At 32.7% G+C, this 72,089-nt stretch overlaps 4 protein-coding genes across 5 annotated transcripts; 3 read left to right on the top strand and 1 right to left on the bottom strand.

Annotated features, from left to right (window-relative positions):
- The first annotated feature begins 32,608 nt into the window (after positions 1-32,608).
- LOC146536353 (cytochrome P450 6B5-like) lies at positions 32,609-37,486 on the top strand. Its single transcript, XM_085190526.1, has 4 exons — positions 32,609-32,681; positions 35,204-36,351; positions 36,714-36,821; positions 37,277-37,486. Exons 1-4 carry the CDS (start codon positions 32,609-32,611, stop codon positions 37,484-37,486), a joined length of 1,539 nt encoding a protein of 512 aa, XP_085046652.1.
- Positions 37,487-38,514: 1,028 nt separating this feature from the next.
- Positions 38,515-41,014, top strand: LOC146536352 (cytochrome P450 6B5-like). The gene is made up of 2 exons (XM_085190339.1): positions 38,515-39,901; positions 40,377-41,014. Exons 1-2 carry the CDS (start codon positions 38,533-38,535, stop codon positions 40,544-40,546), a joined length of 1,539 nt encoding a protein of 512 aa, XP_085046465.1. The 5' UTR covers positions 38,515-38,532; the 3' UTR covers positions 40,547-41,014.
- Positions 41,015-42,109: 1,095 nt separating this feature from the next.
- Positions 42,110-44,389, top strand: LOC146536351 (cytochrome P450 6B5-like). The gene is made up of 2 exons (XM_085190340.1): positions 42,110-43,487; positions 44,005-44,389. The coding sequence occupies exons 1-2, from the start codon at positions 42,119-42,121 to the stop codon at positions 44,172-44,174; spliced, it is 1,539 nt and encodes a 512-aa protein (XP_085046466.1). The 5' UTR covers positions 42,110-42,118; the 3' UTR covers positions 44,175-44,389.
- A 7,038-nt stretch (positions 44,390-51,427) lies between these two features.
- On the bottom strand, positions 51,428-61,702 carry LOC146536350 (uncharacterized). Of its 2 annotated transcripts, XM_085190001.1 has the most exons (7): positions 61,549-61,618; positions 57,866-57,928; positions 56,082-56,157; positions 55,732-55,818; positions 53,196-53,441; positions 52,255-52,390; positions 51,428-51,855 (listed from the first exon to the last, which is right to left on the bottom strand). In XM_085190001.1, exons 3-7 carry the CDS (start codon positions 56,148-56,150, stop codon positions 51,641-51,643), a joined length of 753 nt encoding a protein of 250 aa, XP_085046127.1. In that variant the 5' UTR covers positions 56,151-56,157; positions 57,866-57,928; positions 61,549-61,618; the 3' UTR covers positions 51,428-51,640. The 2 variants fall into 2 exon arrangements, with proteins under 2 accessions (XP_085046127.1, XP_085046126.1); XM_085190000.1 differs by lacking the exon at positions 57,866-57,928 and having other exon boundaries at positions 61,549-61,702.
- Positions 61,703-72,089: the final 10,387 nt, after the last annotated feature.

Genomic DNA, 72,089 nt, shown 5'->3' with positions numbered 1-72,089 from the left:
GATTGTTCAATTGCCGCCGATGACACCGAAAAAGCGGAATGTCTCGCTGACAGTTTAGAGGCTCAATGTACCCCGAGTAGTCAGCCCTGCGATCCGAGCCACATTGCGCGTGTGGATTCCGCGGTCGCAGAATGGGCGCTGACGCCCCCGCTCCGCCCGACCTCTGAAGACGAGGTCAAAGTCATCATCAAAAACCTCAAAGATAGGAAGGCCCCGGGGCCCGATAAATTGTCTAATAGAATGTTCAAGTCCCTACCGGCTCAGTTCATATCTCTATTGGTCATTATTTTTAATTCCCTTCTTAAGTCGTGCTCATTCCCCGACGAATGGAAGGAGGCTATAGTCATAGGCATTCCCAAGCCTAATAAGCCGCGGAATATCCCGTCCAGTTATCGACCTATCAGCCTTCTCAGCTGTTTAGGTAAAATTTACGAGAGAATCATTCTCGTTAGACTCTCAGAGGTGGTAGAGGCCGACTCTCTGCTCTGCAATGAGCAATTCGGTTTCAGAAAGAAACATTCCGCCATACATCAAGTCCACCGTGTTGTAGAGCATATAGCTCGATACAACCTTAGGGATCCTTCTCACAGCAATACAGCTGCTATTTTTCTCGATATAGCGAAAGCTTTCGATAAAGTCAAGCCGTTAGGCTTGATTTACAAGCTGCGCGCCGTTTACGGCTTGCCAGACTGTCTCGTACACATCCTGCGGGACTTTCTCTCGAATAGGTACTTTCGCTATAAAGTCGAAGGCACTCTCTCTTCCCCCCGCCTCCTCCGCGCAGGCGTGCCACAAGGCTCCACGCTTAGTCCTATCCTGTACTCGTTGTACTCCAGTGATATCCCGCTCACTCCGGGTGTTCACCTGGCTATGTACGCCGACGATACAGCCCTCTTCACAACCTCGCGTTGTACTATCCTATTAAAAGATCGACTCCAGAAAGCGGCCCGCGCACTCGGTGAGTGGTTCCGCCAATGGAGAATCGAAGTCAATCCCGAGAAGAGTAAAGCAATACTCTTCCCTCTCAATAAAAATATAAGAGTCTCTACCATCCATCTCTTAGACAAACCCATTCCCTGGGAAAAACAGGTCAAATATCTAGGTGTCACTCTAGACTCTAGATTAACTTTCAAACCCCACATTACAAAAGTCTGCAATAAAGCAAAGTACATTCTCAATAGATTATATTATCTCATAAACAAGAATAGTAAAATGTCACTTAGAAATAAGCTGACACTATACAAAGCTTGTATTAGACCTGTCCTTACTTACGCTTGCGTTGCGTTCGCGCACACCAAGCTTGCTCCCTTGCAAAAAGTGCAAAATAAATTCCTGCGCATCGCATCAGGTTCCCCCTGGTACGTGCGTAATGTCGACCTACATAGAGATTTTGAACTGGAATCGATTCACGAGCACTGCAAACGCTTAGCGAAGCGCTACTTTGAGCGCGCAGGCTCGCACGCGAACCCCCTCGTCGCTGAGGCGTGTAATTACACGCCTCACGCGATTCGTAGACGCCCGCGTAGCGTCCTCTCAGACCCCGATGACGCCATTACCGTAGCAAACGGCCCGTACGTAGGTAGGAAACACACTACACACGCACGACACACACACCGTCGTTGCCGGAATCGACGACGTAGTCTAGCTTATCTCACGGCCCGGCGGCGCCTCGGCGCCGTCGGGTCCAGCGGTTAGGGACCGTTAGCTCCCTTAGATTAGTCTAATTTTATCCCCCGGTCGCGGCTTCTGTGTCGCGGCCGGCTTTGCTTAGAATAGGGAAACTCCCAGCCCGCTCGACGACCGCAAGCCGAGGTTCGAGCCCCGCAGGGGGCGCCCTTGCGTCGTCGGCACTCCCCACAGGCAGCCACACAGTGCCTGCATATTTTCAGGGACAGAGTACCCTCTTCCCTACCCACCCGGTGTCGCTGTAAAGGCCAGTAAGGCTAACAGCATTAAAGTCAAGTCCGAAAAAAAAAAAAAAAAAAGACTTGTCCTCACTGACTGAGGTAAGATGCACGCACAGCGGTTACGGCTGTGCGTAGAAACTTAAAATTTGGACAGGTATTTACTTTTGTAATCTGAACATCCACTAAGAAGGGATTTTGAAAAATTTTAACTTTAAAGGGATGAAATAGGGGTTGCAAGTTTGTATGGATTTTTTTTTAAATCGGCACCAGTTTTTATAAAATTTGAAATTCAGACTCTTAAAAATATTTAATTGAACAAGTGTTTCATGGTTTTCTAGAATTCTCCCCCTAAGGGTGCAAATAAGGGTTTGAAAGTTTGTATGAAAAAATCTTTAAATCGACATCGATTTTTATAAAATTTTAAATTCAGACTCTTAAAAATATTTAATTGAATACGTGTTTCATAGTTTATTAGAATTCATCCCTTAGGGTGCAAATAAGCACGCGAAGCTGCGCGTGTCAGAAATTATTTATTTCTATAATAAAAATATATCAATAATAATATATAATATTTATAAAAATATATAATATTCAATTATTTAATAAAAGTAATCTATTACTTGTTAGAATTTATTAATTTCTATAATAGAAATATATCAAAATAATATAAAATATATAATATATAATATTTGTAATAATATTTAAGTATTTAATAATTTAAAACGTATAAAAATAATCTATTACTGAAAAGTTATTTAAATTCTTATAACTGCTTTATATGGACGGGATAAGATAAACAAATAATAAATTCAAAATAATATTTATTCAAATAGACTTTTATTATAAGCACTTTGAATTGTCGAATGAACATATGAACAAAAAGCTACTACCGGTTCGGAAAGCAGTTCTGCCGAGAAGAACCGGCAAGAAACTCAACAGTTGCTCTTTTCAAAATCAATGGTACAATTTATTACATTAGCTGACAGCTACGTCTATTACATTTAATAGACATTAATTCCATACATGTTTGTCCTCTTAATATTCTTGAATATATACCAATTTCATAATTCATAAACTAATTTATTATATTTCTTAATTTATTATATTTCCCTTATTTAATAAATTCAGTAAATACATCATTATATATTTGATAATTAAATAAATAATAGAAATATTAAATAAAAGCACAAGATAATTTATATTCAGTTAAATAATAGAAATAATAAGCAAAAGCACAATAATTTATCTGTAAATAGTCATTTTAAAAAAAAGAATCAATAGAAAGCAGCACTTACGTCTGTTCAGTCCGGCAGCTCGTCACAAGATGTCTTTACAAAGCACTGCACTTCGATTTATAAACTACCGACCGATGATGGTGGGGAACCACCATCATAAATTTAGTCAAAATACTTCTAATAAATTTTATTACTTTAAGATACTGTCAAATTCATATTTTTTTTATTTTAGTATTATAATATTCTTAACGATAAAATTTAGAATAATACAATAAATGTATAATTTTAAGATACTATCACGGCCATACTGACAGTACTTCGCTCCTCGAAGTACAAAACTTAATATTAAAACATAACAAAATAAGTAATATAATACAGTAAGTAAAATAACATAGTAAGTAAAATAACATAGTAAGTAAAATAACATAGTAAGTAATATAACATAGTAAGTAATATAACACAGTAAGTAAAATAACACAGTAAGTAATATAACATAGTAAGTAATATAACATAGTAAGTAACATAACATAGTAAGTAACATAACATAGTAAGTAACATAACATAGTAAGTAACATAACATAGTAAGTAACATAACATAGTAAGTAATACATAGTTAATTGCTTTTACAGTTAATTGCTTTTACAGTTAGTTGATTTTACAGTTAATTGGTTTTACAGTTAATTGGTTTTACAGGTAATTGGTTTTACATATTAAATCTATACAATAATTCTTAAACATAACTTACTACTATTAACAATTCTTAAACATTAATCGCTGCCGCCAGACCTCTCACATTAGGTTGACAAGACAACGAACAACTCGCAACTGTTCTATCTCTCACATTAGATGAACATGTTAGCGATCCTCTTATTGTCATACCTCTCACATTAGGTTGACATAACTCGCAACTGTTCTATCTCTCACATTAGATGAACATGTTAGCGATACTCTTTTCTTACTATCTCACCTCTCACATTAGGTAGATAAGTTAAGAAATCACTCTTGCTGTCGCCCCATCTCTCACATTAGATGGACAATCTAGCAATATCCTCGTGTCCATCTTTCACATTAGATGAACAAATACCATAACATTAATAAGCAATTTAGGAAGCAATTAACACATATTATAAATAAAAACATTAATGAAAAGAAATCAACACTTAAAACATTATATTCATTATAAATTAAAGTATTATATATATACTACCAAACGAGATTAAATTTATCATGTGTCATCTACCCATTCTCCATGCCACAATCTTAATTTATCTTTAGCAACAACAATATTTCGTAAATGCCCTTGACCCTGAAGAGAGTACCTATCGTTTGGTAAGAGAGCCATAATTTTATATGGTCCCTTAAATTTGCAACTCAGTTTATCACGACGTCTGTGATCTTGGTTTACATAAACTATATTGCCTACCTCAAAAGACACATTATCCCGCCTTACACTGTCAAATCGATTTCTAAACCTTTCGGCTTCTAATTGTAAACGCCTGGTAGCTAACTCGCGATCGGCTCTTAAATCAATGCTGGACCCTGGGACACTAACATCATTTAAACGAGCTTGTATACAAGGTATGTTAGCATTTACACCTATAAGTAAGCGAATCGGAGCAAATGCAGTTGATTTTTGGACAGTGGTATTAATAGACTGTTGGACCTTCCATAAACCGCTTGGCCAGTCTGACGAACCGTTACAGGTAGTATTCAACATATTGATAAGTGTCGCAATGTATCGCTCTACCTGACCATTTCCCCTTGGGGTACCGGTTGATATCATATGATGTTCGATTTGTAATTCCGTAAACATTGACCTAATTTGAAGAGAACTAAAGTTAGTGCCTCTATCGGTTATTACCAATGAGGGAGTACCGAACAATGTAATGGTATCTCGAATAAGTGGTACCAATTCTACAGCACCGAGCGTTTTAAGTGGTTTTAACACACAAAACTTGGTGAAAGCATCTAAGAGTAACAAAATATATTTGTAACCGTCATTTGTTTGTACGAATGGACCCGTACAGTCTAAATGAATCGTGTGAAAGGGAATAGGGACTTTTTCAATTGGATGTAAGAAACCTTGCTTTGGGCCAGAGTGGCTCTTTCGTTCTACACAAATTAAACAGTGTTTTAAGTATTTCTTAATAAATGGAATCATTCTCGGAAACCAGAAATTTTCACGAAGCTTATGTAAAACTTTCTCGAATCCTACATGACAATTGTTGTCATGATAAAGTTGTAAAAGACTAAATCTAGCTCCTTTTGGTACATATAATTTTGGCTCCCCAGATTTAATTTTATAAAACAATAAATGGTTCTCTAAAAGATAACGGTTTTCATCAAGGTCACCAGCTGTAACTCGACTAATTAAATTTTGAATTTCTGGATCATTTTGTTGGGCAATTTCTAACCAAGATGGCGTCTCATTAATAAAATTGACATTTAAGAATTCAGTAGGCGAGCATAGACTAGTAGAAACATTACTTGGAGCATTTTGATAGGTAATTTTAGCAAGATTAACAGAAACAGGACTCCCAACAGGATTGCGACTAAGGAAATCAACGTGTCCAATATATTTACCCTTTTTATATACGATATCAAATTCAAAATCTTGCATAAAGATCCACCAACGGGCTACACGTGGAGATAAATCTTTTTTATTAAATGTAGCTTTAATAGCATTACAATCGGTAATGATTATAAATTTGATACCTAAAAGGTATACCCTAAATTGTTTTAAGGCGTTATAAATAGCTAAAGTTTCTAGGTCATACGAACAATATCTAGATTCTGTAGGAGACGTTCTTTTACTAAAGTAAGCTACAACTGATTTTACATTATTTACTTTTTGCACCAAAACTGCTCCATAGCCTATTGAACTAGCGTCAGTGTAAAGTTCTGTAAGTAATTTTGGGTCAAATACAGTTAATAAAGGTTTAGATGACAAATGCTTAATGACATAATCCCTAGCCTCGTCTTGTTCGGGTCCCCACTGAAATTTGAAATTATTTTTAGTTAAATTCGTGATACAGGCCGTACGCGTTGCGAAATTTGGAATAAATTTTCTAAAATAACTAGCCAACCCCATAAACTGGCGCACCTGTTTAATATTATTAGGTACTGGAGAATTTACCAGTGCAGATACTTTTGTTTCACTAGGTCTTACACCTTCTTGTGATATGTGTCTTCCGAGATATTCAATACTGTCAACAAAAAATTTACATTTCGACAAATTAATAATAAATCCTGCAGAACTAAGAGCATTAACTGTTTTTTCTAAATAATCTAATCCTTCGTCGATTGTGGAAAATGGGATAAGGATGTCATCAATGTATACTAAGAGAAATTTTAAGTGTTGCACAGCCTTTGTGATGGATCTTTGAAACACAGCTGGACCATTACAAATTCCAAATGGCATTTTAATAAATTCGTAATGACCAGTTGGCGTCACAAATGCTGTATATTTTCTAGACCCTAACGCCACGGGTATTTGATAAAACCCGTTTCTCATATCCAGTGATATAAAATACCTTGCTGAACCAAGCTTATCGATTTGATCTTCGATGAGAGGAAGTGGATATCGATCCTTTTCTATAATTTTATTCAATGCCCTAAAATCTACACATAACCTATCATTACCATCTTTTTTTTTTACCAAGATTACGGGACTAGCAAATGGAGATTCACTTTCGCAAATTATTTTTTTTTTCAAAAGCTCTTGAATAATTTTATCCACTTTCTCTCTTTCGACAGGGGCCAACCGATAAGGGCGGTAATAGACAATTTCATTACTTTTCAAACGAATAGTTAGTTCACCGGTTTTTACCGTGCCTATCTCATCCATGACAGAGGGGTATTTCTGAAAAATACTACAAATTTTATTTTGTATAATTAAATCTAAGTGACAAATCTTTGATGCTAAATCAGATAATTCTGTTACAGAAGAAATGAAATTCGCCTCTGCTATGTTTTCGATAGGTTTTCTAATCAAACGAGAACGAGTTGAATCAGTAACAATTTCTATATCCGGGTACTGTACTGCATTTCTACCTATAAGGAGGTCATACTGAAAATCAATATCTCTAACTACATGTATATCGAGTTCTAAATTGACATCTTCAAACTGAACACAAACAGTAATTAGTGCAAAAACATGTATATTATTGCTGCCTATTCCTTTTAAATATAAGGATAAAGGAATTAAGCGACACCCCAGTCTTCTAGCTACGGATTCTCTAATTAAACTACAATTTGCCCCTGTATCAATCAGGGAATTTAGTAATAAACCATTAATAGAAACTGGTGTGAGGCTTAATTCGGTTTTCCTAAAAAATTAACGTCTTTAGTAGGGATTGAAGTTACAGATCTTTTTGAATCTGCCCTTAGTTTATAAAAACAAAGATTTTCGGTATGACCTACTCTTTTGCAATAAGTACATGACTTTACATGAATATCATTTTGCTTCGAAACCTGTGGTGCCTGGTCCGTTTGATTTTTCACATTTTTCCAACATTGAGACTGTACATGTCCAGTTTGGTTACAAAGAAAACATTTTTTATCCATATCAAATTTAGACCGTTTAGCTCCACTGAATCCTGTGCCAGTATTCTTATTACTACTGTCTGAAGCTCTTTTCCTGTTTTTTATGTAGGTTGACAACAAGGAGATAAGGGCTGCAGTAGTGGTGACACCGCTATTTAAAGATGCCATTTTGACATCAACATCAGTTATGCCTCCACAGATCAGCTCAATCAGTTGCTCATCTGTAAAGGTTACTTTAGTGTTGCGTAGTAACCTTATTTTTTCTCTGGCATAATCTCCATAGGATTCTACGGCATCAGATGAATAAAGGACTGCTCTTGAAAGTCTCTCGGACAGATTTTTTTTCTCAGGGTAAGCGTCAATAATGTCTTGACGCAGATTTTCCCAAGATCTGCCGTCCGAAGGCTCCCATGACTCAAACCAAAGTAAAGCAGAGCCCTTAAGGGCCTTACCGGATTTAGCCGCTGTTCGAATGCTGCTCCAGTTCAACTCCTTAGCGAGGGACTCCACACTGTTGCACCAGCTGGCGGCTCCACAGTCGTTGTGATCGGGGTCAAACACTGGTAGTGCAATGTCATCATCCTTTTGATGAGTAGCAGTAACGGCATCGCGAATTGCTCGGAGAAGACCACTTATTGCTTCAGAATCCATTCTGAAACTTGTAAAAATAGGTGTTAACAATTATGGCTATACGATCCCACTTCTGATGTCAGAAATTATTTATTTCTATAATAAAAATATATCAATAATAATATATAATATTTATAAAAATATATAATATTCAATTATTTAATAAAAGTAATCTATTACTTGTTAGAATTTATTAATTTCTATAATAGAAATATATCAAAATAATATAAAATATATAATATATAATATTTGTAATAATATTTAAGTATTTAATAATTTAAAACGTATAAAAATAATCTATTACTGAAAAGTTATTTAAATTCTTATAACTGCTTTATATGGACGGGATAAGATAAACAAATAATAAATTCAAAATAATATTTATTCAAATAGACTTTTATTATAAGCACTTTGAATTGTCGAATGAACATATGAACAAAAAGCTACTACCGGTTCGGAAAGCAGTTCTGCCGAGAAGAACCGGCAAGAAACTCAACAGTTGCTCTTTTCAAAATCAATGGTACAATTTATTACATTAGCTGACAGCTACGTCTATTACATTTAATAGACATTAATTCCATACATGTTTGTCCTCTAAATATTCTTGAATATATACCAATTTCATAATTCATAAACTAATTTATTATATTTCTTAATTTATTATATTTCCCTTATTTAATAAATTCAGTAAATACATCATTATATATTTGATAATTAAATAAATAATAGAAATATTAAATAAAAGCACAAGATAATTTATATTCAGTTAAATAATAGAAATAATAAGCAAAAGCACAATAATTTATCTGTAAATAGTCATTTTAAAAAAAGAATCAATAGAAAGCAGCACTTACGTCTGTTCAGTCCGGCAGCTCGTCACAAGATGTCTTTACAAAGCACTGCACTTCGATTTATAAACTACCGACCGATGATGGTGGGGAACCACCATCATAAATTTAGTCAAAATACTTCTAATAAATTTTATTACTTTAAGATACTGTCAAATTCATATTTTTTTTATTTTAGTATTATAATATTCTTAACGATAAAATTTAGAATAATACAATAAATGTATAATTTTAAGATACTATCACGCGCGTCCGCTAGTTAATTATAAACTATATAAAACAGTCAGTATATAACTAAATCTAATTTAAATCTTAGATGCTTTTAGTGCACACAAATATACGCGTCTGAGCGATCTGTGAAATTCATGTGACATTTTAAAGAAACTCCAGAAACACAGTAATTTAACAAATGTATTTTACTTTACTTTAAAATGTACATAAAATAGTTATTTTTAAGCATTGACTAATATAATAGAGAGACCGTCGCGTCGTGGTGGAAGTTTATGATTGTAAACACGACTGGTTGTGAGTTCGATACCCACTTGAGGAAATGAAATATTTCTTATACTTTTATATTTTAATTTTTTCGCTCTGGTTACAAAACAAAGCACGGCGTTTAGTTCCGCCATTCAACAAGCAATGTCTCTAAAATTCGTCGGGAAAAAGGGAACAGAGTGTCTTAACACTAGGTTCCCTCTGCCTACCTTATTGTATGCGGGATACAGCGTGAAGTTGACTATTATTTATTTCGAAAATATTTGCTACAAATTAACATCAAGAGGCCAAAAATGTTAAGAGGGTAAAAATGCTAAGAGATAAGGATTAAATAATTTTTGTCTCCTTATTTTAGTAAAAAATTTATCTTCTTACTAAAACAAGGAAATAAAAATAACTTTAGCCCCCAAAAGGGAATCGAAACCACTACTTCCCATTTACAGACAGACGCTCTTTAAAACAATTCCAACATTTATATTAATTATGAACATTATTTAGAAGTTATATTGCCTTCTTTGTGGCAAACGCCGTTAACAATTATGCTACCGGAAGTTCAACAACTCTATCTCACTTTTAATATCTTAACATAATTTAACTTAATGGGGCCGTTTTGTCGCGAGTAAAAGGGTAAGGCTGTAACGCGACAATTATGGGTTCGATCCTTACTCGAGAGAATGAATTATTATTTTTTATTCTTTTTCATTATTTCTCTCTGGCACCAAAGGAAAACTTCGGCGTTGATTTCCACCGCTCAACACCCAGTGCCTCGAAAAACTTGGCGGAAAGTGGGGAATGGAGTGTCTTAACACTAGGTTTCCTCTGCCTATCCTTCTATATGCGGGATACGACGTAAATCATTTTTGATATTTTTTTCTTACAGGTTCTTTTATAATCCTTAGCAAGAAAAGCATACACGAAAAAAATGTTTCTGTTGTAGTAATAATATAATCTATACTAATATAATAAAGCGGAAGAGTTTGTTTGTTTGTTTGTTTGTTTGTTTGTTTGTTTGAACGCTAAGATCTCTGGATCTACTGGTCCAAAATTGCATTCTTCAGAAGTGCTATAGGCTATATAACATTACATTACACATACCTATATGCTAATAAATTAAAATACTTTCTAATTCGACATGCAATTTATTCTGCCATGTTAATAACAACCGTCGTTGCTAAGCACCGGTTTGCAAAGTTTCTTTGTTGTTTTAAGAAAACGTCACCCAAAATGAACTTATATTTTGATATTCATCCTTATAAAAATAAATATATTATATAATATTTAATAAATATTCTTATAGTTCAAGCAGGCGTAGCCGCGTCCGGGTCCACTAGTTAAATAATATAATCGAGGCACAATGGCTCAGTGTTTAATTGTAAGCAAGACGGTTGTTGGTTCGATTCCCAATCAGAGGATGAAATTATTTTTTATTTCCTCGCTCATGTAAAAGAGTCACGAAGCTGGTCGAAGTTGGCAACCCGTTCAGATGAATTCCCCCCTAAAATATATCTTTTAATACTAATTATTGCATTTACAATTTTTTTTGTGGAAATTGCCCTAAAAAAAGGACATTATGAAAGACGAAAATTATATTAAAAAAAAACATTTTATATCTCTCTATCTCATATTTATGTAAACACTGTAATGCACATTAAGTGCATACTAACAACAAACATTTATGAATGCAATTTCTGCAGTTCAACCAAAGTTTCTCTAAAGATCTTTATTCGTAATGTCTTGGAAATTTCAAATTCGTGGTTGGTGGCTTAAGTTTCGAAAAGTAAACAAACTTCTTAACTTTTTATATCTTCTGGAATTAGTTGCTTAGTAAATAGTGGAAGTCTTTTGATACTCTACGCTTTTAGTAAAACATTAGAATTTCATGAGATGAAAGAATTAATTAATGTTCTTTACATCTCATTTGAATTTACGAAAATCAAAACTTATTATATACGTAGAGGTCGTCGCGGTGTAGTGGCATAAGCGTGCGGCTGTAAACGGTTGTGGATTCGATTTCCAATTGATTGAATGAAATATTTCATATTTTCATTCCTTCGCTCCCAATTCCCGCCATTCAATACTCAATTCTTTCAGCATTCGGCGAAAAGCAAGGGAACGTAGGGAGAAAGAGTGTCTCATAAGGAACGGAGTGTCTTAACACTAGGTTCCCAGGCCCCCTCTATCTACCCCACTATCTTTGGTACATAGCTGAAAGCTACAACATGTACAACTGGTAAAAAGATCCTTAAAATATCTCCAAAAAAAGTAACAACATTATTTCAAGATTCTGTTATTCAGGTCAGGATGTTAAATGAAGAAGAATGTTCCATTTTTCGTATACGAATATTATATAAGTAAATATATTCTCCAAGAAGTAAATTCTCCAAGAAAACTCTATTGAGATATAAAACGTATACGCGTTGCACTCACATCGTTTATACTTATCGTCCATTTAGTGCTATTACTGGCCCATTGACGAAACAACAGAGCCTTGCTTTGCTAATGGAAAGAGGAAATAATTTCTATGAAGCACTTTCTTTTTCTCATGATGAGGTATCCAGGTTATATTCTTTTAGCTTTTAGCATCCGAATACGAGAGACGAGGCTTACCAAAGAGGCTGGCTGAATGCTGTCTTCGAGTTGGTATTTGCCTAATTTCCCAACAAGAAATATGGATATTATACTAGCAAATAAAAACTTTAAGAGATATATCCAAAGTTGTTTTTAAGATTATTTTTAAAGGATTACAATTATGGTATTAAATGTCTTATATTATTGTAAATTGGCTTTTATTAACAAATACTCAAAGAGCATAATTGCATATCTGGAGCATAGGTTACGTGACTTTAAACAAGACAAATAATCGAACCCATAACCGTCGCGTTAAAGCCACACGGCTTCAATATATCACTTCAGCTTTTATTTAACACTAAAAATACCTTATTTAAATTTAAACATTGAAAATTGATATTTATAATGAGCCGTAAGTATTTTAATGAAGTTTTTCTTCTGCCCAATTATTACAGAGCATTCACCCGCTTCATTAGCCCCGACCGCGGTATAACGTTCATTAAACGTATCGAAATGCAAGCCTGTAGCATTAAATGCAATACAATTTACAAGGGTTTTAATGGAGAATGGATTTTTCGTTAAAAAATGGGAAATCGAAATATATATAAATGTTATTGTTTTTTTTTTTTGTATTTTTTGTATCCTGCATACAGCTGGGTAGGCGGAGGGAATCTAGTGTTAGGACACTCCCCATTTTCCGCTGAATTCTGGAGGCAATGCGTGTTGAGTGGTGGAGGAGTGAAGAAGTTAAAATTATAAAATATTTAATTTCCTCGATTCGTCTATTTTTAAATATCTAAATTCTCCTTAACACTATTTGTGTAAAAAACCTAATATTTTCTTTATATTTTAGAAGACTGATTATTTGTTTGTAATAAATCTATACATATAAAATCGAAAGGTCACTCACTCATCACGAAATCTCAGAAACTACATGTGCTAGGAATCACAAACTTTGCATAGGAGTTATTTATAGTACGTAGGTGCTCGCTAAGACGGGAATTTGCAATATTCGATTTCCAAGGGATTGTTTTTGGGGTCGAAAGTTTGTATGAAACTTCGTTACTACAAATGCTAGGAGGTTCAAATTTTGCATGGACGTCACTTATAGGACGTAGGTACTCATGGAGACAGAAATAAATAATAACGTAGTTCACGCAGGCGAAGCCGCAGGCGGGCCGCTAGTAAAAATTTATTTTTTAATATGACATGATATTCATTCAAAACAAAATATAATTGTTTGTCTTTTTATTATGCCTCTCTAATATCATACTCACTGAAACATTGTACGCATAATTTGCACGATTGTATGAAACTGAAAAAAAATATACAAAATATTGTTTCAATAGTAAATCTATTTTCAATTTAAAGCACTTTTTGGAGCTAGGAATATTTTTTGAGAGGTGACAGTTCGTGGGTTCGATTTCCACTCGAGGAGGTTGAGGCAAAACGCGGCGTTAAGTTCCGTGTGAAACACAGCATGACGCTAAAAAAAAAAAAGTTGTAGCTTCTCGATAAATTTTTAAGTAAGCTTTAGGAATATAATAAAAATATCGACGTTACATTATTTTTAAAACAGTTTCACGAGTTTTCCACAATAAGATTATCAGGAAACGAGGGCCCTATAAAAGTTTAGTACTTCTCTGGTTATTGAGAAATACCGCCAGCACCCCATTATTAGCGCATTTAGATGTCATAGTTCGTATAGTGGGTAACTTTTCAGTACAGTCCAAACGCTATAAGATGAAAGCAAATAGTATTATTTTATGGACTACACACGGGTAAAAAAAATTGATATTAGATTTAAATTATTGGACTGTACGTGATGGACTGTAACACTCGAGGAAATGAAATATTTTTATTTATTCGCTCTGTTTCTCCAGTTGGCGGCCAGAACTTGGTGGAAAATGGGACACAGTGTTTTAACACTAGGTTCCCTCTGCCTAGCCTACTTAGAGCGAGATACAGGGTGAAGCTGATTTATTTATTTCTATATCACGATTAATCTTAGATAATATTAATACGATGTCAAACGTATTTACAGCAATTTGTGGAGTATTAAATAATTAATTAACTAATGCGGTAAGCGTAATTATGGGATGTAATTCTGTAGATATATACATGTAAAGAGAATAATATATCTGTCTATATACATATATAACGACCAGTCGTGGTGCAGGGTCACAGTAGGTTCGATTCCCATTCGAGGAAATATATATATTGTTAGAAATAGACGCAATGTCTGTAAAACTGGGTGATAGGTGGTGAATGGAGGTTCCTTCTGTCGAGCTATATGCTTGATAAGGCTTGCGCGACTCAACACACAATGCCTCAGAAAGTGGGGTACGGAATATCTTAATGAAAACAGAGTGTTTTAACACTAGGTTCCCAGGTTCCCTTTGCCTACCCCGCTATATACGAAAAACATCTATTTTATTGCATGTTTACGTGCAATGCTTAGGTCCGTGTGTATATAGATTAATAAATTTAGTTCCTCACAACATGGTTTATACAACTGTAGCGGGTGGGGAAACTTTTCTATTCTCTCTTAAATTATCATTAAAGTTACGTTACGAGTACATTCTAGCCCCAAATAGCTGTTATACATTTCAAATTGAAATGGACGCTGAGTTTATTTGTATTAAGTAATTATTTGTTTTTTTTATGAGATTTGATATATAAAAGTAATATCAGTTTCACGCTGTATCCCGCACCCAGCTGGATAGGCAGAGGGAACCTAATTTTAAACACTCCGTTCCCTTACGAATGACGAGAGTCATCGCCGTGTTTTGTCTCGATACCAGAGTGAAGATATGAAAATATAAATTCAAATAAATATTTAATTTCCTCAAGTGGATATCGAACCCATAACCTGTCGCGTTTACAGGCACACTTGTGCCTATGGTAGCACAGTGGGCCAACATCTGACTGTTTATCCAACGTTTGTGAGTTCGATCTCCATTCGGGGGAATTACATTAAGGACAAAGCATGGCTTTGAGTAATGCCACGTAACTGGATGGAGAGAGAAAAACTGAGTGCCTTAACATTAGGGCCTATATTTATAAAGACCCCGCTCTCAAGACTGAGATCGTATCTTGAGATACCGTTTTATTATATGTATATCAATGAATGAAAACAGGATTTAAAGACCGATCTCATTCTTAAGAGAGATTTATTAATACGGGCGTAGAATTAATTTGGTTCTCTTGTCCTATCCTGATATGCGAGAAAAATAAAAATAATTAATTTCCCCGAATGGAAACCGTACCTACAACTATCGCGTTATATCGCTTCGACATCGCCCCACTTAGCCATGATGGCAAAAAAAATATATTCAAATAAAGTTTCCCGTTAACTGATAAGTGCTTATTATGAAAATAATTGAGGATCCTAAAACAATTTCAAACAAGCCTTCGAAGGGGAAACGTCGCTAAGTCTTAGGTATTTGTGTTTCCCCTTATTTAATTTGACTTTTTAATTAGGCAAAGCTTTCTGTGTCCTCTAAATCTTCTTATAAGATTGTCTAAATTAAAATTTTGTAAAGTCCTACTTAGTTTTATTGTCGACTGTTTATAAATACTTTCTGTTTTATACGAAAAATAAATTGTTCAGTTAATTTTGTTATTTAAGTGCCTTAAAATAATTAAGTGTTAGAATAAAATTTAGAAAGTGTTGAAATTATGCAGATTCTTTGGAAGATTCTTTTGAGAAATCTTAAGGCTAATAATCTCGTTATTATCTTTGTATAATTATATCTGTTTATCTTATAAGGTGATTTTCCAGACGGACCGCCGCGCTTGGTGTCGTTACCAAAGCCAGAAAATGATGATAGTTCATATCGCCGAGTGGGAATCAAACCCCCAACCTATCGTGGTTACAGTCACACCCTTGCCACGACTGGCCTCATTATCTATATATATAAAAGGATATAAAAGGATTGTCCTCACTGACTGAGGTAAGACGCACGCACAGCCGTAACCGCTCCTGGTAGAAACGTGAAATTTAGACAGATATTTTCTTTTGTTATCTGGATGTGTGTGGAGTGGATGTCCACTAAGAAGGGATTTTGAAAAATTTTTACCCTAAAGGGGTGAAATAGGGGTTCAAAGTTTGTATTAAAAAAAAATTAAATCGCCACCAATTTTTATAAAAATCGAAACTTAGACTCTTAAAAATATTTCATTGAACACATGTTTCATGGTTTATTAGAATTCAGTCCTAAGGGTGGAAATAAGCAGGCGAAGCTGTGCGCGTCCGCTAGTTCTTTATTTATTACATTAAAATGGTAAATTTTATAAACAAAGACCCTATTCTATAGATATTTATATATTCTAGACATGACAATTTAAACAAGTATTAGCTACCGGAACAAACCGAGTCAATACTAGATGTAGCACTAAAGGGTTGGACAGAGAGGCTTCCGGCGGAAGCGGTTGTCATTTCCGCCCGAGAATGCATGCGGTCTGTGATCCAATCTTGAGATAGATTCGTAATGGCGATTGATTTCTGATCTTTGTTATTTGTATATATATTTCGTTATCTCTGTCTGGTAAGGCAAAATACGGAGTTAAGTTACGCACGGTACAGTACATATAATATAACCAAATTTAGCAGATGGGAAACGCGAAATTACAAAAGAAAGAATTCTCCACTCACCCCGTAAAAAGTAGAAATATGCTTATTCATACAATAATTTGGATATTCCGGTTAGAAAAATACTAATATTAATATACATATTTTATATATATGTATGAAAAATGTGTGTAAATTCAAAGTAAACATTCATTTCTCGTACATGTAATTTCCGCTCGCCATTTTGAGGTATTTCAAATAACATTTCACAATGTGAAAACGTTAGAAACGCTGTATGAATATAAATCAGTGTATAGTAAAAATAAAAAATCGTATGTTTTATGGAGTTAATTTAAATTCTATATAGAATAACACATGTTTTGAGCCCAGTTGTGGAGCAGGTGCGCAAGTGTGTAAACGCCACTGGTTATGGGTTCACCACCCGAGGAAATTTAATATTTAATTTTTCCATTTCTTCGCTTTGGTGTCTAGGCAAATTCCGCTACTAAACACAAAAAAAAATATATTAATTTTTATTTATTATATATATATTTTAGATCTTATATCATAAACAAACTATGAAACTACTAGCATAAATGGTTTTTAGATTCATGCTGTATTCCGTACAGAGGAGAGCTAGTGTTAAGACACTCTGTTTCCCATTAAGACACTTTCACTGCCTGGCTGCCAGAGAGAGGAGACGAAAATATTAAATATTCAATCATTGCGTGCGCCACGACGACGTTCTAAAGAGAGAAAGAGATTAAAAAATATAACAAATAACTATATTTTAAATATATACTATAATACCATAAAACGTTTAAAAGTTACCTTATTGGTATTTACGCTGTTTAAATAAGCTTTATAAGCTTTTCAGAATTGTCGATTGCATATTATTGAATATGGCAGTATGAACTGCATGTAAGCCGCTACATATAGATAGAGCACTCCAGGACAAAATTTGAAAACTATTCTTTTGAAATTTAACATAAGAAAAAGCCTTTCCAGAAATATTTTACAAGAATTCTAATAATTCTCGTAGCAAGGAAAGTTAAGTGGAATGTGGGGATCGGAGTGTTTTAACACTTAATTCTCTCTGCCTACCCTTCTACATGCAGGGATCAATTTACAGTTTTCTATGTAATCATGTGATGGTATTAACTTAATACTGCACCTTGACCAACTATACATACTAATATAACTACTCGCCCATATATTCTATATTTGACATTAATTTTCTTACTATAAATATATTAAGCGTAATAGCTTTTTTTTATTTTAGCGGGAAAATTTTGATCTTAGCGGGATTTGAACCACGGACTCTTCACTCTTGAAAACCGTCTGATCGATGAGACGCGGGTTGAAATCCTGCTACGTTCAAAATTTTTATACATTTGTTCGAAAAACATCTTTTTTTTCCTAAGTGTGGAATTACACTTTAAAAAGATCGAAAATTTAATTAACATATTCGTGAAATGAAGTGAATGAAGAATAAGTGAAATTATTATATATGTATAAATATTATATGTAAATAGAAGATTGCTTGTCGGGCTACTACAGTGAAGGCTTATTCGCAAACCCCTTTTGATATCCGATAAAATCGTGGCAGGGTACTGTATTCCCGTTAATGTCATTGCAGTTTCTATGCAATTTTGCGATCTACTAACAAAAAAATACATCACTAGATTTTAGTAATAATATTTAAAATCCCTTGATATATTTCATATTGATGGAAATTTTACTAATTTCTAAGAATTTTTACCAATCCCAAAGTGAAATTACTCTAAAGGTTCTTTTAATTCTTGATACACCTTTAGTCGTTAACTATAATTTTTTGCATTTTTTTATATTTATTTGCATAAGAAGATATTATTGAAGTATTACAAAATAAATAATAGCTTAATGACAAGTAATTAACAAAATAAAAGAAATATTTGAAATGCAAAATTGTTAATCACAATGACCGCATAATGCCTACCTTCTAAGACAACATTATTTTTTCGTTTCACGGTGTATCTCACACAAAGCATCGTAGGCAGAAGGAACCGGGAAACTTTGAAAATGTTAAGACACTCCGTTCCCATTAATACACTTCCATCTATATTTCACTTCCAAGTGGAAATCGAACCCACAACCTGTCATGGCCTCAAAAAAAAAAACAAACAGCTTGCATAAAAATAAAAACTAAAATAATTAATTCCTCTTACTTGGAATCGAACCCACAAGCGCCATGACGGCCTCTTAATTTAATATATCATATTGCTTAATATGTATTAAAAAAATAATTATAACATTTTTTGACCCAACCAAAGGTTCCACCAAGCATCGAACACCCATAGCCGTAACGCGACATCCATAATCCAGAACGGCGACAGTTTCTGGATTAGCAAACAACTGTTCTACTAAAGCCAACCGTCCGGTCCGCGTACACGTTCAGTCTTTCCTTAACAATTAATATTGATTATTCACTCATTATATAAAGTAATTACTATTTAATGAAGATTTATATTTGGCTATTGGAGATTTGTGCTTCGATTTGTCTGTTTGTTGTGAAATATGGTATAGAATTGTAATACAATTAGGGGTCTTGAATTGGGTTTTATAGTAACCCAATTCAAAAGTTTAAGTTAAGCTGGTGTTATTAAATAGATATAAATAAAAAAACTGGACAAGTGCGAGTCGGAGTAGTGCGTGAAGGGTTTCGTACGTAAATCCTTTAAAAAGATAATGTTTGTTTTATTTGAACGCCATTTATTGATTTGAAGAGCTGAAGATCGAGTTTAGTGGCGTGCCATTTGGGAGGCCTATGTCCAGCAGTGGACGAGGACAGGCTGATGATGATGATGAAATATTAATTTTATTTGAATTTCATAATTTATTTTTAAATTTAATGTTTTACTAAATATTCTTAGAATAAGATAATATTATGTAAATAAACATGTAATTTAAAATTCTGGAGATCAAAACCCGAGTAAGCTGCAAGCGGGTTGCTAGTGAATTTAAAAATTAAAAACACTAAATAAATATTTTAATCCGAACTAAACGTAAATTATATGAATCTTACTTATATAAAAATTACTTATATATAGTGTACTTTTATACCATATTTCTAATAGTACTAGGAACAAATTATCCTTTACAATTCTGCATATCCAATACAGGCATCAGAGATGCATCTCGGGGAAAAGCATAACAATCCCTTTGTGATGCTGCAACGCGAAAGGCTTCTGATTGGATCAAAAATGTAAAGAAGCATGTTCGTTAACGTAAGGGTGATGTGAGCCGACACTACCTTTCAGCCTTAACGCTACGCAAATGTTACATTTGAAATGTAAATATAGATATACATATATATGGAAATATACATATACATATGTTGAGGCCAGTCGTGTGACTTTAAATGTGACAGTTTGTGGGTTGGATTCCCATGAGGAAATTAAGTATTTAATGTTTCTATTTTCGCTCTGGTGTCGAGGCAAAGCGCGGCGTTGAATTTCGCTTCTCAACCCGCGATACCTCCAGAATTCAGTGAAAAATGGGGGGTGGAGTCCCACGAGGCTCTCTCTGCCTTCTCTGCTAAGTGAGGAATACAGCGTGAAGCTGAAAAAAAATGTATGTTTTGTATGTGTATTTATTTTACTTATATTTATTTATATTCGTTAGGTAGTGTAATATGTCTACAATATTTACTTTGTTCAAAGGAATTTTATATATCTTATACATAACTTCATCAACATCCCTGGCCTGTTGAGATAACGTACGGCGTAGAGTTTCACGATTCACAATGTCTCGTATTTGGGAGGAAAGCGGCGAACGGACTATAGAATGTCTTGACACTGATCTCTCTTGGCTACCCTAAAAAAAACTTTTTCATATATATGATATATATATGGACCACGTTTTAGATAGTAATTTTTTCCAAATATAATATTTCTAACGTGCCACCCCTATTATATGAGACATTTGTATGTATTTATATTATAACATATATACAAAACATTCTTACGCTTAGAATAACAAATTGTATAAAGAATAATTACGTCACTCCGCAGACGTCACGCCCAGCCGCTGCGGTTGTCACGGTAGCGAGGCGTTCCTGAAGCGATAGAAACTGTACGTTGCTCATTTTAATATTTATTCTTAAATCCGATATGAAATATGTATAAGGTTGAAATAAAACTATGAAAATAGCAAGAAGTTAAGAGTGTATTAAAAGTTTTAACAGGTTTTCTTGTATTTGTTTTTCTATAAAACAGGAAATTGTATAGGATATCAATTAGGCTTAGCAAACAGATCGAATAATATAATGGAAAAACTGTGGCCATAATTACGTTTTGACAACCATTTCAAATATGTGCGCTTTGTCTTGTTACTAGAGCGAGAAAATGAAAATATGAAATATTGTGTGAATAATAGGAATCGAACCTACGGCCTGTGTTTACAATTAGCCTGCGCTTACTTCGCTTGTGCCCCTGCGCCACGACTGGTTTCATGTTATCGATATGTAATAAGTATTGTACTGAAATATTTAAAAAAAAAAACATATATTTTTGAAAGGATTTTTTTTCTCCTTTTCCAGAAAATATAAAAATAAAGCATTTTTTAAGGAGCATCGGAACATTACACAATATTCCCTAGATTTGAAACTGCTCACATATAAAATCAAAGCGGATATGAATCTCTTCCGCAGGATACCCCTTCGTACGTTTGACTCAAAGCGGTACTATCATATTTTTAGTATCAACACTACGAGTAAGTCTATTCAAAGTTTACTTGTTTTTTATAAATAAATAATTAAATAAAATGTATGAAATTATGTCTATATTTAAATAAATATTAATGTGGACTTTACAAAACCTGATATATGTAAAGTAGTACATGACAGCCTAAAAATATATACCTATATTACCGTTACTACAAAAATTATAATTATTATAATCGATGATTATAATACTCTAGCTACCTCGCAAGGTATAAATTACAAAGTTAAAAAATAATTAATATATTAATTAGCCAAATGCTGACTTTATTTCCATAGCTCGAGACAAGAACAAATCCACAAGTAATTAAAATTAGTCTACTCCGTTCCCATTAAGACACTTCCGTTCCCCTTTTTCCGCTAAATACTGAAGGCATTGAATGGCGTAATTCAATGCAAATTCCTCAAGTGAGAATCAAATCCACAAACTGTCACCTTCACAGTCACACCCTTATGCCTCTGTGGCACGGCCTTTTCGGCTCTACTAACTAGTCTTTTCGGTCAATTAATATAATATCAAAGAAATTATTTCCGTATACAAAGAAAGGAGGTCGACAGAAGTCCTAGATTTTCTTCTATACTCTATTTAAATTGCCACGTAAACCATTTCATTTAATCATGGGCCCCGGTGTGCCATACAAAAGCTTTGCTTTAGCCGACTCTTTAAGCTATTTTAATATAATATTACGTTTTCTTTGCGGTTCTACGAGCTTTGAACCCATTCATAGCGGTCAGTGTTTAACTTTGATTAAAGCTAAACTGAAAGGTTTTGACTTATTAAACGTGAAAGGTTAAAGATTATACTGAAGATAGTTATAATAACTAAATATTAAAGGTGTTAAGTGAGCTCAGTCTTCTTTGGACATCCCCAAATCAAGTAGGCAAGATAGCATCCCTCCTTTAGTGCGTCTGGTAAACATGTCCAAGTTGGCCTCAAAGAAACTGGGAGTCATCGGCAGAGCGAAACAGTACTGTACGTCAAGATACCAATTGGCCGTGTATAGGGCCCAGGTTCGGCTTCATAATTATGGAGTACAGTTCTGATTTCTAGGCCGGTGCACCCCAGTATCAACTTGACACATTTGATATAACTAGAGCCGTTTTTGGGGGCCCCATGATCTGTATAAGGCCTGACTTTAGCTTTGCATAGAAACGTCTCCTTTCTAAAAGTTGAACATCATGTACTGAACAGAACAGTAAAGCACAAAGAGAGAGAGTGTTCTGTCTCTCTTTGCGCTTTACTGTTCTGGAAGGTATCACCGCTGAATAAGGTGAGGCGTTTAATTCTAATCCATCACAGTATATGTAGATGACCATAATAAAATAGTCAACCAATTTTCCCTAAACACACTTAAATAACATCAAATAAATATTCTTATAGTTCAAAGGGGCAAAGTCTGGCAAGGACCACTAGTATATAAACATACAAAATCGTAAAGCACGAAATTGAAATATAATAGACATATAATATCGTATTTACTAGTTCCATTGGAAATCAATTAGGCTACATCTTTAATGTCCCAGAATGAACAGTACAATAGAAATGGTATATTTCTATATTAAATTTCTTTTTCCTAAAATAGAGACTAATGAAAGATGTTATATTCATGGGTTGAGTTCCGCTACTCAACACGCAATGCCCACAAAGTGCAACGGGAATGTCTTAATGGGAACGGAGTGTCTTACCATTGAGTTTTCTCCGTCTACCTTGGTGTATGTGAGGGTAACAGCCAATTACAGTTTATTGCTTAAATTCTCAGGCACTTCCATATATTCCTTCTGTTCATGTTTTGTCACACATAGGTAGATGGTCTCTTCAATAATTCATTGTTAGAAGCCGCCTGGCAAATGGACAGCATAATAAGTTGACAATGTCCGCTCACATAGTGTACTGTCTCTAAATTAATAATTTGATATTCCATATTTAATGGAGGATATTTATATTTGATTTCTTTCTGTATTTATATTATAATAATTGCTTATATTAATTATAGTTATGTATATGAGGTTTGGTTCTTTAAATGATTTTTTTTATTTTCTTTTGAAATATAGAGCTTGGATTCTAGTTTTATTAAAATACTAGCGGACGCGCGCAGCTTCCCTTGCCTAGTTAAGGGTGAATTCTAGAAAACCCTGAAACATATGTTTAATTATATTCGTTTAAGAGTCTGAATTTCAAATTTTATGAAAATTGGTGACGATTTAAAAAAAACCTATACAAATTTTCAACCCCTTATTTGCACCCTTAGGGGGAGAATTCTAGAAAACGATGAAACACGTGTTCAATTAAATATTTTTAAAAATCTAAATTTCAAATTTTATAAAAATCGGTGCCGATTTAAAAAAATTTCCATACAAACTTTCAACCCCTATTTCAACCCTTTAGGGTTAAAAATTTTCAAAATCCCTTCTTAGTGGATGTCCAGATTACAAAAGTAAACATCTGTCCAAATTTCACGTTTCTACGCACAGCGGTTACGGCTGTGCGTGCGTCTTACCTCAGTCAGTGAGGACAAGTCCTTTTATATATATAGATTTTGAAAGATTTGATGAAATGTGTGAGACAATACAGAATAAACATAAGTAATTATGAAAACTTTATGGCGTATATATGTGTCCAGGGAAACCACCAAACTAACAGACAATATATTTTATATACAAAAAAACATTTTTTTTCTTTTTTTTAATCGACTTTAAAAAAAAGGAGGTTCTCAATTCGTCGGAATCTTTGTTTCGGTACAACTTTTTTAGTATAACCAATCAAAAGTGGATTTCTCTATTTCTATTATGACTAAGTTTATTTTATTTTAAATGATATTTAATGGATTTCAAAACAAACAAAAACATGTAATATTAATGTGTATAAAATGCTTAAAAGCTTCCAAGCATTAATTAAAAGTTCGTTAAAGTTCATTATAGTATCATCTTGAACTAATATTAGGATAACTATGTGTATATATACTGAAAATACCAGTCGTAGCGCAACGACACAAGGTGAGTAAACGTGAAAGGTTGTAGGTTCGATTTCCATTGGAGGAAATAAAATAATTAATATTTTAATTTTTTCGGTCTGGTGTCGAGGTCCACTACTCAAAACGCATTGCCTCCAGAATTCGACGTAAAATAGGAAACGGATTGTCCTAACTCTAGGTTCCCTCTGCCTACTCTGCTGTGCGCGGGATACAGCGTGAACCTGAAAAACAAAGGAATATGTATATGTAAAATATTGTAAGTATGACTTCTTGTAAAATAACCGTATAAACAATTTCCCTGGTTCTCGCTTACACTACTTGGCACTTCCTTTGCTCTTTGCATAACACTCGCTACCGTGAGTGCTGTTATGTACGACCTTAGACTAAATATTTGAAGAAATATCATCAGTAGTATATAAAATGTATATTTAGCTTAATGTATTCTTTATATTTAATTATATGTAAAGAGGTTCTTGCAAACTTGTTAACAAGAAAGAAACAAGAACCTATATATTATTTTCCGTAAATAATTTTTTTAACAGGAAATAAAAGGCTCTTTTATTTTATTTATTCATACGTAAGAGAGGTAGGGGAAGACTTCGGTGGATCGTCGAAAACACAGTATTAAAGATACTGGTGGAAGTTCCCGTAAAAAGCATGAGGTTCCTCAGAGGGCAAGTGTGAAGAAGAAATTAATTATATAAATCGATGACATTTCTAATAGTTTTTCATTTAAAATATAAAACTATATGATGCACTAAGACTACTTTTAAAGCATTATTGTACCTTATAAGAACACCTTCATGAGATTTCTAATACATTCGCAACTAAACTAATTTAGTATTTATATTACTCCTTGTGGAAAATATCAAGATTTCATTTGAGATACTGAAAATATATGAGGGTGTAGTGGCACACCGTCTGACTGGCAAACACGGCAGATGTGGGTTCGAATCCTATTCGGGCGAATGAATTATCCTCGCTCTTGCGCTATCTAGGTAGATAGTTGAAAATTTGGCGGAAAGTGGAGAAAGTAAGAGCACTAGGCTACTTCTCTCTGTTAAATAAATAATAATTTAAATGGATGAATATATGCAAGAACGATGATGATGATGAAATAGAGTCATTTTGTTAAGAAGAGTTTGAGGTATTAAATATAAATGTTAAATATATAAATATTTATAAGATATATTTTATAGTCATACATGTCGTATCAAATATATCCAATAAATTACTAACAACACACAATCGGCAATGCGTGAATAAAATTTTCATATCATCACACACAGGAAAATTCGATTTGAGAGAGCAGGAATCAACAGAGAAATGACGATAGTCTATTTAGGTATAGGTAACACGATTTATGTTGTTTTCACAAGATAGGCAGAGAGAGAGAACCTAGTGTTTAAACATTCCGTTTTCAACTTTCTGTAGAAATAAAGATATGCTGCTCTTTTTCTTCAAACAGTGAGATTGTTTCCTGAGACACCCCACTACGACACGACGATCGACGTTTAGCGATTTTCAATGGTTCAGCAGATAATTGGGAATTTGTGGTTTTTTTGGAAAAACTTGCATTCTTGAAGGAAATTGCGGTGGTTTTTTCTTCAATATAGTCCAATAATACTCCTTTCGTATCATATAATAGTTTATAGCTATCGGTTTATACATCTTAGAAAGAACATCAAAATAAAAATAGTTTTTTTAAATACTAAATTATAACAAAAACTTTCTTCAGGGGCTGTGCAAAAAAAATTACTAGTGATTTTTTAGTAAGTGTTTAGTAGATTAAAAACAAATATCTTTCCCCTAAAAAGATGTTACAATATCCAATTTAAATCATAATTAGTCATTAAATAAAAGAAAAACTAAAACACTAATCTTATCGAGAACGCTATCGAATTCTGAGAACTTACAAAAAACAACCTCCAATTGTATACAATCGAATGGATCTCATACAAATAACAACATAAAAATGTTAGAACAATTATGTAAGTAATTACCAAAGCACCTAATGGAACCCTGCCTGGAACCTGCATGGTACCTAGCCGTGACTAATTCCGTAAGAGCGTGTGTCGCATATAAAGGGAATTAGGCTCAGAGTACAGAATGACGTATAATTTTCTTTGTCGCCTCAGTTATTCTATTTACTGTTAGAGGAACTAATTGTAGTGCTGTGAAATGTTATTTTAGACAGATTAGTACATATTTGTTAGACAGTATTTGTTTTCAGTGAGAAAACTAAAATTATCTATAATATCTATACAGTAAAGTGCATTAAAATATGATTTTAAGTTGAAATCTTACTGAGAACAAAATATTCCGTTAATAGGCCGTAGTGGCGCAGCGGCACAAGGGTGTGACTGTAACGCGACGGTTGTGAGTTCGATGCCCACTCGAGGAAGTGAGATATTTATTTACGTTTATATTTCCATTTCTTCGTGGTGTCGAGGCAAAGCGCGGTCTTGAGTTCTGCCACTCAACATGCAATGCTTCCAGAATTTAGCAGATAACGGAGAACTGAGTGTCTTAACACTTGGTTCCCTCTGCCTACCCTGCTGTGTGCGAGATACAGCGTGAAGCTGATTTATTTTATTTATTTATAACAAAATATTTAATGCGTGATTATTTAAATGAGTCGTCGTGATGGAAGGCAAGATGTTTATTTATGATTTAGTTAATTAAATAATAACTAAACCTTTTCCAGATAGTAATAGTAATACATCTACACTTGTAACGTAAAAAGATACCAGGAAAATAAAAAATAAACAAACTTGACACAGTCCCTCATACAAAATTTATATATATGAAATTAGCATATAAATCAGTTATCGAAGTTGACGTCAGGCGTTTAGCATATCATATCGGTACGAATTTTAATTCAAATGAGCTTAAATTATGCACGTGCGATAAGTTACAATCGGAATTATACATTAGGGATTATAAATATTATATATTTAGCCGTCGTGGTGCAGAGGCACAAGCGTGCGACTGTAAACGCGTGTTATAGGTTCGATTCCCACTGGGACGAATAAATGATTTACAGGTTCCCTCTGCATACCATGTTATCTGCAGAATATAGCGTGAAGTTAGGGTGATGGTTATAGATACGATTCCTACTTAGGAAACTTAAGTATTTTTAATTTAGATTTTTTTTTAATTTTAATGAAAATACTTTCCCCGCTCTATAAATACAAAATACGGCATTGGGTTCTATCACTTATTACATAATCACAAATTCGGGTGGAGAACGGAGAACAGAATGCTTGGGTGTAGACTATGGTCCATGTCAGAATCCCTTAACACTACATTCTCCCTATTTCTTTCCTCTTAAAAGCATTGTATGTAGGGTCAAAGTGAAGAAAAATTTGTATTGTGTGCGTCTTCGAATTTAAAATATTGTAAAATGATATTTGGCATAAGAAAGAAATAAAGAAAGAATTTGAACAGAATATCTAGGCAAAAATTAATATATATTATGTAGTTCAAATAGACTTTCATGATATTTGAACTCGTTACCTTATCCCTGTTGTGGAAATCATATTAAGAATAAAATATTACTTAATAAGACCTACGTGTTGGTCGATGGCCTCAAACGTCACGTCGTAATTAGTAATTGATGCATTGAATTTTTCATTAGAAATCGAAGAATAGGCCAGGTGCACTTTTCTACTTGCATATTAAATCACTCGGATACGGCCCTAATGTTAATTTTATATTGTATAGCATGATGGGTTAAAAATAATAGTCGGGTAAATATAACTTCTATTATAGGACATTTTATTAATATTTAGGTACTTTTATAATACAATTAGCGGACCCGAACGCGGCTACGCCCGCTTGAACTATACGAATATTTATAAAATATATTTAATAAATTATCAAGGTCGTTTTGGGTGACGTTTTCTAACAAACTTTGCAAATTGTTGCTTAGCAATGGTCGCATAGCGACGGTTGTTATTAACATGGCGGAATAAATTGCATGTCAAATTAATAAATATTTTAATATATTCGTATATATCGATAATATTACAAATATGAGAAAAAAAGTATCCTATGTTCATCTCGAGACCCTCAAGTATCTCTATATGAGTATTTTATCACAATTAAATTAGCGGTTTGGCCCTGATTGCGTAAAAGACAGACAGACAGACAGACAGAGTTACTTTCGAATTTATAATATGGGTATGGATGGATTTATAAGTAAAAAAAAATGTTATCAATATTTTTTTTTACTTATAAGCCGAATGTAATAAAACACTAATTGTTAAGGATAGCTCTCCAGGATCCGATAGGGAAAACTGCATTCAATCGTTAAAGGCGTTTCTAAAAATATCGTCAGGTAATAATGATCGATCGATTGAATGCAGTTTTCAAATGCAGAAACAAACAGACATTTTTCTTAAATTATTGTATTCAATTCCATTACATCGACAAATGCCCCCAACAATATTCTAAAATATCTTCCACTGACAGACGATCAGTTTCAATATTAGTTCTTTTTATTTGTATTTTTTAAAATGTTTAATATTTTTTATTTGTTTTATTATTTTACATTTCTTTATTCATATATATTTTTTTTATATTTTTCTTTTTTGTACATTTGCATTTTGAGGTTTTATGTAACTATTCTTCAGGTTTTTATTTTTTTATTTTCCAAATTTATCGTATAGCTTCACTGTACATTATGTTAACAGTTGTTTTTGTAGGTGATCAAAAATATATATAGATTTTTCGGAGATCCTTCCAAGTGAGATATATTTTGTTCAGATTAGCATTTTTCAATTCGTAAAATCTTATCAATGGAATGTTCGATTTTGATAATTCAAAGAGCAAACTGCAGGTATTGAAACAGTATGTGTTGAAAGAACTCAAAGATTAAAACTTCAATATAATAACTATCAATTGTTTTTATTTTTAAAATGAATGGTCATAATAAACAACAAACTTAATGTAACTTAAGGTTAATAACTCTTCCGTAATACTCGTATAATATTTATAAGGTAGCAATATGCCAATTTATAATGCAACGACGATAGCACACCTGGCTGTTATATCGATTTACTTTTAACGTTTCTATCAAACTCTAGGTCTACATAAGTAGTTTTAGACCCCGAAATTAAATGGTAACTTTAAATACGTATATGTCATATTTTTAGGGTTCCGTACCTCAAAAGAAAAATCTCTAATAAGATTACTTATAATTTTTGTGCCAAGAAATGCTAAATTATAATTACACTGTAGGGATTTTGAAGCAACATTTGCAAGTTAATAAGTAAAAATTGAGCTCAAAGAATTCACCCGAACACACATACATACATTGCAAGTTAAATGAAAGCTTTTAATAAAAAAGTAAAAAAAAAATTTTAAGTTAAACGGTTTTATATTGCAGATAAATGTACTAAAAGCTAAAAAATAATTTCATAGAAATTATGATTACTAAAATTTAATTGTGGGGCACGTCCAATATCTACAATGGAAAGACATAGCGTGAGACTTCACCCACCTAGTGGTAAGTAGCAAGTGTCCCCACGATTTTATTTTAGTAATCATAATTTCTATGAAATTATTTTTTAGCTTTTAGTACATTTATCTGCAATATAAAACCGTTTAACTTAATTTTTTTTTTATACTTTTTTATTTTTAAGTTTTTAGTTTTTATTTCTCATGCTATTCAATTCGTTGAAATGAGGCTCGATGTCTCATTATTGCAAGGTTAATGGAGAATGTTACGAACGACCCCCCCAGAGGTCCAATAGAGGGACAAGGCTATGTACAACAAGATGTGCCTGAATCTTGAGGGGAAAACGCTAACGACATATCATTTTTATCCACCTAGTTCCATACAGTTCTCGGCGCGCTTTTACCTTTTACCTTGGGTGGTACCCCTAGCGACGTATCGTTTTTAGGCACCCTATAGCCACACAGTCCTCGACAGGATACCAGATCTTGACTTAGGTGGGAGATTCATATTGTAATTGTGTATAGTATACTGTATTATACTTACCAAGCCCTTTATTTTGATACCCATATTGATGGGATTGAAAACTACATTATCCGCCATTTTGTAGCAGTGGCCATCTTTGATTTTGATTTTGTATAGTGCACTGAATTCTACTTGACAAGCCCTTTCATTTGATACCCATATTGATGGGATCGAAAAAACTAACTTGTCCGCCATCTTGTAGCGGCGGCCATCTTGGATTTTGATTTTGTATAGTCCACTGAATTCTGCTTGACAAGCCCTTTCATTTGATACCCGTATTGATAGGATTGAAAAAAACAAACTTGTCCGCCATCTTATAGTGGCGGCCATCTTGGATTTTGATTTTGTATAGTCCACTGAATTCTACTTGACAAGCCCTTTCATTTGATATCCATATTGATGGGATTGAAAAAAACTAAGTTGTCCGCCATCTTGTAGCGGCGGCCATCTTGGATTCACAATAATATTGAATATGGATAATTGTATTGTCACCAGAATCAAAGGCGTATACCAAATTTCAGATCAATCGGTTAACGGGAAGAGGGTTAAATTTCAATTACTAAATTTGACCCAAACAAACAAACGGGGTGAGCTAAATAAAACCGTTTAAAAACAGCACACTCATAAAAAGATACGATGTATATACATATATAGATTTTATATAACCCTTTTTATGTGTAATGCTTATTATTTTGAAAAAGCCAACCGACCTTAAAAAATATTAATTTGCTTACAACTGTGACCAAATCTTTTTATTTTTTAGGACTATTTAATTTTCATATGTTATCAAAAAATATAAGACTATTAGGTACTACGTCATATCAATAATCATCTGCTTTTCAAAGTAGTCGTTAGTGTCAATCATTTATATATTTTGTATTTCCATACGTAATTTCACTAACCTCATTGACATACACTGTACTAAAATTTATTTATAAAGGTTGTTATTTAATTGTTATATAATGCATTTATTTTGTTAGCTAGTAAATATTGTATTATATGGTTTATAAATAAAAAGCTCCATTGCTAAAAACTCAACTTGCTTCTCGTGCTGTATTAAAAAAATTTGAAGTCTTCTTAGGCATCCTGGCTAGGGCTAAGCCAGTGGTAATCGAAGAAAAACACCATAAGGATTTCGTGAGTAGTATCGACGGTCTACATCTGCCAATCCATCAATTCTAAGTCTCAAATAACCCGCTCGGATGCGTCACAAATCAAACGTTTAGGCCAATCGTGCCTCTCTATCGCTTGTTCCACACTCTCGCTCTTCCTTAGACGGGATAATTAAAAAATCCGTGATAATTAAAAATAAAGAAAGAAAAAAATCAAAGTAAAGAAAGAAAAAATGGAAAAAAATAAAGTTACTAACTACTACTATAATTAAGTCACCCTCACATACCTTTTTAATGCAATTTAAAGACTCGGCAACTTAATTACATGTATCACAAAATCAAATTGCACTTTTTGTTATAAATTGGTCAAGGTGATTAGCAAAGATAACAAAAATAATTTAATTTTATATAAAAGTTAAGATTATACGGAGTTTAACAAAAAATGAAGTAAAGGTGAAGTATGAAGCAAATTTCAATCAAATACATTTTTATATAAAATGTCTAAACTGTCTGTCCCTTCAATTAACCCTTATCTTCACAAAATTTTTTCTTTTAAGAAAAGCAAAAAATATGCATACTGGTAGCTTCTTTGGGCTACAAAAAACATAAAAAAAATAAATAAAAAAATCATAATATGAAAATTTCGGAAAAACACGATGTATACTATACTATACATTGCTACACGTACAGTGATTCTACCATTTTTAAGAATGTATATTATAATATACATTGCGATGCTTAGGGAGGGTGGAAATGTTACTGGTAGCTTTTAAAATATACTGAAAGATTATTGTAAATAATATGATTTTAAATAAAAACAACTATATTAATGGAAGTAAAAATGTTTAATTAAAAAAATCATTCTCAAATAATTTTTTGTTACAAAATAATAACTCAGAGATCCTATTGCTTGCGGTGGTACTCCAAAAACACCTTCGATTCTTCACAAAACAAAGATAAACCTTACATTTTATGCACATGGTACGTGCCTGGCCAGCTTTGCAGTACACATGTACTTGCACATTTGATATCCGGTTATTTGCGGCCAATGGTAATATTTGTCATAGCCAATATCATCGCAAGATCGTTAAGATACCGGTTTTGTATTTTTGCTTGGCGGGAAATCGTGTAAATTTTTCACTGAAATGTTTCGACTTAATAGTCGTATATAAAGCTAAAACTATTTTTACTTCCAACACCCATAGTCTCTTCTTCTTCTTCAGCGATAATGCCCGTAAAAGTGTCATCTCTTATGTAGAGCAAGAACTCATACATGATGTCACACACCGACTCTGATTTAGTTCTTGAAACTCCATTTACAAGGCTTATTTGGTTTATATTGACGTCGATTTTCTTCTTCATTCATTCTTTACAAGAAAGAATTAAGAAATGAGGTGTAAGAGACACTTCGGTGGTATCGGCATGAATATCAGCTGCATGCGTTCCTATCTCATAATCAGAAATTTGTAAGAGGTTTAACCTTTCGAGATTTGAATTTATCGATGGCTCTGAAGAACTTTCTGTTGATCCAATCATCCAGCATCCAATCCAGCTTCATTACTATTACTAGCTCTGTCACTTGTGTCAGAATCTGCATTCTCTTCAGGCACCAAGGAGAAAATGCGCCTAGCTCTATCACCCATAGAGTTTAAAACCAAAGCAAAAGACACATGCAAAAAACCAACACCAAAGATAAGCCAAACCATATTGTGTTATAAATAGGTAAATAATGAATGTAATATTATTTGTCCCTTTATATAGTTAGGTAGTCCTGCAGTAATAATAATAATAGTATTTTTTATGGGAATCGAACCCATAACTTTGTGTGTAAGCTTTCTAGAACCACTATATCAAGGCGGCAGTACAACTGTCTTTTACATTATAATAAAATTGGTTTAGTATATAAGAAAAACATACTTGAAATTTACATTTTATAGTAAAGTTCCAAAAAATATTGATCCTGTGAAGTTGGCAATGTATATTATACTATACACCACCGACGAAAGGTAAACGACTGCAACTGCGGCAATGTATAGTATAATATACGCTATTAAAAAACACGAAAAAAACATACTAATTCATATAGCAACATCAGCATATATATAAAAATGTGTAAGAACAGACATTTAGGCATGTGTATTTTATAATAAACATACATATTTAGGAGTACAAACACAAAAATAAAATTAAACTTACCTTAGAGAAATCTGAGCAGCGCGTCTTGACTGTTATTTTTGACAATTTTTTTAAAACTATCATAGATAAACTACTATTTTTATTTTTGAAGTATAAATAAATGTCTAGAAATGTCATATGTTTAATAAAACTAAGTTAAAAAATATTTTATAGCGATCGTATATTTTTATAAAGTTGTATGTATAGTATACTATACAAAATGAAGATAAGGGTTTAAAAGATCTATGGAAAATTACAATGCGATGATTGCTCTGATTCATAATATGCACCCTAAATTAAAGAGTACATACAATTGAAAGAGGTTTAGTCCATGGCAAATTGTCAACATCAATCAGAACCTATTGTATACCCATAGGAGCTCCATGGACGTCGTCTATGCCCTTCAAGAGATATACTTTGGTATATACTCTTCTAAAAAAGTAATACACTCGCCCCTGACAATGTCTGAGGGACTCCCCAGGTCGATTAAACGCTCAACGTGTTCCAAGCTCCACACAGCGATCAGAAGTAGCAAGCACTACAAGCCTACGTCAGTACTCTCAGCCCCTGGAAAGAAGAATAGGGCCTTTGTCAACTATTCTTGTGCATATATATCCATATCAATCTTGAGGAGTTTTACGGAGTTTCTTGCTGTGTAAAAAGACTGAGCCTCCACACTTATGCGGGATATAGAGTCTCTTTACTCTGTAATTAGCGTGCAGATGGTGCATTCGGTATGTGGTCAGCAATTCACGCATTTGGCGATCCACCTCTGTAGATCATTAGACTCTCTAATTCAGTCTGTGTCCATCCTATAATGACAAAATTATAAGCTAGAAGCGGCATATCCCAACTGTTAAAACCGCCTTGTTACCAGCACGTAAAAGGCTGCCAAACACTTTTTTCAGGAGACCGAAGAAACGCGATTGCTTTATGATCTGCTCATCAATAATTGGGTAATGAACATACAAACATTCTGAGTTCATTTTTATTAATAGATTGAAATTATTGGGTGAAATTTTTAAAAAAATATATTTTTAAAGCTTTAAAATAATGCTTACCCTAATAATCAAATATAACATACAATAATCTGCATACAATAATCATACTACGTTCATATTCTGAACAGTGTTGACGTTGAAAATGTTTTTAATCTTACTATTCCTAACAGTTTTGGTATATTTTATATTTCGAACTGTAACTAAAAATCACGATTATTGGAAAAACAGAAATGTTCCGTACTTAAAACCTAGTTTATTTTTTGGAAATTACGGTGACTATATTTTATTAAAGAAATATTTGCCCCAAGTCGCTAGTGAAATATGTCAGAAATATCCAAAGGATCTGTGCCATAAAAACTTCCAATGTAAGGCTACATTGGAAGTTTTTATGGCACAGAACCTGCCCTTATAGTCCAAGATCCAAATATACTGAGGCTTGTGCTGTCTAAGGACTTCGAGTACTTCAGCGGACGAGAGGCCACTGATTATGCTCATAGCGAAACAATTACAAAAAACATAGTTTTCAATGGTGGTGGCGAATGGAAAGCCTTGCGACAATCACTCACTCCGCTTTTTACTGTTACAAAGGTTAGAGACATGTTTTCATTGCTATATGAGTGCACTAAAGAGTTTGATGAATATCTTGAAAATCTAGTACAATCGAAAGTGAAAATTGACATGAAATCATTGATGGCACGATACACTATGAGATGTATTGTGACATGCACTTACGATGTTAATACTCACACTTTGGAAAACAACGTAAAAGACAATCCTTTTGTTACAATCGGTGAAAAGATCTTTGATGTATCCATCAAAAGGAGTTTGAAGCTAATATTCCGCACTATATGGCCATCTTTGTTTTACAGCTTAGGGTTGGCAATGTTTGATAAACAAATACCTATATTTTTTAACAAAATGTTTAAAGACGCTTATGACAATCGACTGGCAAATGGATCTACTAGAAGTGATGTTATTGATCACTTTTTAAAATTAAAGGAGAAAAAATATCTAATTTGTGATACCTTTAACAATTTGAAGCTTGAGAAGAAAATTACAAAGATAGAAGTTAACAACAATTTTTTTGGCTATCAATCCTTTTCATTATTTGCTGCAGGCTACGAAACAACCTCAGCTACTATGTCTTTCTTATTATATGAACTAGCGAAAAACAAGCACGCCCAGGATAGATTGATAGAAGAAACAAATGCTTATTTCCTTAAACAAAATGGTGTTATCGAATATGATTGTGTGAATGAACTACCATATCTCGATGCCTGTATCCATGAAACGCTTCGTTTATATCCTGTACAAGGTCTCCTAACTCGGGAAGTTATGGGCAAGTACACACTACCTACAGGGCTAACATTGCAGAAAGGTGATCGTATACACATACCCGTGTATCATTTACATAGAAATCCTGAAGTCTTTTCCGAACCAGAAGTATTCCGTCCAGAACGATTTTACGGAGAAGAAAGAAAAAAGATCAATCCATATTCTTACTTGCCCTATGGAAGAGGTCCTAGAATGTGTCTCGGTAAGAATGTGTTCTTGTATTTTCTAATGTGTATTCCTACATAAAGTTAAGCAAATCGAAGTTACATAAAACTTAAAAATAAACATATAATAAGATAAACATTTTTAAAACGTAATTACGTCATATAAATGTAATAAAACAACTTTGATAACTTTTTTTACACACAACTTGTGTAAACGATTTCTGTAGAATTAATTAGACTTTAAGTTATACCCGCGTGCAGTAGCAAGGTAGGGAGAGAGAACATATATCTTCTTCTTTCTCTATTTTCGGGACTTTTTTACATATTGAGAGGCAGAAGCTTGGAACTTTCATAATAAAAAGAACTACATGTTTTTGAAACTCAATTTCTTTTATTACAGGCATTAAGTTTGCAAAAATAGCGATAAATGCTGGAATTTTAACAATACTGAAAAGATATAAACTTGAGTTATCTGAAAAGACGCCTTTAAAACTGGACTTCAAAGCCGCCGGATTCGTCACACATTGCACTAATAAAATATATATAAAATTCATAGATAGGAATTTTTAAATATTTAATAAATTTAAAGCTGCTTAAATTGCTTATACGAGTATACTATACCTACAACTATTCTATATATACGACTAAGGGTCTACAATGATATAAAAAATATATACACGTATAAAAATATACTGTTATATTATAAGAAGAATTGTCTCAAAAATAAATTCTTACAAACTAGATAGTAATAAATATTTCTATACTTGTAAATATTTTTTTTTAAAAAACGCCTAAAATAAAATGTCCGCAAATAAACAGAAAACAGCAATAATTTCTAAACACAATTGAATAAACACCCATCTTCATATATTGATTAAGACCAAGCTTTATGAGAAGAAAATAAAGCAGTAGCTTCTTTAGGGTTAGGGGACTTATTTATTAGGATTATGACTCTCCTGCAGTGACAAAAGAGTTATAGCGATCATCCTGCAAGACATCGAGATTGGACGACGACGGTGGCCCGCTTTAGGTACACCTTCCACGAAGGCGTCGTAGTGGCATGCGCATGCGATCCTGCAGCGCTTCACATGGGTGGAGAGTTGCCATTTGAAACTAATGGAAGAGAGCCCAAAAATGATCAGGCTGTGTTTGATGAGTCCCACAGTATCATCCATCCGTAGGACACATTTGTCTTGCCCACGGATAATCGACGTAAAAGACGTAAAAGCATTTCCCAGTAATAAAGAAGGAGTACTGATCCGCAGTCTAAATTTCGGTACAATTTTTAGTAACAAGGCATGTCATATTACAATGCGAGGAATATGAAATCAAATCAAATGAAGTTACGAATTTGTTAGTTAATTACAAGATTGCAATAGGAATATTATTAAATACGAACATTAACATTAACGATCATTAACATTAACGAAAATGTACAGTGAGTTCTTTTAATTAACTTTAAAAAAGTAGGAGTTAAATATAAATGCCAAATATATTTAAAACTGGTCACTTTTCTTGTCTGTATTTTATTGGGCAAAATATATATAATAATAACAATAATAAATATTTTTTTCGCCTGTGACAACGCCTGTGACGAGCGTTATACAAGAAGTTCACACACAAGAACTTTTTTATAATATAGATTTTATATAAACATGTGCAAATTGCACATGTTTTTTATTAATTTCAACGAACCAACCGACCTTGACGAATTAATATTTAATTTGCAACTCTTACGACCAAATCTTTTGCTTGTTACGAATTTGTGTATATATAAATATATATTATAATTTATCATAAAGTGTAAATCCTTATCCTAAAAAAAATAATATAAATTGCCATTTTTTTTTTCAAAGTAGGTAGTCGTTATAGTTCACCACTTACATTTTGATAAAATATACTTTTTTCATACTTAAATAAGCAAAACCTGTGATCATAAACCTTCTCCTTTTATATATAATATATAAAAAAGGAGAAGTTCCGAATGACTGAGGAAAGACGCACGCAATTACATTTCTATGCAATATGCAATTTGTTATTGACAAAGGATTTAGACGGAAAACCTGTTTTGACGATTATTTTCAAAAAGTGAGATTAAAAAAAATAAAAATTATTATTATTACGCTCTAAAATTATGGCCACCCTAATAATCAAACATTATACGAAATGATAATATGCTTCCTTTAATTATACTTCGCAAATATTTTGAACTGTGTTGACGTTAAAAATGTATCTAGTTTTGTTTCTCTTGATAATTTTGATATATTTTGTGTTCAGAATCATAACTAAAAACCACGATTATTGGAAAAAGAGAAATGTGCCGTTCGTGAAACCTAGTTTATTTTTTGGTAATTACAGTGAATATATTTTACTGAAGAAATACTTGGCTCAGGTCACTAGGGAAATATGTCAGAAATTTCCGAAGGAGCCTTACATTGGAAGTTTTTATGGCACAGAACCCGCCCTTATAGTCCAAGATCCAAATATATTGAAGCTTGTGCTATCTACGGACTTCGCATACTTCAGTGGGCGAGAAATCACCGATTATTCTCATAGTGAAGCTCTTACAAGAAATATATTTTTTAATGGTGGTGGAGAATGGAAAGTTTCTCGACAAGTACTAAGTCCACTTTTTACTGTTACAAAGGTTAGAGACATGTTTCCATTGATAAAGGAGTGTACTAAAGAGTTTGAGGAATATCTTGAAGGTCTAGTACAATCGAAAAAGAAAATTGAAGTAGAATCATTGATGGCACGATACACTATGAGATGTATTATGACATGCACTTACGATGTTAACGCTCACACGTTAGAACACAATGTAAAAGACAATCCTTTTGTTACAATTGGTGAAAAGATCTTCGATGTATCGATCAAAAGAAGTTTGAAACTAATATTTCGTGCTATGTGGCCATCTTTATTTTACGGCTTAGGGTTTGCAATGTTTGATGAACAAGTATCTGTCTTTTTTAACAAAATGTTTAAAGAAGCTTATGACAAACGACTGGCAAGTGGTTCTACTAGAAGTGATGTTATTGATCACTTTTTAAAATTGAAGGAGAAAAAATACTTAATTTGCGATACTTTTAGCAATTTGAAGCTTGAGAAAAAAATTACTAAGGTAGAAGCAAATAATGAATTATTTGGCTGTCAATCGCTTTCATTATTTGCTGCAGGCTACGAAACAACCTCAGCTACTATGACTTTCTTATTATATGAACTAGCGAAAAACAAGCATGCCCAGGATAGATTGATAGAAGAAATAGACGCTTATTTGCTTAAAGAAAATGGTGTTATCGAATATGATTGTGTGAATGAACTGCCATATCTGGAAGCCTGTATTCAAGAAACTCTTCGTTTATATCCAGTACTAGGTCTGCTAACTCGGGAAGCTATGGGGAAGTACACATTACCTACAGGGTTAACATTACAGAAAGGTGATCGTATACACATACCCGTCTATCATTTACACAGAAATCCTGAAATCTTTCCAGAACCAGAGTTATTCCGTCCAGAACGATTTTACGGAGAAGAGAGGAAGAAGATAAATCCATTTTCTTACTTGCCCTATGGAAACGGACCTAGAATGTGTCTTGGTAAGAATGTGTACTTAATATTTTTTATACATAAATTTAAAAACATGTATAACTGACGTAAATATTAACGATTTTTAAGATTCAAGTTATATTAACATTTTTAATAAAATAATTGAGTTATACATGTCTAACAAAACTATGTTTTGTATAACTTTTTATAAGATAAAAACTTCAAGGTTGCACGTTGCAAGTGGAACATTTTAAACAAATGATTATTAGCTGCTTATTTGATAAAAATTTTATGAGATTCAGTTGGCTAAGCGTGTATAAGAAACTGGATTTTTGTGGATTCGAATGAACTTGACTTTGTATTCCATCAAATGTTGACACTCGAATTCATTAGGATATGCAGAGCGAACTTATAGATACAAGATAGTCCGTTCTCCGCTTTCGGGGCAGTTGACCAGTTGAATGATAGAAATTTGATTTTTATAAGAAAAAAAGAATTTTTTTTGAAACTTTTTTTTTATTACAGGTATTAAGTTTGCAAAAATGCCAATTTATGCTGGAATTTTATCAGTATTCCGAAAATATAAGCTTGAATTGTCTGAAGAGACGCCGTTAAAACTGAACTTTGAAGCGGCTGGACTCGTCACGCACTGCATGGATAAAATATATATAAAATTTTTGTATCGGAACTCGTAAAACATATTATATTAAATATTTAATAATTTTTAAATTGCTTACAAAAGGATTTACCTACAACGATTATATTGTACGTATAACTAACGATTTATAACGATATACAAAATCTATAAAAATATATAGTTATATATACAAATATACAGCGTTAGTTAATGTTTTTAACAGAAAACGATCTAATAGGTACTGCAAAAAAGAAATCTGTTAGTTTTGACGAACTCTCTGGTGGTTGGGTGCGAGACGCATCGTGAGTCAAAGAAGGGCACTTAGAGCAGTATTTGGCAATTGTGACCAGAGTATAGGTTCTAAGGGGTCCTTTTAAATACGCATTAACGCTCTCCTCCGGTGTCTGAGCTCTCTATCTAATTTTACAATGTATGTATATATTTTTTTATGTTTATCATATAAATATAAATTTAAATATAAATTCTAGTAAAATTACGAAATATTTTTTCTGTATATATCTTAAAATAAGTATAGTAAAAATATATATTTCCATATAAATTATTATTATTATGATCATATTTTTATGTAAATATTTCTTCAAGAACAGCTTTTTAGTAGTCCCTAATACCTACACTCCTTTTTTTTAGAGTGTCGTCGCGAAGAAACTGACTTGAATTAATATTTTTTTGTTCGCATAAAATTTTGAACTGAGAACAATTTTAATCTGTATTAAATAGTAAAGCTGACGAACGTATTTTTTAAGATAAGGACTAATATAAAACAAAAAAAAGAGTTTCGAAAACAAACCTAATATTTTCATTGATATTTCGAACATAAAAGTAACTACAGCGAGTGAACTGTCTGAGATAGGGATATGCTATCACGGACTTTTTTCTAGTATTATTATAGATCTACAATAATCTGGTACATTATGATAATTACATCTGCTGGTTTAGGCGGCGCACGCGACTATAGCTTCCAGAAGGTTAGGTTATTTACGCCCTTAGCAACAATAATTGTTGTGTTTCAGTCAATTTACAAAAAAACTTTATAAATTATATACTAAAACCTTCCTTGGGAATCATTCTATCTATTGTTGAAAAAGGCATGAAAATCCGTATAGTAGTTTTATATGTTTATCACGAACAGACTGACATACAGATGCGGTGGAGGACTTTGTATTATAATACGTATAACGAACCAGCCGACCTTGAGGAGTTATTCACATTTGTACAATTCTTACGACCAAATCTTTTGTGTTTTATTATATTTCCTTACTTAAATAAACTAACCCTGTGGTCATAAACAATAAACATATTCATAATAATTGTAAACTTCATTTCCAAAAAACTTTCTTATATAATACAAAGATACACCACCTCAATTGCATCTATCGGAAAATTAAATGGCATTGGTGATGAATGTCTTGATGGAATATGCAATTAGATTTTCACGTAGGACAGAAAAACTGTTGGAACGATCATCATCATTGAAAAGTGAGATAACAAACATAATAATTCTTACACTCTAAACTTATGGCCACCCTAATAAGCAAATATTATAATATGATAATTCACATTGTTTAAAAATTATTCTTCTTTTAAATTGTGAACTGTGTTGACGTTGAAAATGTATTTAGTTTTACTGCTACTAATAGTTTTGTTATATTTTGTGTATCGAACTGTATCTAAAAATGACGATTATTGGAAAAAGAGAAATGTTCCCTACTTAAAACCTACCTTAATATTTGGTAATTACAAGGAATATATTTTACTAAAGAAATATTTGGCTCAAGTCACAAGTGAAATATGTCAGAAATTTCCAAAGGAGCCTTACATTGGAAGTTTTTATGGCACAGAACCTGCCCTCATAGTCCAAGATCCAAATATATTGAGGCTTGTGCTATCTAAGGACTTCGCGTACTTCAGCGGGCGAGAGGCCACTGATTATGCCCATAGCGAAACTCTAACAAAAAATATTTTTTTCAATGGTGGTGGAGAATGGAAAGCTTTGCGACAAACATTAACACCGCTTTTTACTCTTACAAAAGTTAGAGACATGTTTCCATTGATTAACGAGTGTACGAAAGAGTTTGATGAATATCTTGATGGTCTAGTACAATTGAAAGAGAAAATTGAAGTAGAATCATTGATGGCACGATACACTATGAGATGTGTTATGACATGCACTTACGATGTTAACGCTCACACTTTAGAACACAACGTAAAAGACAATCTTTTTGTTACAATTGGTGAAAAGATCTTTGACGTATCGATCAAAAGGAGTTTGAAACTCATATTTCGCGCTATGTGGCCATCTTTATTTTACGGCTTAGGGCTTGCAATGTTTGATGAACAAATACCTATGTTTTTTAATAAAATATTCAAAGAAGCTTATGACAATCGATTGGCAAGTGGCTCTACTAGAAGTGATGTTGTTGATCACTTTTTAAAATTAAAGGAGAAAAAATATCTAATTTGCGACACCTTTAGCAATTTGAAGCTTGAGGACAAAATTACAAAGATAGAAGTTACCAACGATTTATTTGGCTATCAATCGCTTTCATTATTTGCTGCGGGCTATGAAACAACATCAGCGACTATGTCTTTCTTATTATATGAACTAGCGAAAAACAAGCACGCCCAGGATAGATTGATACAAGAAATAGATGATTATTTTCTTAAACAAAACGGTGTTATCGAATATGATTGTGTCAATGAACTGCCATACCTCGAGGCCTGTATTCATGAAACTCTTCGTTTATATCCAGTACTAGGTCTGCTAACTCGGGAAGTTATGGGGAAGTACACATTACCAACAGGGCTCACATTAGAAAAAGGTGATCGTATACACATACCCGTGTATCATTTACACAAAAATCCTGAAGTCTTCCCAGAACCAGAATTATTCCGTCCAGAACGATTTTATGGAGAAGAGAGGAAAAAGATCCATCCATTTTCTTACTTGCCCTATGGAAACGGGCCTAGAATATGTCTTGGTAAGAATGTAAACTTATTTTTTTTAATATTGCCCTATGCATAGAGTTAAGCAAATCACTTCTATAACTTAAATAAATGTTAAAGATTTTAAAATTTAAATTATATAAACATTTTTAATTAGATAATATATGACTAATAAGTCTAATAAAACTACGTGTTGTATATTGTTTTTATGTATTACTATGATATAAAACTCCAAGGTTGCATGTTCACATGTGGAAAATTTAAGCAAATGATTATTTGATCTATTAGGTGCTTTTTATGAGATTTAGTAAGCTGTGTGTGTATGAACGTTATTTCTGTGGATTCTAATGAACCTGAATTCCGAGAAAAATCTGAGAAAGGTTGAGCCTTAGTGTCCCTAATGTAGTTTACATTAGGGAAGGTAGAGAGAACATATAGATATAAGACATTCCGATCTCTGCTTTCGGGGCAGTTGATAAGTTGATTGGCAGAAATTTGGCTTTCACAATAAAAGAACCAAACTTTTTTGAAACCTTATATTTTTTATTACAGGTATTAAATTTGCAAAAATGCCGATGAATGCTGGAATTTTAACAATATTCCGAAAATATAAACTTGAATTGTGTGAAGAGACGCCGTTAAAACTGAACTTTGAAGCTGCCGGACTCGTCACGCACTGCACAGATAAAATATATATAAAATTTGTAGATCGGAACTCTTAAAATATATAAACTATTTTAAAAAAAATTAACTGCTTAAATTGCTTACAAAAGGGCCTTACTAAAAATAAACTATTATTATAAGAAAATAAACTATTGTTTTATAAACTATTAAAACTAAACTATTATTTTGTAGGTATGACTAAGGATTTATAATGCTATAAAAATTCTATATTAAATATATAGTTAAGCATTACTCAATGTTTTTATCACTCAATGATAGAAAAGGTACTGTAAAGAAGAGATCACTGAGTATTCCATGAATTCACTAGTGGTTGGGTGGTTAGGTGGGTGCTACGTGTGAGTCAAAGAGAGAAACTCCGAGCAACTTTGTGACCAAAATGTAGGTCTAAAGATCTTCTTTTAAATACACATTAAAACAATCTTTTACCTAATTTCACAATGTATGTTTAATATATAAATATAAAATTAAACATAAATTTTAGTAATGTTACCAAAATACTTTTCCCATATATATTCTAAAATAAGTACAATAATAAAATAATATTTCCATATAAATTGTTATTGTCATATTTTTCCTTGACTACAGACTACATTTGTTCGAGAAATTATTTTTAATGGTCCCTAACACCTACGCACCTGTTTTTTTTATATGAGAAAACCGTTCTACTGGTACGCCGGATGAATCAGAACTCAAACCGGTTATGTGGGACTCAAGGACCAGCAGATGCAGGTCATCCACACTGCTTACTTAAACCTCATGGTACTCCTCCTCAACCCAGCCAGCCAGCCCAGCCCAGGGCTACAGGAGCCAAGGGAGGGAGCCTTAGGCATGAGTACGTATTTACGATATCAGCTTTTGAAACCAAAGATCAGCTTCAAAATACCGCGCCCTGGTGCGCGCAGGCCGATATAAATTGGACTGCTGCCGCCTTCTTCTTTTGCTTGCGCACCACTACATTCCTTCCTTCGTTCACATTGGTCAGAGCATCCTCATCCGGCCGGTTCCACTGGCGCGGGCCTTTGTCTTAACGGTCTTCCTCAAAGGCCTTTTAAAAAATAAAAATAAACTCTATATAATGTGAAATAATGTATTTAAATAATAATAGCTTTTTCTTAAGACTAAATGAATAATAATTATAAAAGATGTTTAATTTCTTTGAAAATGTTCATGTTTCTACGTACAACGAGATTTTAAAACCATTTATAACCAGTGCCTGACGTCGAATAAAATATTATGAACTATAAAGTAAATCTTATAATCCGTGATATAAATTAATTTTTCTCGGGCTTTATCATTAGTTTCTTCAATTTAATAAAAAAAAAATGTTATTAGTCACTCTTTTAACCGACTTAAAAAATGAGCATCAATTTATTTATTCGCTTAGGAGCTATGATACTACATTGATATTACTTAGGGTCATTTTCCAATGAATTGCAGAGGCATTGTATGTTCAGTGACGGAACTAAACGCCGCGCGTGCCTTTAATAAGAATATAGTCATTAATCAATATATTCCATCAGGATAGGCCTAATATCGTTAATACATATATAACAAACATTATGTAAATGGTCTCTACATAACAGGAATATACTTTTTAGGGGGTCATTTACTGCTGAATTCTGGAGTCATTGCATGTTCAGTGACGGAACTAAACGCCGCGCGTGCCTTTAATAAAAATATAGTAATTAATTCCAAAACATTCAATGAGGATAGGCCTAATATCGTTGATACATATATAATAAACATTATGTAAATGCTGTCTACATAAATAAACATTACGAATCCATCTCCATTCAGAAAAGGTCGACCGTTGGAATTTTAGATTATGTTCTAATAATCACACACGTTTTGTATATATTAATATATTCACTGATTTATAATTGCTTCATTATAGTGATAACGTATATTATTACAGGAATGGAATTTAATGAAATAAATGTGCAGAAAGTAGCTTTACGCTTTTACATCGTTGAACACACATTGAGTTTTTAAGATGTTGCGTGATAAGTGGCATAACTCAACGCTACGCCTCGTCTTGTTGAGTAGCATTTATTTATATATGTATAATGTAGGAAAAGAAGAGGGTATGAGAGAGAGAATGCTACTCGGAAGAATGAATTATTATTTATTAATATTTTCATTTTCATTTCTTTGCTCTGGTAACAAGGCAAAAGCGTTAAACTACGCCACTCAAAACACAACGCTTCGAAAAAATCGGTGGAATACTAGGGAACGGAGTTTTATTCTGTTTTGTTTTTTCCCACTGCCTACCCTACTATATGCGGGATACACCGTGAAGCAAAAAATATATAATGTAAAAATATATTTTTTCCATTCTATAACTTAATAACTGGCAGACAACGCACTGCCGAAACCACGTTGCGTACATATCTATATTTTGGCATGTAGGCTCTCACGGGAATTTAGGGGATTACTAAAAGAGGACTTCTAGAAGTTCATACGAGATCCAATCTAAGTTGTCGGCTAAAACTCGAATAGTATAAAACGAATTATTGGTTTTATATTTAAGTTTTACTTGCGACGACTAACAATATTACTCATAAGGATATTTATTTATTTATTTATTTTTTTATATTTATTTATATTATTAGAATTTATTTTATTAAACAAAGCAGTAGTGGCGCAGAGGAAAAACGTGTAACTGTACACTCGAGAGTTTGTGAGTTCGATCCCCATTCGATGAAATGAAACATTTAATATTATATTTTTCCCTCTAGTAACGAGGGAAAACGCGGCGTTGTATTCCGCTCCTATAAAAGAATCTCTAGAATTCGGCGAAAAAAGGAAGTGTTTTTTAGACCGAAACTAAAAAAAACTATATGAGTAGATTGATTTTCCTTTACACACCGACTGTAATGAACTAATCCTTTAATCACCTTCATGTTGTATACTTCACAGCAGGGCACACAGAGGGAACCTAGTGTTAAGATACTCTTTTCCTCATTTTCCGCCGAATTCTATACATATATGCCGTGTTTTTGCCTCGATACAAGAGTTAAGAAATGAAAATATAAATTTAAATAAATATTGAATTTGCTCGAATGGGAATTGAACCACAACCTGTAGCTTTTACAGTCATATTTATTTTGTCATTATTCATGAATTAAATTATCAAAAGTATATTTGGTGAAGTTATAAATGTAACATTATATCTTTTATTCCTAATAAAACCTATGATTTACGTTTACATACATAAAAAACTTCACTAAGCTTTCAGCTAGTAAAACTATGATTTATATGAAAGCCAGTAAAATGAAAAAGGTCTGGCTTCGAATGAAAGGAAATTAATCTACATTTTTGGACATATAAATTATTTACATCGTATTTTACTAGTTTAGAAACTGTTTTTAATGAAATAAAAATAAGAAAAAAGAGCATAACAAAAAGAAAAAAGAGCAGTACAGGCCCACGCGGCTTCGCCCGCTTGAACTGTAAACTGTACCAAATTTCATAATTCTAGGTTAACTGGAAGTACCCTGATGAATTTTGATTCCCTTGATAGTGTCGAAATACGATTACACGGTCATATCTTTTTTCAAAGTAAATATAGAAAAAAAATTATCCCATAATATTTAATATATAATTTCAACCCGATACCAAGCGTTCCTGAGATAAAGGGTCTTGACAGACAGACAGACGGACAACAAAATGATCTTATTAGGGTTCCTTTTTTTCCTTAAAAAGGTACGGAACCCTAAAAACAAACTATACAATAAAAATAATTTAATATTTAAACCTCGTATACAAGACGAAAATTCAATTCATATTAATTGCAGATACCTCACAAAAAAAGGTTAAATATTTTTATTTTTTACAAACAAACAAAAAGATTTTTGACATTTTAAATGCTATCTAAACTAACATGAAACCCCAACGTGTATGCAATTAGCCTGACATTCTATGAAATACAAACAGAAATACATTCATATATATATATATATATAGAGAAATTAATAAAGGCACATTATCACAGGTATAGCCTGTACGTGCTTACCACAGTGGATTGGATGTGGAGCATTTGGATGTGTTCCAGGTGATACAGGATATCTAGTACTTCAAATCTAAGGCTTATATGTTGCAAGGGATAATAAAACTTATTTTTTAACAGAAAAGGATGAATATTGTGTATTTTTTTATATATTTTACTAAAATTATTAGCTTGACTGTACCGCGAATACCATTATTATAGAGTTAAGTGGGTAATATGCCAACGTCGGCAACTATGTACTTGGGTGTTTTCTTTGGGTAAAGTTGCATTTTCAGCGACAAAGACGGTTAGTCCTGAATTAAGGAAATAACCCAGAATTTTCGGTTAGCACCAAATTTTATGGAAAGGTCAGGTTTTGTTGGAAAATTGAATGAGGAATTTGGAACGAGTATTTTGTAGAGATGATTAAATTGTTACTCTACGTTTTTTACCAACTAAATTAGAACTATATGTAACGTGAGCGTCATCATAAACAATTTTGTAAATTGTATTTACTTACGCAAACGATCTTACGATTACGATCTTGTCTATTTACCAAAAAAAGAAATACCACTTAATTCCATCGGAAATTGAACCCACCCTTGAAATAAAAAGCATATAGAGACACAGAAAGCCTATTTTTGTTCCACGCTCGTAGACAAAGTTAGATTGAAACTTAATCTAACTCCCAAATACAATAAAAATTAATGAATAGCATCGGATTTCTTAAGTTATTCAATTAAAGTTGCACTATTCGTATATAGTAGTTCGCTGCATGCAATTTGTGAAGTCGACTTAGCTGCTAACTAAATTAAATGCGCACGTCTTCTGTAGGGGTGAAGTATAAGCGAAACGAAATTTAAACAAACAAAATTGCTTGTGAAAAGATGTGTGGAGAAATATTCTTCATGGAAAGAAGGTATAGGTAAGAGAATATATTAGAAATTAGTAATATATGCTTTTTTTATTTAAAAGCGATTTTTTTTTCATTTTTTTTTTCAAATTTCATAATAGTGTGGGTATTTCGAAAAGGATAAAGCTAATTATTTTCACGTTTTCAATATGGTCATAGTACAATGCTAGGTCCAACAACTTCATACGTAACGTTTCGCATTTGAAAGCTGTCTGGATATTAGGTTCTGGGTGTATGTATATCCTGCAATATGAAGAGAAGGCTAGCTATTTTTTTTTTCAGGTTCATATGAATGGAGGTCATATAGCAGAGTAGACAGAGGGAGCCTAGTGTCACTTTCTTTCTGCCTAATTCTGGAGGCGTGTTGAGTGGATATTCCATATCTTCGAGTGGGAATCGAACATACATCCTGTCGCCTTTACAGATGTAGACGTATTCACACGGTTGTATCTGGCTATTTCTTTTCCTAAATTTAAATCGTTATTTATTATTTCGCATTTCAATCGAAAAGCTAATACGTTTTTTTAATAATAGGTATACATTCACAAAAATTTTGCTGAAATTTTCCCAAACAATCCTTAAATATTTTTTATAAGAAACAACATTTATCATATTTATCTCTTTGAAGCTTGTATTCAATGAAGTGTGCGGAGATAAGCCGACTAGGAAACTTACAGGTGAGTGAAAGAAAACATTTCTGAGTATATTTCTTAGAACATTCAAAGATATAAATAGAATAGTTTCTCAACAAAAATAAACAATTGATATATTTTCTTATATGACGTTAACGACGGTTGTGAGTTCGATTCCCACTCAAGAGAATTAATTATTTAAATTTCCCCGTTCTGGTAACTAGTATTTATAATAACTGGTAACAAGACTTGCGCGGCGTTATGTTCCGCCGCATTTTGTCTTTAATAGTGCAGTAATATTATTTCATTTTATAGAAATTTTACCTACGGGTACTTTTATTATAGTCACGGCGCAGTGGCCCAAAATATGACTCTAAGCGCGAGTTTGTGGATTTTGGGAATTTAACCCAATCGCCATTTAATATTTTTATTTCTTTACTCTAGTGTCGATGAAAAGTGCGATCACCAATCAACACGCAATGCCTTTAAAACTCGGCGAAAAATAGGGATCGGAGTTCTTAACACTGGGTTCCCTGTGCCTACCCTGGTATGTGCAGGATCCAGAGAGAAGCTGAAAGAAAAAAATAAAGAAGAAAATAAATAAAAATAATACATTTTAATGAGTTCAAAGATATATCGAAAAATATTATAATAACGATATGTGCAATAGGTTTTTTTTAGAATTATTATTTTCACCTTAATGAAAAGAATTAATTGGCCTAGGTAAAATAATTCGGTCAAGTGAAGCTCGAATCATTAACGCGAACTCCAGTTTCATAACATGCGTGGAAAATTATATTAATTCTTTTAGTTTTTTTGTAACATATTTTCTTTTTAGGTTTCCGTTCTCTTTAAGGAAAAAAGGGGCCCTTATAAGATCAATTTATTGTCCGTCCGTCTGCCTGTCTGTTTATTAAGAGCCATTATCTCAGGAACGGTTAGTTATATCGAGTTGATATTCAAACAATATACTCTGCTGAAAAAAATGTATTTCTACATTAACTTACAAACAAAGATATGGCCGTTGATACCGCAAAAAACAGTATAGATATTTGTATTATAGTAATTTAGAATTTTCAGCAAAGGCTTACCCATATTTTCCATTACATCGGCTTATTTGGGTTTTAGGGTATTTTCGGTAAATACGGCATACCTACATAGATTTTTCTTCTTGAAATTTTTATTGTAAAATACCAGTTCATTTCAATTTTTATTTAATGTTGATACAAGAAAATGAAATTCTTAATATTTTCATCTTCTTGCACTGGTTACGAGGCAAAGTGCGACGTTGAGTTACGCCACTCAACACACGATGTCTTCAGAATTCGGCTAAAAGTGGTGAACGGAAGTGTCCTAGTAAGAACGGAGTGTCTTAAAGAGTGTATTTAAAAAGAAAAGTAAAAAGTACTCAATAAACATATGAGTTATTGTTTAAAGCTTTAATATTAATAATACAGTTATTTTTTTATAAATTTATTTATTATTACTTACATAAATAATATAAATAAAGGAATTCGATGAAGTAAGCTTATATAATTATAGTCTACCTAAAACTTTTTCTTTTTTATCTTATAATTCGTGTCCATAATACTATAATATAAATATTTTAATTTGTAACATTACAATAAATGAAGAAGAAAAGTATGAGTCAAGAGCTCTAGCGTTGTCCTAATTGAAGAAAATAAGAAATAGGTCTAGAATTTCTTACTAAACTGTTGATTCACATACATAAACATCTTTTGTGTTGAAAAAATATCAAAATCAGTCAAAATTATTTAATTTTAAAGTGAAGAATTACAAGCACTGGATAGTCTTTAAAAGTTAAATAAACGTTATATGTCTACATAAATATCATTGATACTATCATTTTCAACCAAATTAGATTCTACTCTTCTTCTTCTCTTCTTCTTCTTTTCAATCTACAATAATATACCTAAAAATATATCTATTAATTTTCTAAAATATATCAGTTCAAAACCCCTCCTTGGCTACCATTTCAACGGGCAGTTCAGCTTTTTTGTCATCAATGACTACCACAGCTTCTTTCTTCTCGTCCACCTTCGTTACGGGTGTATTAATCAAGCATTCGATATATGAGGGTGGCTGGTCGATTTTCTTTTGTAACAAAGAATGACGCACTTCCAGTATATACGCGTTGATTATCATTAGGAAGATAGCTGCGATTGCTGTGAAATAATAAATAAAATTTTAATTTATATTGTAATAACTTTTTTTTATTATAAGTATCGTTGTAATGTATTTTTTTTTGTTTGTTCACATTTATTCAAATATACTTATTTTTAAGTTATAAAAAAATTATTTGATTTTTAAGCTAAAAATCCATTCTATAATTTATGCGTGAAAGTGGAATAAGCATCCAGCCTTCAAAAAAATTTCAAATTTATAATATTATAGGATATCTGATAAATGAGATTCTAACTTTTTAAAGAGATCGTTTTTCTTATTTGAGTTTCACCTTATATTTCGCATAGAATTAATGATTCGGGTAATAAAAAAACAATTTTAATATTTATTTATATATAAGAATATTTTTTTATTTCTATATGGAATTAGAACATACATACCAGTATCAATCATAACGAGGAAGGAGTAGCTCGGACTCACAAATCCAATATTAAATTGGTACAAGAAATATATCATTTGGACAACCAACTTAAGGAACGATAGGCCGAAGAACATGCGCATTGGCTCTGGATCTTTCTGTAAAATTAAAATTAAGATAAAATAATAGGATTTTTTAAAAATAACTAGTGTTCTTCACATGGCTTCACATGTGTGGACCACACGATTATCATTATTTCGTTACTTCCTCTTTTTACAATTCCTTTTTTTATTGAGAATCCGAGGACCAAAACAGGTTTACAAGAGTTGAAGATGAATATAGACCCAAGGTCATCAATATATTATGTTTTTTACGACATTACATTATAAATCTTCCTTCCTCTTGAATCATGTGTGAATTTTACATTGACTGCACAAGCAGTTTAAAGCTAGTACTTTGTTTTATACTATGTTATTAAAAAGGTAATAAAAATATAATAGTCCCATAACTTTACTTTAGTCTATAAAAATATAAGTATATAATAATAAAAAGCGTAATATCAACACTGACTTCAGTTTGTCGCTTTTTTAATTCAAATTCAAATTCAAAATATTCTTTATTTATAAAAAAATAATATTATAAACACTTTTGAATCGTCGAAGGTACGTGTCAACAAAAAGCTACCACCGGTTCGGAAGGCAGTTCTGCTGAGAAGAGCCGGCAAGAAACTCAACATTCAATAGACATTAATTCCATACATGTTTATCCTCGAAATATTCTTGAACAGTGTAATAAGCTTTACTTGTTAGAATTTTTTCACAGATATTTTAAATTTTGGTAATGACAAACCTAGAATACACTGCAGAATTTTATTATATACAATATTTTATTATATACGTATGCTCAGACCCATATTTTATATTTATTTAAAATAATCTAATAAAGTTTAAAATAATATAGTACCTTATGAACAGCAGTCACGAACGCAATGACGAATTTAAGCCAAATCACGTTGATTAAGAAGTTTATGATATCAATAAGGCTTAAATGCAGCATCCCTGGATAACATTTCGGCTGTGAAGATCCCACTACGACATTTATATGATCGTAATAGGAGCGCATGTCCAAGGGGAATGGGTAGAAGCCATGGGTCCCGAAATTGATGACCAAAAGGACTAGCTGGAGCCAGGGTAAGTCGATCATCGAGAGCTGGAATCATAAAAATAACATATAATTAATCATTATATTTAGGAGCAGAGAAAAAATAAGATTCTTAGTAAATGTAATAAATGCATTGTTTTTGGTGCATTCTTATATACTTCACCGCAATAGGCTAGTACTATACTTCCCGTGAACCTACAATTAAAAAAATTGGCAAGAATATAAGCAAAATCTAAAATTCCACAAATGAATATTTATAGATAAAAGATCATTACAGATATATATGTAGTACATTTCGTACAAAATGAGCGGACACGCAGTACAATCTTCATTTTGTTAGTATAAGTTTCGTTTAATTTTGTATGAAATACTCGTATATAGATCATTAGAAACTACTAAGCTTGTATTGATCCTTTACCTATAAGTTTCTATTTATCGGATTAGTTGACCTACTATCATTAAATTGGTACGGAATCCTAGTGGGCGAAACCAACTCGCATTTGACCGGTTTCTTTTATATACTATACCTACAAAAGATTCTCCGTATTCTCCATACAACTTGACATGCGAAGTGATATATTCTCAACTGGTACGTTCGGAACGCCATAATCAAAGAACCATACCACCACCATATATTTATGTTTCATTTATATACATTTTTGACTAACAAAAATAAATAATTTAATATAATATGAATAATATTTATTTTTCAAAATGACAGTGTTAAGTATCGTTAATAAGTATAACTAATTGATTTATCAACTGACGTTCGTATTAGCATAATAAGTAATACCACTTCATATAATTGTTTTCATATAATAAGTATGGACACGCGGCAGTGAGTCGAGCCAAGTTCAAACAAAATAACTAGCTAGACATTACCCTTTACAATTTCTAAACTCCGTTTAACTTATAAATTTTTACGTAGATCTGTGTATCTATACTTATAATAAAATCGTAACAGAGTCGGTGTCTGTACTTGGAAGATATTTAAAAAAAATGTTATTGGGAACTTTTATTAACCTAATAGAACCCAAAACAATGGTTTTTAAATTTTTTTTTTGTTTGTCTGTGCCTTTGTTATCGCTAATCTCAGAATTAACCGATTAAGATGATGTTTTCACTATTGGATTCTGGCAAGTTTCCGAAAACATATAGGGTTTATTTTATTAAAATCGATTCATAAATAAAAAAGTTATGTCAATTTAAAGTATATAGTCCGACAAATTGTCGTAACAGTTATTTTATACAACTGTTCTACTGAATTGACTGAATCTTTTCAATTTCTTTATTAATATTTCTATTTCAGGCCGGCGTAGCCCCGCACAGGTCCACTAGTATTATCTATATAAAGGACTTGTCCTCACTGACTGAGGTAAGACGCACGCACAGCCGTAACCGCTGTGCGTAGAAACGTGAAATGTGGGCAGATGTTTACTTTCGTAATCTGGACATCCACTAAGAAGGAATTTTGAAAAATTTTAACCCTTATTTGAAAGTTTGTATGGAAAAAAATTTTAATCGACACCGATTTTTATAAAATTTGAAATTCAGACTCTTAAAAATATATCATTCAACACATGTTTCTTGGTTTATTTTAATTCATAACCTAGGGGTGTTAATAAGGGGTTGAAAGTTTATATGGAAAAAACTTTAAATCGCCACTGATTTTTATAAAATTTGAAATTGAAACTCTTAAAAATATTTCATTAAACACGTGTTTCATGGTTTATTAGAATTCACCCCTAAGCAATAAGCAGGCGAAGCTGCGAGTGTCCGCTAGTATATATATATATATATATATATATATATATATATATATATATATATATATATATATCTATATATATAAAAGGACTTGTCCTCACTGACTGAGGTAAGACGCACGCACAGCCGTAACCGCTAATGGTAGAAAGGTGAAATTTGGACAGATGTTTACTTTCGTAATCTGGACATCCACTAAGAAGAGATTTTGGAAAATTTTAACCCTAAAGGGGCGAAATAGGGGTTGAAAGATAGTATGGAAAAAAATTTAAATCGGCACCGATTCTTATAAAATTTGAAATTCAGACTCTTAAAAGTATTTAATTGAGCACGTGTTTCATGGTTTTCTAGAATTCTTTCCATAAGGGTGCAAATAAGGGGTTGAAAATTTGTATGGAAAAAATCTTAAATCGCCACCGATTTTTATTAAATTTGAAATTTAGACTTAAAAATATTTCATTGAACACATGTTTCATGGTTTATTAGAATTTACCCCATAAATACGTAAGCGAAGCTGCGCGCGTCCGCTAGTATATATATATATATATATATATATATGTTTATAAATACTTACACTCTCTTCTCTTATGTCGCATTGGAATCCATTAGACAGAATAGCAACAATAAGGACGTGACAAGCGATGTCCACGACACTGGCTAACTGAAAGTTATTATTAAAATATATTAGAATTCTTAACGATAGTACCATGTTTCAATTAGGTACTTAAGGTTAGGTAGTTGTGGGTTCGAAACCGATTCTATATTTATAGGGTATTTATTTCCTTTGTTGTTAAATTTATGGGTAAAATTAAAATGTTAATACATTCAACATTAAAACTATAACAAAAATAATTATTTATTTTATAATCAGCAACATTTTTTTTCTGAGTTCGTCAGATTCGAATAAACTAGATGACAACTTACCAGGTGCAAATAGCCAATTGTTAGACATTTTAATCGGAGATTAAGTCCGCATATCAAATTTGGTACCATTATTACCCTGAAAAAATGAAAGAAAAAAAGATTTATTTTTAGAAAATTAATTTGAATTTATTGACCAGGTTGGAATTGTGGCAAAAATGCAAATTTCGCAAAAGTTTCCGGGTTTTTTTAACAAATATTTTCATTTTAAATACATATAGTTTCAGCAAATATAAAAAATAAGATTTTTAGTATATTATATTTTTATTAAAATACAATGTTGGTATTCAAAACAAAGTTATAAAAGAGAAATCGTTATTAAAAGATAAAATTGTAAAAACTAATTATAATTAAAACATAATTATATAAATGTATTTCTATGAAACAAGCCTATAGCCAATAGATACTTGTACTATTAATAAACGTTACTAAAATAACGTTATACAAATAATATAATTATAATCTATTATTAATTAATAATAACGCATTTAACTAAAAATATAACATAATTTACAGTAATTACTTATTAACTACTATGAACTACTACTGTATCTAGACAAAGTCAATGCGAGCCAGATACAACGGGTAGGACGAGTTTTGCATACGTTCATTTCGATGTCACATGCAGATATTTCTATCATATATTGTTATAACAATTTCTATTAATGAATAGAATTATGGATTAGCGAAGCGAAGGAATATGTTTAATTGCTTTTGATGGTAGCTGGTTCAAATACTGACGTTGTTAATACAATTTGGTTAGATAAGTTGGCACATTAGTTCAAAAATCGTTCCCACTTGAAATAAAAATGAAATATTTCCAATTCTTTGTTTTGATCTAGACATGAAGCGCGGCGTTGAGTTCCGCTACTCAACACGCAATGCCGGAGTGTCTTAACATTAGGTTCCCTATGCCTACCCTGCTGTGTGCGAGATAAGACATAAAGCTAAAAAAATCATTTGTAACAACTTCAATTTCAATGCCTATAGCCTCATAAAAAGAGGAAAAGCGTGTGAAAAATCTTTCAATTTTTTTCATGCATTGTATCTAAAGCAGATCTTATGTAAAACACAATAGCTACTATATATCACCTCAACGAGTTTGCGAAAATATCTTATTAGTTGCGAGTTTTAAAATTAAAATCTATTTAATACAATATTAACATAAGTTGCCGCGGAGGGGACCATGTGACTGACAACGTGATGAAAGTGGGTTCGATTCTATTTCGTGGGAATGAATTGGTTTGTGGGGATGAACCATTGTTTCGTGTTCGAGCCCAAAGTAACTAATGGAATGTTTGGTCTCTAGGTTACCTCTGCCTACCCTGCTATATACGAAATACGTGAAATTTAAGAAATATATAATTTTAATGAAAATGTAAGCAATTTATATCTATTATATAAGGTGAGTCACGAAAATACTTTAGCACGCAACCAGACTGGTTGTTCACAGTACAAAGACTTAATTCAAATAAAAAAACCAATTAAAACGATGTTTATATGGAAATGTTAAAATTTTTCAAGATACCTATTTAATTTAGTTAGTAGAATTTATACGTTTTAGTTATCAACTTATATATTTAAGGTCAGTAGGAGGAACCAATCAATTTCATGACTCCGTAAGCACGTTATTTATTTATTTATTTATTGATTTACTAGCGTGACATGCATGAAATTAACTGAAAAAAAACAAAATCATTATTTGATATGACAACTTAAAAAAGCATATACTTATACAAAAAAAAAGCAAAATACATTAAAATTGAGTATAACAAAGTATACTTAACTATATACGCTATATATCAAATTCTCTGGACAGAGTGTTTGTTCTCTCTGTTTACTCTGGTACGCTAGAAAAGTCATGAAATTATTATTTTTTTATAATAAAAATATATCAGAAAATAATGATAATGTATATGTATCCTCTTCTCTTATTAGATACTCAATTAGTGTTGATATTTGACAAGTTGTACAAAGGCTTGTTAAAGTCTTCCAAGGAGCGCCTAAACTTATAATTGTATTAAAATTTCGTTGCATATTAGGAAATAAGGATTATAAAAAATCCCATGAAAAAATCCATTTTTTGTTTTGCAAAGAAAGTAGTGTTACATAGTACTATTTATTACTAGCAATAGTATTTAGTACTAACAATATTTAAAATTACCTAAAGAGATGTAATCATTTTTTTGCCATAATATCAGTTGTAACTCTTATAATTATAATTTTGTCAAATTTCGATATTTTTTCATATCTACATTTATCTACGAGTATATATATAAAATCGAAAGGTCACTCACTCATCACGAAATCTCAGAAACTACAAGTGCTAGGAATCTCAAATTTTGCATAGGAGTTACTTATAGGACGTAGGTGCTCGCTAAGACGGGAATTTGCAATATTCAACTTCTAAGGGGTTGTTTTTGGGGTTGAAAGTTTGTATGAAACTTCGTTACTACAAATGCTAGGAGTCTCAAATTTTGCATGGACGACGCTTATAGGACGTAGGTACTCATGGAAAGAAATTAATAATAACGTAGTTCACGCAGGCGAAGCCGCAGGCGGGCTGCTAGTTTTAATTATAAAAATAAAATTATAATAATTAATTATTCAATATTTACATTTAGTTCTACATTGTGATAAAAACATATACCTACCCATTGACTCACCATTAAAATGAGTGCTGCTATGATAACAAGTGAAAATTAACACTTAAAACAACATTGTACAATGTTAAGCAATAAAATAACTGATATCTGTATAAATAAATGATAATTATTAATATTTTTAAATTTTTTAGAATAAGTTAGCTATTTGGGGTTCTATTTATTTTGATTATTTATTTCATACCTACTTGCTTTTACCATTTCGCCTAATTCTCGGTTTCAAAAGAACCAGGTCAACAGGAAGAGGCCCTTTATAGAAAGTTATTTTTTTACTGTGACGGGATCCATTCTTGAGTAACCACGGGCCAAGAGATGGTCACCAGATAATGTGTAGAAACTATGGGAAATATGGATATCATCAGGATAATCAGGAACATCATTGTATGGATTGGGCATTGACCCATTGAATTTGGATGGACCGGGTTACTGAATTAGCCCACTAAGCGGCGTGATGCCTTGGGTGCAACATCAGCGTGGTCGGCTAAGAGTGTGGAGAAGGAAAAGCTTGTGAGCGAGTTTCTCAGTTATTACGCAAATTAAGCATTTCATCCTTCCGAGTATATAGCTCTTGCACTCCACTCTGCTGGCCAAACTGAGAGGATAGCTGGATAGTAACCATTTCCCTCTGAAGAACTCAGATCCGAGGAGTCGCCATTCCCAACATATCAAGCTCCAGCTTCATTGCGGGCTCTAGTATTATAAGTAATCCTACTTCAGATCCTATCTGAAGATAAATTTGTTTCTTTTCAAGATTTTGAAATGGTTTTTGTTGATGAAGAACACAGACAGAGATTCAAAAGTTAGTATAATCTTGAGAACTCGCTTGTGTCAGTATCCAGTGACAATGTTTCGTCTGTCATATGTACGGATGTATGCCATTACAAAGTATTATACAAACAAATACGAATGTATGTATTTAATTCATAAAGAAGCAGCCAAGTTGTGTACATATAAGATTTAATAACTTAACTTAAGTAATATAATAATAATTAATGTTAGTTGACAGTTGACAAAGGCCTTACTCCTCTTTCCTTGGGCAAAGAGAACTGGCGTCGGCCTGTAGTACTTACTACTTCTGATCGCATGGCTGTATGGAAGAGCAAGGAGCTGCATGGTAGATTCCATAGAGCCCTAGTGGGCCAGGACGTGGATACTGCTTCATCATTATCTTGGTTACAGTTCGGGGATCTTTTCGGAGAAACTGAAGGTTTTGTCTGTGCAATTATGGATGAAGTTATCAAGACACGGAACTACCAGAGACATATTATGAAAGATGGCACTATCGACATCTGCCGGGCGTGTCATCGACCTGGGGAGTCCCTCAGACATATTGTCTCTGGTTGTTCTCATCTTGCTAATGGTGAGTATTTGCATAGACACAATCAAGTAGCCAAGATAATACACCAGCAACTTGCTCTTCAATATGGCCTTGTAGAATTGGAGGTGCCTTACTACAGGTACAATCCCATGTCTGTTCTTGAAAATAGCTGTGCTTTGCTCTACTGGGATCGGTCTATTATTACTGACAGGTATATTGTTGCCAATAGACCTGATATAGTACTAGTAGACCGAGTGGCGCGCCGCGCAGTGATTGTTGACGTTACTATCCCACATGATGACAATCTCGTGAAGGCCGAAAAAGAAAAACAATGTAAATATTTGGACCTAGCCCATGAGATTACCGCCATGTGGGATGTCAATGCGACTATCATTGTGCCGATAGTGGTTTCGGTTAACGGTTTAATAGCGAAAAGCCTCGACCAACACCTTAAGAGGCTATCGCTTAGCTGTTGGATCAAGAACCGGATACAGAAGGCAGTGTTACTTGAGACGGCACGTATTGTGCGGCGGTTCCTCTCTCTGGAGCCCTAGCCACCGATAGCTTGGACCCTTGTCCCGCCCTCGGAAGAGTGGTTTTTTTTATATTTTTAAATGTATCTTTTTTATAATAATTTATATTTAAAAATGTAAAATTTATTCACATATTTAATAAAAGTATATTCAAAATTAATGTTAGAAACTTTGAAGAGACGTAACACGAACTGTTAAAATTTAAAATATTTTTAAAAAATAAATTGATATTAAATTATTGTATATTATATCTGGAACTAAAAGTACTTAACCGATTTTGATGAAAATTGCCCAATTTTTAATTTACCATATTTAACAAAAAATATTCATTTCATTGTGATCTTTTTTTCTTTTTCAGTGACTTCCGCAAATAGCAGATCAGGCAGGAGGAACCTGGGGACGTAGTGAATACACTCCATTTCCATGAAGACATTCCCGTTCCCTACTTTCCACCGAATTCTGGAGGCATTGGCTGCTGAACGGTGGAACTCAACGCCGCGATTTGAATTCTTTCTGCTGCTTTTCACTTCTTCGATGCCAGAGCCAAGATTTAAAATTAAATATTTTATTTCTTCTAGTTAAAATCGAAACTACAATCAGTCGCAGTTACAATCACACCACGATATTTATTATCGACAAATTTGTCGACAAACATATTATATACACGTGCTTGAATAGATTGGCATATTAAATATGATTTCATACCAACATTTATAGCCTTTTGTTTAAGTCAGTTAAAAATATTAACTTCACAGGCAACCCAAACAAAAAACCCACGATTAAGTATACCAAAATATATTTCTTACTTACCTACGTGTATATATACGAGAGCAGAAGTATAAATCAGTACATGAATAAGAAATATAATTATATTACAGCACATTCCACAAGTTCGTTATTATATTCTGAAAATGGTTGTAAAAGGTTGTAAAAATAATTATAAATATTAGACTTACCGGTTGTAAATGAAACAAATATTGAACTAAATAAATAAAACTGTCACGCTCAACGCGAAACGAGACTAAAACTGGGTTTCCAGAAGCGTAATAGTAGCGATGTTTGACGACGTAGATGCTCACGCGCAGGTCTTGTTTGTGTGCGTTAGTTGAGTGTAGAGTATTTTAGTATGGAATGATTGAATTATTTAGTTAAACTTAAATAGTATTTTTTTTAATATAAAATGTTTGTTTATTAAGTATTGTTATTGCTTATTAATTATTATTATTTATTATGTTCTAGATATAAAATGTAACATGAAATTTTACTATTACTATAAATGTGAATCTGGAGAGAGTTGACGTTTATTAAACTTTCACGCAAGATCTACTGAACGGATTTAGATAAAACTTTATAGCAATATAGGTTACATAAGAATAATATATAGGTTACAATTTATATATAGATTTTGTATAATTACCACGTTTGCCTATTTAAATATAAAAAAATATTTTTTTTACTTTCATGCGGTAGCCTGCACATAACAGGGTAGGCAAAGGGAACCTAGTATTAAGATACTTCGTTCCCCTTAATCGAATGAGCGAATCACTAGTCAATTCAATAATGATTATTGAAATAAATAAAGATAGTACATTTAAAAAATATTAATTCGATAAATAGCACTCTGTGATTTCTACTCTGCAAATAGCAATACATGTGTGAGTTTAACCTTCTAGGAAAGTCCAGCGCAAAGTGCAACTCTGATACAAGGCGAAACGTTAATAATTATTAAAACGTTATACATTGCGTAAACAACAACTCTTTATAAAACATTTTTCATACGAAACCAGCAATGAATATTTAATTATATAAAAAAACGTTTTATTACAAGTGTATATGTAACTCCATCTATTATTAGGCCAATGAATTAAAAGCTATAGTATCGTTTCTTCGAACATAGTGATTGTAATACTTATTCCATTTCATAATGATTCATTAAATCATTGTTTTGCTTATGGTGTCAAAATATGAACCTAAATAAACTGTCTGTGTGGCATGAGGCGATAGGAGTGGATGACGTATTTGTTTATCTTCACGCATCATTTAACATCATCATCAAGCAAAGGTTTTAATACAATTTTTTGGGCTTAACACTGTATATCGCACATAGCAGGGTAGGTAGAGGGAACCTGAATGGAACCACTCTATTCTCATTAAGTAACGGAAGTGCCGTTACCCACTTTTCGCCTAATTCTGGAGGCCTGCCGCAACACCAGAGCGAAGAAATGAAAATATTAAAACATTTAATTTCTTCATCTGGGAATCGAACCCGCAACCTCACAATTTGTCTCCCTACGCCATGACTGGTCGTTTTATATAAGTATTATAGTGTACTATATTAATAAAAAAATCGATATGTCGGCCAGGTGCATTACCGATGCATTCATAATGAACAGATGCGGCCGCCCCGTGAATGTTATATGAGGGCAAATCGTCAATCGAAAGATGTTTAAATATTAAGAATTAAAAGTGATTTTTGATGCTTTTAACTTGTTACTTTCATGTTATATTCTTAATCGTTTCCATTTTAGGTCATTATAGCTCAATGGAATAGAATCTGAACGTACAACCGCTGTTTGTGGTTCAACTACCAATAATATTTAAATTATTTTATTGTTTTGAAAGACAAAGTTCTTCGTCTGTCTTTCATTTTACTAATAAAGAAAGAAGAATAATTAATAAACGAATAATTTTCCTCGAGAGGGGATTGAACCCATAACCGTTGCGTTACAGTCACATCCCCGTACCTCTGCTCCATGGTAAAGAATTTTAATAAGTTCTAACTAACTTACAAATCATTTTTCACTATGAAGGCCAAACATTAAGCATCTTAGACTATCTGACTGTCCTAGTCCATTAATAACACACGGTGCCTTATTATTAAAGTGCACTGTGAAAAATGAGAAGAATGAAGCTGAAAACTTTATATATACTTTTATATGAAATAAAAATAGATTCACATGTAAATATTTAACCACTCAAAACGTAAATCTTCCAGAATTCAGCGGAAAATGGGGAAAGTAGGGGAAGTATCTTAAGACTAGGTTCCCTCTGCTTACCCTCCCTGTGTGCGGGATACAGCGTGAAGCTATAAACAAAGAAATCGGTGTTTTTTCTGCTTTCAAGAATCTACTTCAATAGGTCTTTAAACAGGACGAAACCAAAATATTAATACAAACGTTCTCTACTTTCTGTCTACTTTCATTTAAAAACATTCATAGTTAAATGATGAGACGACAGTAATTCGAAAACGAAGTGCCTTAACACTAGGTTCCCTCTGCCTACCCAGCTGGACGGAATACACCGTGAAACTACATATCTTTTAAATCTAACTTTTATACAGATAGATATCAGTCGACATCTATACTAATATAATAAAGCGGAAGAGTTTGTTTGTTTGAACGCTAAGATCTCTGGATCTACTGGTCCGATTTACTTTGTTTTTGTTTTGTATGAAAGCTGCAATCTTCAGAAGTGCTATAGGCTATATAACATTACATTACACATATAAACTAATATATTTTAAAGTACTTTCTAATTTGACATGCAATTTATTCTGCCATTTTAATAACAACCGTCGCGTCGCTATGCAACCGTTACCGCGACATTTTGATATTCATCCTTATGAAAATAAATATTATAGTCACTTTTAGCATTTTATCTAGATTGAAATTATATTTCTATAGAAATTATATTCTTATATTTCAAGCAGGCGTAGCCGCGTCCGGGTCCGCTAGTTTAAGATAATTCGCGTGACACACACCACTTTAGTTCAGCAAACCCGCGTTTCTGTCAGTTCTGGTTAAATTTATGCACTGCTGAATTGAAATATTGGACCGAGATTACTAACCTAACTTTATTAAACCGTATATTGTTGGTAATAATGACGCGATGGCACGTTCAGCCCGGCAGCGGGCAGTCCCTTGTAATTAAAGATATATGGACTATAAACTGTTAATGGTTAATTACAATATCCTGGAATAGTCCATCTAAATAGTTAGATGAGGCTATTATAAGTTAGCTTTGTGTTTTCGCTTATGTTGCCTGCTTGAGGTATTTATAATGTTTGTTTTTTTTTCAACTTCATGCTATATATGTAGACAAGCACTCCGTTCTCCGTTCCCATTAGGACTCTGAGATTGTGACGCATCCATCGAGTCGAACACGTACGTTATACAACTACTACTACCACTATAACCAATCCCTTCCTCATTTCACGACGTGTAACTCAACGCCGCGCTTTCCAGATCGAGGAAATGGAAATAATTCATTCCCTCAAATCAGAATCGAACTTACAACAATTTACTATTAAAGAACACAAATATCTTAAAACCTTCCAAGACCTGGAAGGATGTCCATGTAAAAAGTAACAAGCAACGTTTATATCAAATGCACTTTCTAAAGTACAAAATGAAATTTAAAGTCGAACTGTGGCAAAACAATGCCAGGTGCAGGTCCTTTCATTAAGAGCTGGTAGGTCGACCTGTCGTTTACACTAACAAATTACAGCGGCCACTAAAATTGTTAATTCACTTATATAAATAAGTAACTTGGCTCATTTATATATTGCTTACAATGTTACTTTGCGAATATGTAGGCAATCGTGGTATACTTTTTTATATATTTTACTAAAGGACGCGCGCAGCTTCGCTTGCTTATATAAGGGTGAATTCTAATAACCCCGAAATTTCTAATTTTATAAAAAAAAAAAAAATCGGTGTCGATTTAAGGAGTTTTCCATACCAACTTTCAACCCCTTATTTGCACCCTTAGGGGGTGAATTGTAGAAAACGATGAAACACGTGTTCAATTAAATACTTTTAAAAATCTAAATTTATTTTTTTATAAAAATCAGAGCCGATTTAAATTTTTTTCCATACAAACTTTCAACCCCTATTTCACCCCTTTAAGGTTAACATTTTTCAAAATCCCTTATTAGTCCCTCTGACTACTCTGCTACGTGTGGTACAGCGTGAAGGTGAAAAAAATGTGTGTATAAATCTGTCTGTGAATTGATCCCCAATTGGAGGAATTATTTAATTTCCACTGGTCTAGGACAATGACAATACCGATTAAAATTGGGAGTTTATTAGAGTCTGTACCTACTAAAATCTCGAGTAAAGTTAATTGAGAGTTTGTATAATTAAAACGAACGATAATTTTATTAATTTTAGAAAGATAATCTAGAATAACATTCAAAATAACATTTACTCCGTACAAATTAGCATTAGCTATTACCAAATCCATACAGTAACAATTGATCGACACTAGATAACTAATTAACTATGGCCCATAAATTAGGAAGATTATATTAAATCGCAAATAGACACACAAAATAGATTAAATTTATATCAAAATTGATTTGCATTTTAAATACATGCATAATACATATATATGAATATCTAAAGCTAAATATATATATCCGTCCCTGAATCGCTGACAAAACGATGATAATTAGACGGCAATATTGATTAGAGAGCGACGTTCTGTTAATAATATATAATTACTAGCGGCCCGCCTGCGGTTTCGCCCGCGTGAACTATGTTATTATTCATTTCTGTCTCCATGGCTACGTCCTAGTGACGTCGTCATACAAACTTTCGACCCCAAAAACAACCCCTTAGAAGTCGAATATTGCAAATTCCCGTCTTAGCAAGCACCTACGTCCTATAAGTAACTCCTATGCAAAATTTGAAATTCCTAGCGCATGTAGTTTATGAGGTTTCGTGATGAGTGAGTGACCTTTCGCCCCGAACGCGGCTACGCCCGCTTGAACTATACGAATGCAGTTTTCAATAGAGAGATGCGTTTAAACTTTGCAAATAGTTGCTTAGCAACGACGGTTGTTATTAACATGGAGGAATAAATTGCATGTCAAATTATTAAGTATTTTAATATATTGGTATATATCGAAAATATTACAAATATGAGAAAACAAAGTATCCTATGTTCATCCCGAGACCCTCAAGTATCTCTATATAAGTATTTTATCACAATTAAATTAGCGGTTTGGCCCTGATTGCGTAAAAGACAGACAGACAGACAGAGTTACTTTCGAATTTATAATATAGGTATGGATATATAAATTGAGTAAAATTGATATAATTTTAACACTAACACAGGCAAGGAAATCATGACAAATAACTCAATATTGATATTAAATGGGGAACAGAGTGTATTAACACTAGGTTTTCGTATAACAAAAATTACAAGTTACTTAATGATATATGTAATTTTATAAATTAAATTATTTATTTTAAATTAGTTAAGAGCAAGAGGGGCAACGGAGGGCTGTTGCTTATTTTCAACCGAATTCTGGAGGCGTTGCGTGTTGAGTAGCAGAACTCAACACCGCGCTAAACCTCGACACCAGAGCAAAGAAATTAATATATTAAATATTTCATTTCCTCGAGTGGGAATCGAACCCATAACCTATCGCGTTTACTAATCGTCTTTAAAAAGTTAATATATGTATTTTTATTTTAATAATACAGAATTGTAACACAAGTGCAATCAAATTAATAGACTCGTAATTTAAACAATGTAGAATCTAATTAACTTTATTACTTTCTAGCATGCATTTTCGTCTTTTGCATATTCCATATTTTAATATAAAATGAAATTTTCGTGTAAATTTCCTTTATGCATATGTTCTGGAATAAAATTATGTATATAATATGTAAAATATTATAATATATTATATGCATGCATTATATAGCATAACTACTTAGATATACAACAGTACAGCGGAGAGAACCTATGGTAACGCACTCCGCTCTCCATTTTCAATTTCAATAAAAATTTTTGAGACATTGTGCGTTGAATGGCGGAATTCTACGGCGCACTTTATTTACCAAAGCGAGGAAATAAATATTATGTAGATCTAACCTACGAGCCTAACCTAGACGCTGCATCGGCCTTATTATATTCTTTGATCTAAACGTTTATCTATTATATTAATAGAAGTAATTTATAATTTAAATATTTCTGCTACAATATTAATATAATATTTTTGTATATTAGTTACTACAACTAAAATCAAAGCTTAAGTAAAAATACAATCAAATAGAGAGAAAAATAGAGAGTTACAAATAAAAATAGATTCCATCACATGCATTTACCAAATTACCTTTTACCTTAACAACCATCATAACCATATTAAAATATTCTGTGAGTTATCAAAAGAATATGAATAATAAAGGTAACTAACCCACTTCAATTATTTAAGATATCACAAAAGATCTCGGGAACTGGGAAAAACGAAAATTACGATCCGTTCACATCCGGAAAAACCGTTTTCATCCTTTTACCTATATAAAAGAAAAAAATAATTTCAATCTAAATTAATTAAACGTCGTATTTTTAAGGCATTGATAGGATATTTTTAAGATCTTTTACTATACTCCAGAGACAGATTACTTTTAAAACAATTTGTGAAGAAGTTTAATAGTATGAAAGTTTTATGCGACGTTGAAGCTTTTTGTACTAGGATGTCAGGAACAGTGTTATTGGATAAAAAGAGAAAGAGTTTACGGAGTGACAGGTATTAAGGGGGTTAAATAGTTGAAAAATGTCATTAATTTGTTAGAAATAATTAAATGATAGAATAGTTTTAATAGTGTTTTCGGCACAATTGTAGAAGAAATTCGTTGTTTCGCAATTTCTTATTATATTGCTTAATTTTTATAAAGACGCCAGTAATGAGGATATTCGTGGCGCAGGACCATAAGCGACTGTAATGACGACAGGTTGTGGGTTCGATTCCCACTCGAGGAAATTAAATATTTAATGTTTTCATTAATTACTCGCTCTGGTAACGAGGCGGCGTTGAGTTCTGTTAATCAACACGCATTGCCTCCAGAAAGTGAAAACGGAAGTACCTTAATGAGAATAACGTATCTTAACACCGTGTTTGCACCACCTATTATATACACATATTTTATCTTTAGAATAAACTTTATTTACATTTTCTATATATTTGAATACAATACACTTTAATATAAGGATATGTCTAAATAAAGCCTCACTCGAGGTAACCGTTTTGTGGAAAGGCACAACGGTTTCCACTATGATAAAGGAAATTTGTCGACTTCATTCCTACAAAACAATTTTGGGTGGTTATTGAATTAGGGAAATATTTTGCCAGAGTTTTCGAGGCGTTTCTCATATAAGGGAATAGCTATTAGCACTAGCTTGTGCGCATGGCGTCGTTCGGGTTGATATTCTTTAATTACTATCAATGATTATTAAAAAAAATTAAATACTGTAATAGAATTCAATTGAAACTGTACTATAATTTTATAGAAAGAGTAACGTATCTTATAATTGTAAATTATTCTGAATTCCTCAAATATTAAAAGACTTTCACGATGTGTGGGAAATACAGGACTGTTACATTAGGTTCCCTCTGTTTTAGGTATAGTTTAATTCAATTTCGAAAAGATATAAGCAACAGAGTGGTAACTGGAAAAAGGCGAGACGAGTCACTAAGCTCTATTTATTTACAGAAAACTGAAAGTATAGTAAGATAAAAAACTATGAAATAGAATTCTTATTTCCATAGGAAATGCTTATGAATTTTTGTCATACCCTCCATACATGTGTATGTAAATGTGATATGGCGGTTTTTGCCAAATTGGCATCGGAACAATTTGATTATGATGAAAAAATATTCTTTATTGCAACGATATCTAAAACTATGAGGCACTATTTACGATGATTCTTATAAAATTGCTTGTGGCTATCTAGTGGGATCATTTTGTTATCATATTTTTCTAAATTCAGACATTACACATAAACATGATTATATAAAAAATGCAAATATAATATTTAAGTAAAATTCTCAAAATAGCTCTAAAATTATCTAAATAAATCTAATCTAAAATTCTCAATAGTAGTATTATTCTGCTTTTCACATTAATATAAAAGTAATTGCATTAAAATATTGTATTTTCTAATCTCAGATAATCTTGTATTTACAAATTTAACATAAATATGGAAAAAAATCCTTAAATAATATTTTAACTAATTTTCGATTAAAGAAAATAATAATAACATAAAGTTAAGTAAATATAAGCGAAAAAATTACGCGTGAAATGTGAAAAAAAAAATGACCACATAGAGAAAGACTGATAAAGTAAATTAGCATTATTGAAGTAGAAACTTCACACAAAGTAAAAAAGTTGTTTCTTAAATTATATCATAATTTCAAATTTCAAAATATTCCTTAAAAATATCCATATTTACGTAAAATGTATACATACGAGATTCACTATCAGAGATTGAAAAAATACAATTTTTGAATACAAATATTACCTTTATATAAATGTGAAAAGTAAAAGAATGCTGCATTATTAGTTTAACCGTCTACGTCTCAAAGTTAAATTTTATCATTTTGAGAATTCACTCGAGTAGTCCATTTGCATTTTTATTCTAGACAAACGACCCGCTGTCGCGTAGATTAGGCTAACTAAATTATATGGTCACAGGTCAACGGAACCGCCATTGCGTCTGTTTAAGAGCTTAACTATATATATATATATATGTATGTATGTATAAAATAAATAAAATCAGCTTCACGCTGTATCCCGCACACAGCAGGATAGGCAGAGGGAACCTAGTGTTAAGACACTCCGTTCCACCTTCTGCCGAATTCTGGAGGCATTGCGTGTTGAGTCGCAGAAATCGACGCCGCGATTTGCCTCTATACCAGAGCAAAGAAATATGTACGTAAATAAATATTTTACTTCCTCGGGTGTACCTTCCACGGGTGGGAATCGAACCCACAGTTGACGTTACAGTCACACTCTTGTGCCGCTGCGCCAAGACGGCCTCTAACATGTATGCATATGAATATATGTATGTACTATTATATTGTTATACAATTACATAAAACAGCATTTATGTAATGTTCTTTAGTACTATGTTTTATACTTACATAATATGTAAGAATCTTGTGTAAATATGTTTCGGAATAAACTCAGAAATTGGTGAAATTATTTCCGATTTCAATGTCTCCAGGAGTCGTCGGAAAAGCGGGAACAGAAGTATCTTAATGGGAACGGAGTATCCATACATTAGGTTGCCAGGTTCCCTCTGCCTTCCTTGCTAAGTGTGGAAAACAGCGGCAACCTAAATAAAAAAAAATATTCAAAAGTACATTAACTAAAGATAATGAAGCGACAACAGAGAGATTAATCCCGATTACTCCAAAAAATCTTTATTAAGTAAGTAGATTAACCAACAAGTGTAGTAATTATGACCCTTTTACATACGTTTTATATGTAAAAAGGTCGCCCTAATCTCGTTTTAATGGGGAACCTTAAAAATGTTTTTATTCGACGACGCAATTTCGAGGCAATGCTAATTTAATAGGATTTAAATTTTGTTATTTCTTTGATGGCGATGACCAAATTATTATGAGAAATAGGATTAAAGGGATACGTTAAAATGTTGCTATTGAAGATTTAGTTGTTGAGATTGTATTAAATTTGATAGAGGGAACCTGGGAACCTAGTGTTAATATAATCCGTTCCCAGTATGATACTTCCGTTGCCTACATTGTGCCAAATTCTGTAGGCATTGCGTGTCAAGTTACGAAGCTCAACACCGCAGCTTTGCCTCGTTTCCAGAGCATGGAAAATGGAAACATTAAATATTTAATTTCCTCGAGCGGGAATAGAACTCACGATCTGTTGCGCAGTCACCTTTTGTCACCTTTTGTAAAATATTTGGATTCCATAAATTTATCAAAATTTACACATCCTTCATCAGCACAAAGCTAATGCACGAATGGTTCTTTTATTTAACGATACCGGGAGGCATTCGCTTCCGTTATGTACCTACTCGTATGACAAATATAAACATTCCCACCGTCGATCTGTACGCCAAACACAAACACTCACTTGGTGCCAACGCTACTGACGCTGGTCAAATACTCGTATTATGAGGACTTCGTGGACCAATGGAATATATATTAGTTTTATTGTTCATGCGATGATAGTGGGTTTGATTCCGCGTAATATTTAAAAATGTCTCCAAATATTAAAAGATAGTTCCGTTTCTCACTTTTCGTCGTATTCTCTTGCGTTACTTGTTCAATGGTGGATCTAAACGCCGCGTTTTGCCCTTGTTACCTAGACGGAGTTAAATATGCATTCGAGGGGCAGTTGAAAAGTTTTAGACTGAATACATGATGACTATATATGTAGGTCCATATATCTCTGTCCGTTGGTCCATATAAATTTATATAACAATAAAATATATCTTCAATACACTTTCATAATATAACTTCAATTCAATTTTATTACACATAAAGTTATTTGATAAGCAAACAAATAAAATCCTGATTATTTGATACCATACACAATAAATACGTAGAATACTAAACAACCCAGAACGTCTGTAGACATCGTATACCTTTGTCTCGTACACGTACAAACAATGTCTCTATTTTATTTCTATCGAATTTCTTACGCCATAAAGAATTACGGAGAAAATT

The sequence above is a fragment of the Heliconius melpomene genome, chromosome 9, assembly GCF_056956725.1.
Source record: "Heliconius melpomene rosina isolate 202511_hmr_F chromosome 9, ASM5695672v1, whole genome shotgun sequence".
Classification (NCBI taxonomy): Eukaryota; Metazoa; Arthropoda; class Insecta; order Lepidoptera; family Nymphalidae; genus Heliconius; species Heliconius melpomene.
Note: the sequence above shows the minus strand (reverse complement) of the source record. Positions and strands in the feature narration are given on the sequence as shown.

Coding starts and splice junctions, on each gene's coding strand:
- LOC146536353 (XM_085190526.1), top strand. CDS start 32,609: ATGGTACGTGCCTGGCCAGCTTTGCAGTACACATGTACTTGCACATTT. Junction 32,682..35,203: donor CCGGTTATTTGCGGCCAATG/GTAATATTTGTC, acceptor TTTATGGCACAG/AACCTGCCCTTATAGTCCAA. Junction 36,822..37,276: donor ACTTCAAAGCCGCCGGATTC/GTCACACATTGC, acceptor CAGTGACAAAAG/AGTTATAGCGATCATCCTGC.
- LOC146536352 (XM_085190339.1), top strand. CDS start 38,533: ATGTATCTAGTTTTGTTTCTCTTGATAATTTTGATATATTTTGTGTTC. Junction 39,902..40,376: donor CGGACCTAGAATGTGTCTTG/GTAAGAATGTGT, acceptor TTTTTATTACAG/GTATTAAGTTTGCAAAAATG.
- LOC146536351 (XM_085190340.1), top strand. CDS start 42,119: ATGTATTTAGTTTTACTGCTACTAATAGTTTTGTTATATTTTGTGTAT. Junction 43,488..44,004: donor CGGGCCTAGAATATGTCTTG/GTAAGAATGTAA, acceptor TTTTTATTACAG/GTATTAAATTTGCAAAAATG.
- LOC146536350 (XM_085190000.1), bottom strand. CDS start 56,150: ATGGTACCAAATTTGATATGCGGACTTAATCTCCGATTAAAATGTCTA. Junction 55,819..56,081: donor CAATTGGCTATTTGCACCTG/GTAAGTTGTCAT, acceptor AATAACTTTCAG/TTAGCCAGTGTCGTGGACAT. Junction 51,856..52,254: donor CCTCGTTATGATTGATACTG/GTATGTATGTTC, acceptor ATTATTTCACAG/CAATCGCAGCTATCTTCCTA.